We start from the raw sequence: 67372 nt of genomic DNA, 5'->3' as shown, positions 1-67372 counted from the left end.
AAGACTAGACTCCTAATTACAGACTCTAATGTGGTAAGGCTTAGAGTTTATTCCTCTTCTATTTAAGAGTCTTGGATTATAAAGAAAATCAATAGAAAATTATATTTAGAAAAATACTTAAATTCTATTATTTTCCAAAGCCGTGTATTCATATAATATGTTGTTTTATTGTAATGGTGTAAATGATCAACTTTATCTTAATATCTATTTTGGTTCCTATATTTATTAGATTTGTTCAAAATGATTTTCAAGTTTTTTTGGCGTTCAAAGTGATCCATTCTTTTGTAAAAATTGTTCAATTTGGTCTTTTTCGCTGGCTGCGTTTAAATCGCTAACGACATAATATTCACTTTAACCAATAATGAGCGGTCAATTTTAAAATATGTGGCATGACAAAGGCAAGTGACATTAATGTTAAAAGTTAAATGGTTTATGTTTCGGTAGGGATTTGTAGGACCGAGAAATGTACCTTTTCTGACGTGAGTTTCCTGCTTTCTGATGCCTGAGTCACCTGAACCGCTCATTTGGATCGCTCGCTTGTTGACTACTCCGTTCGTTCGTCGCCTGCTCCGCTCGGTTGTCACCTTCTCCGATCAGTTGTACTCTTAACCAAAGGGGGAGGTACCTGCAAAAGACACTCTGACGCTCAAGTTAGGAGCGGTTTAATAAACTGTTTAACACAGCTTAGTATTTAAGTTCTGATCGGACGTAAGTAGAATGTATTGGAGTCTCAATTGAACGTAAGTGGAACGTACTTGGCTTTCGGTCTTGACCTTATATTTATAAGTGTCTCATGGATCCTAAACCAACATAGATCCAATAAAATAAAAACAAGCTTACCTTTAGATTCAGTTGGTTACTGATAAACAACTTATCAATCTTTAATCAATTATCAATATCTTTAATTATTTTATCGTCTGCTGGACTATTGGCCCAATAATAACTTAAACGTTGGCCCAATTATGGGCCGACATTTGTTGTAGCGGTTGGACCGAACGACTTTGAGTGGATGGACCGAACGACCCATATTGCATACCATACATATGCCCCCCAAGTTCGAGTTAATCCGTTTGGCTTTAGCCAAGGTTAACTATAGGACTTATATGAGCCTGAGAGAGATCTTTTCCGTTGTATTGGACCAGGAGTTTTTCGGATAACGTCCCTGGGTTTTGTTTACGAAAGTGAAAGATCGTTGGGAACTTTTATCACCGCTTGGTTTGGACCAAGAGCTTTTCGGATAACGTCCCTGGTTTTTGTTTACGAGACTTTACTGCTCGGTTTGGACCAGGAGTTTTTCGGTTAACGTCCCTAGGTTTTGTTGACGAGAGTGACAGTTCGTTGATAACTTTTATCACTGCTCGGTTTGAACCAGGAGTTTTTCGGATAACATCCCTGGGTTTTGTGAGGTGGCCCAAACGGTAAGTTCCCGATTTGCCAAGTAATTCGTGGGCATGATCTTGTCATTTGCATTGTGAGGCTGAATGGTTGAATAGTCAAAGTCTTGATACCATAATTGGCTAAAGTATCTGAGGCCTTGTAAGGCCGAGCAGTTGAGGCCAATGGCCGAATACATGTGAGGCCGAATGACTGAATAATTGTGAGCTGAATGACCTAATATTTGAATGGTTGAACACTTGATGCCAAATTTGTCTAAGTGGTGAGTGCGTCATTGGACCCTGAATAAGTCTTCAATAATATTATAATATCGGATTAAGATATTTAAATTAAATCATTCAGCAAGGAAGAATAATTATCAAAATATTTATCTGTAAAGCCGTAGAAGCTTGTTGATGTTGATGGTGAGAGTTTCTTCAATCGGGATCAATATGTAGGGGCCTGGTCAACATGATGATGTTGAGACTGCATCCTTGTCTGGTTCCTTGTGGTTTCAGTGGGATGTCGCTTGGCTCCACGGTGGACGCCAAAATGTTTCGGTAGGGATTTGTAGGGCCGATAAACGTACCTTTTTTGACGCGACTTTCCTACTTTCTAATGCCTGAGTCGCCTGAACCGCTCGTTAGGATCGCTCGCTTGTTGACTACTCCGTTCGGCCGTCGCCTGCTTCGCTCGGTTGTCACCTTCTCCGATCAGTTGTACTCTTGCCCGGAGGGGGAGGTACCTTCGAAAGGCAGTCTGACGCTCAAGTCAGGAGCGGTTTAATGAACTGTTTAACACAATTTAGTATTTAAGTCCTGATCGGACGTAAGTAGAATGTAGTGGAGTCTCAGTTGAACTTAAGTGGAACGTACATGGCTTTCGTCCTTGACCTTATATTTATAAGTGTCTCAATGATCCTAAACCAACATAAATCCAATATAATAAAAATAGACTTACCTTTAGATTTGGTTGGTTACTGATAAACAGCTTATCAATATCTTTAATCAGTTATCAATATCTTTAATCAGATATCCTTAATTATTTTATCATTTGTTGGACTATTGGCCTAATAATAACTTAAATGTTGGCCCAATTATGGGCCGACATTTGTTGTAGCGGTTGGACCACTGAACGACTTTGAGTGGATGGATGGATGATGGACAAATTTATGATCACCAAAATATGATGTCACAAACTTGTTTAACAATCGGCAAGTATGACCGAATCGTTTCAAGTAATAAACTCGGTAAGACCAAGTATCGTTCTCCCAAAGGACTCACGGCCTAGTTTAGTTATGTGATTTGTTGATTAGCTAAGACTTAAGAACGAAATAATTGGATTTTACTATGCAAAAGACGAAAATAAACATGTATCCATGAGGTTGATCAATGGCTAAAACAAAATACAAACACTTTCAATGAAATATATTGATGAATATGTTGTTGGGGGTCAATTTCATCTTATCCACTCTCATATTTTAGGAATTCAACATTCAAGTCATCATTGTTAATGCCACTCTCTAAATTACCTTTCAAGAAGGCTTCTCCCTAATTACGAGTTCATACGATTCCTAGCATTCCTAATAATTAGTTTATTTAGCGCAGGAGCTTAAGGCAACCAATATACTATTGGGAGAAATTCCCCGGATCTAGACTTCCCTGTACGTTCCCGTATCGACAAAATCAATAATCATGCATTGAATGAGTTAAACAAAGCAAGCCTTGAGCAAAGAGGAAAAACCCTAACTAATGATGAAAGAAAGCATAAGTCTTAGATTAAGATGCAAGCACAAATTCCATATATGAGAGTTTCAAAAGATTACATTGATTCCCCAACAAACATACAAGGTTTAGTTCACCATATTCATGGTGAACCTAGATGAACAATAATGAAAGAATGAAAGATAAAACCCTACAAAAGGTGAAGAGGTAGCCTGAGCATCCAAGATCCTCCTTCAAAGGGGTGGAAGAGAGAGTGTTTGCTTCGTTTCTGCCAAAGATACAAACCCTAGGAAACCCTAAAGCTTATATACTATTCGTAAATTACAGAAAATTAGGCCCAAGCCCAAAAATAGTGCCGCTCAGCGGTAAGTGCGTGAGCCGTTTCTTCCCCTCAGCGGCCATTTTGCCCCTCAACGGTCCTCCCGTGAACTCCTGAGTGCCGCTCAGCGGTAAACTGCTGCTCAGCGGCAGTTGCGGCTTCTCCTTTTGCACTTTTTGATGTCTTTTCTGATTTCATCTCTCTCCTTCTTCACTTCTTTCACTAAATTCACCTTAAAACCTGCATAAAAACACTGAAATCAAGCATAAACCTGTCCAGCTCTCTTATTTCTGAAAATATGAAGAAAAGCATGATTTCGAGCTAGTTTCTAAGTGTTAAAGGTTGCTTTTAGTATCAATTTAAGCATGAAAATAACAGTTTTTTAACTGTTATCACAACCCCAAACTTAGAACTTTGCTTGTCCTCAAGCAAACAAGATGTAACTCAATCTTCAACCAATTCATATGATGGTTCACTCATTTAAAAATCTTCTTTTCAAGATAAGTAAAAACTTTAATCAAACTTATGACCAAGATTTCAATCAAGATATGTACATGCTTTAGTGCTCACAAAGTCATTTAAATTCCAACAAATGCTATTTTTCATGAATGATCAATCAATTAAGCATGGATGTTCATGTGCTTATGGAATATTTCCTCACTAGGTAAAGTGTTTCACTCACACACAAGTGTATAAGAGGTAATCACTCATTCACTCTACTATCACAATGTCACATGAATCAACTTTGCCTTTCATTTTACCATAATCAAAAACATTCACAAGCATGCATCATCACAAGGACTTTTCAATGGCTTATAATGTCACTGGGCTAACAAGAAAATTGGTTTTTCTGGATCACAAAATCCTTGAGTTAAGAGAATCATAATCAACACAATTATTCTTATTTTTCCCAACTTGCCTTTTGCATTTGCATTGAGCTTTGCTTCTTTTTTTTTTTCTTTTCTTTTTCTTTGCATATTCTTACTTTTTAGCTCTTAGCTCAATGCTTTTCCTTTTTCATGTTTTCCTAACAACCCTAAACTTAAACATTTAACAATACCACACAAGATCTTCTACTTAACTCAAGGTAAAGATTTTCAATCAAGGGTTTTTCAATTTATGTTCAAGGCCAAGGGTTCAAAGGATAGAACACAAAGTGTTCTCTTTTAGTGGGCTAACTTTATGAATTTGGCCAATAAAAAGGGTTCCAACAAACGACCTTGATCACATGATGCAAAACAAACAATTGATTCAATCATAGAAAACCTGGGCAAAGTCATTCATGCTTTCAAAGTAATATCATTCAAACAGTAAAGACTCTGGAGCTCAAAACCTCACATATAAGCTCATTCACATTTGACATACACATCCTGCTTAATCTCACAATCACAATCATAATATCCTGCATTTGTTCACAAAGCTTGTGAATCACCTGTATAAGCATTTTAATGTGCACATCATCTCAACATCAATCAATCAATAAGCATCATCAAGCATTACTTATCAAACAATTACAGTTAATAACAAACCATCATAACAAACCAGGTGTTCAATAGAGTACATCAAACCCTAATCTAAAAATAAAAACAAATAAGTTCAGAAAACTTAAACCAACAAAAGCATAAGCATATGGTAGCATTCATCAGTAAATGCTATCTCAGCTCCTCATCAATCTGAGCTGTCCTCTGTATCTTCCTTCTTCTTGGATCTTATAGTCTTGATTCTTTTTGCCCGATGAGGAGGCCATCCCTGCATCAAACATAATTCACAAAACCAAAAGATACATTGTTAAGCATTAGTAAACCACAATGAAGAAATCAGCCCCTTCAATGATGCTCTCTCCCAACCCCAAACTTAGATGGAAAACTAGTGAGCAAGTGAGTGGAAGGGAGATTTTCTAAAGAGGGATGAGGGAAAAGATGTGGAAAACCTTGGAGAAGGTATGTGGGAGTGTTTGTGCAGAGAAGAGCCTGAAAGTATGAGCATATGCGCAGCTTAGGGTATAAAAATACCCTAATGGGCTCGGATCTCGCTGAGGGGAAACTAAAGCCCATCTGCGAGAGTACCGCTCAGCGGTAAGTTGCCGCTCAGCGGTAAGTTTCCGCTCAGCGGCACTTTCGTGATGTGCTCTTCTCCTTCTTTTCTTAACCTACGTGCCTCCTAGACATGCCCCTCACTGGTTCCCTGCAATTCGATGCTTAAAATACTTATGCAAAACCCTATTATGCAACTAAAATGAAACAAACAAAAACAATTAATCAACTGGGTTGCCTCCCAGGTAGCGCTTGTTTAACGTCACGAGCCTGACCCAAAATCCACCAACACCCTTCAGTAGGTGTTACAAACTTACCAGCACCCATCAGTAGATGCTATATCCAACTAGCATCCTTCAGTGGATGCTATGTCCAGCAAAATATTTACACAATAATGTTCAGCAGATTTAAAAATTACAAACCAAAGTAAAATTTAAAAGTTCTAAAATCACTGGGTTGCCTCCTAGCAAGCGCTCTTTTAACGTCATTAGCTTGACCTAGTAAAGCTCAAGTTCCATCTTCTTTTTCTTCTTTCTACTGAACTTCTTCAGAAATTTGATCAAACCAGGAACCTGTTGCAATGTCTTAACCACAGGAACTTTAATCTCCAATTTCTTGAAGATTTCCATGAGACACTTAAATATCTTTTCCTTCCTATGATACTTCTTTGGATGAGGAAGAGGTTTTTCATATGATTCTTTCTTTTTTTCTCTCGTCCTCTTTTTCTTTTTTCTCACTTTCTTTTTTTCTTTTCTTTTTCTACTCACTTTCTCAATCTTCACACAAATTTTCTCTTCTTCTTTCTCTTCTCTCTCTTTTCTCTCTTCTCTCTCTTCTTTTTCCAACTCAACTTTTTCAACATTTACACTCACTAGCACTTCACATTCTTCCCTGGGGTTAACCTTAGTATTAGCCCCAAAATTTTTGTCAGGCCTTTCTTCCAATTGCTTGGTAATCTGACCCATTTGAATCTCCAAGTTCTTAATAGCAGCTTCAGTGCTTTTTTTAGAAGATTCAGTTTTCTGTATGAATTGCTGAAGAGTTTCTTCCAACCTTGTTGATCTTTCATTAAGTGTAGACATTTGTTGCCATAAGGTTGGTTGTTGCTGTTGTTGCTTGTGAAATGGCCCTGATTGTCCAGCTTGCCCACTTTGTCCTTGACCAATACTTGGGTATGGTTTCCACCCTTGATTGAAGTTCCCTTGACAGTATGGAAATTGATTGGCCATGAAGTTAACATCTTCTAAAGCTTCCACTGGAAAGGCGCATTGACCTTTTATATGGTCACCACCACATAATTCACACATTTGTGGTTGAACCTGTGCAATAGTCTTTAACTCTTTTGGCAGTTGTGCAAGTATCTTTGTGAGATTCTCCAATTGTTGAGTTAGTATCTTGTTCTGAGCTAGCAAGGCATCATTGGATTGCAAATGTAGAACTCCTTTTTGTTGAATAGGAGCTCCTGTTTCACTGTTCAGCTCATTATCACTAGTAGCCATATTATCAATGATTTCCGTAGCTTCCTCTGGAGTTTTCCATTTGATGTTTCCTCCTGCTGAGGCGTCAAGCATCATCTTGGTTTGTGGACCAAGACCTCCAAGGAAGGTTAGGACTACTTGCACATCATCAAAGCAATGCGTGGGTGTCTTTCTTAATAGGCTTTTGTATCTGTCCCATGCATGACCTAATGATTCCTCCATTCCTTGCCTGAAAGATGAGATATCTTGCTTTCCTTTGTTGACCTTGGAAGAATTGAGTGCCCATATAGTTAAATTCTTGTCCGAATTGCATCCTGCAAGCATTAGGCACAAAACTCTAGAAAATATTTGTTAGCACAAAAAGATAGAGAAGATACAAAGAATGAATGATAAGAAGATAAAAGATAGCAAGATAGAAGATAAAAACATAAAATAGAAAAACAAAATAATAACCGAAAAATAAAAACAAAAAAATAAAATAAAATCAAATCAAATCAAATCAAATCAAATCAAATCAAATCAAATCAAATCAAATCAAATCAAATAAAATCAAATCAAATCAAATAAAAATAAAATAAAATAAAAACAGAAAAAATAAAAACAGATATTCAAAATTCAAAGTCAAAGATAATCAATAATCACACAAATTAACCAGTTAAACCACGAGTCCCCGGCAACGGCGCCAAAAACTTGATGGACAAATTTATGATCACCAAAATATGATGTCACAAACTTGTTTAACAATCGGCAAGTATGACCGAATCGTTTCAAGTAATAAACTCGGTAAGATCAAGTATCGTTCTCCCAAAGGACTCACGGCCTAGTTTAGTTATGTGATTTGTTGATTAGCTAAGACTTAAGAACAAAATAAGTGGAGTTTAATATGGAAAAGACAAAAATAAACATGTATGCATGAATTTTGATCAATGGCAAAAAGCAAAAGATAAACACTTTCAATGAAATATAGATATGAATATGTTGTTGGGGGTCAATTTCATCTTATCCACTCTCATATATTTTTAGGAATTCAACAGTCAAATCATCATTGTTAATGCCACTCTCTAATGTACCTTTCCAGAAGGCTTCTCCCTAATCACGAGTTCATACAATTCCTAGCATTCCTAATGATCAGTTCATAAGTGCAGGAGCTTAATGACAACCAATATAAAATTGGGAGAAATTCCCCGGATCTAGACTTCCCCGTACGTGCCCGTATCGACAAAACCAATAATCATGCATCGAATGAGTTAAACAATGCAAGCATTAAGCAAAGAGGAAAAACCCTAACTAATGATGAAAAGAAAGCATAAGTCTTAATTAAAAGATGTAAAAACAGATTCCATATATGAGAGTTTCACAAGATTACATTGATTCCCCAACAAACATACAGAGTTTAGTTCACCATATTCATGGTGAACCTAGATGAATTACAATGAAAGAATAAACCCTAAAAAGGTGAAGAGGAAGCCTCAGCATCCAAGATCCTCCTTCAAAGGGGTGGAAGAGAGAGTGTTTGCTTCGTTCCAGCCAAAGATGCCTAACCCTAGGAAACCCTAAAGCTTATATATCATTCGTAAATTACAAAAAGTCAAGTCCAAGCCCATTAAAGTGCCGCTCAGCGGTAAAATACCGCTCAGCGGTGAGTGCGTGACTTGTTTTCTCCCCTCAGCGGCCATTTTGCCCCTCAGCGGACCTCACGTGACTTCCAGAGTGCCGCTCAGCGGTAAACTGCCGCTCAGCGGTAAACTGCCGCTCAGCGGTGACTTCGGCTTCTCCTTTTTGCACTTTTTGTTGTCTTTTCTGATTTCAACTCTCTCCTTCTTCACTTCTTTCACCAAATTCACCTTAAAACCTGCACAAAAACACTGAAATCAAGCATAAACCTGTCCAGCTCTCTTATTTCCAAAAATATAAAGAAAAGCATGATTTCAAGCTAGTTTCTAAGTGTAAAGGTTGCTTTTAGTGTCAATTTTAATCATAAAAATAACAGTTTTCCAACTGTTATCACAACCCCAAACTTAAAACTTTGCTTGTCCTCAAGCAAATAAGATGTAACTCAATCTTCAACCAATTCATATGATGGTTCACTCATTCAAAAATCCTCTTTTTCAAGATAAGTAACAACTTCACTCAAACTTATGACCAAGAGTTTAATCAAGATGTGCACATGTTTTAGTGTTCACAAAGTCATTTAAATTCCAACAAATGCTATTCTCATGAATGATCAATCAATTAAGCATGGATGTTCATGTGTTCATGTAATATTTCCTCACTAAGTCAAGTGTTTCACTCACACTCAAGTGTATAAGAGATGATCACTCATTCACTCTACTATCACAATGTAACATGAATCAAATTTGCCTTTCATTTTACCACAATCAAAAACATTCACAAGCATGCATCATCACAAGGACTTTTCTATGGCTTATAATGTGGCTGGGCTAACAAGAAAATTGGTTTTTCTGGATCACAAAATCCTTGAGTTAAGAGAATCATAGAACACAATCATCTTATTCTTTCCCAACTTTCTTTTGCCTTTGCATTGAGCTTTGCTTCTTTTTCTTTTCTTTTCTTTTTCTATGCATATTCTTACTTTTTAGCTCTTAGCTCAATGCTTTTCATGTTTTCCCAACAACCCCAAACTTGAACATTTAACAATACCACACAAGATCTTCTACTTAACTCAAGGTAAAGATTTTTCAATCAAAGGTTTCAGTGTATATTCAAGGCTAAGGGTTCAAAAGGATTGAACACAAAGTGTTCTCTTTTAGTGGGCTAACTTTTACAAATTTGGCCAATAAAAAGGTTTCCAACAAACGGCCTTGATCATATGATGCAAAACAAGCAATTGATTCAATCATAGAAAACCTGGGCAAAATCATTCATGCTTTCAAAGTAATAGCATTCAACAATAACAACTCTGGAGCTCAAAATCTCACATATAAGCTCATTCACATTTGACATACACATCCTGCTTAATTTCACAATCACAATCATGATATCATGCATTTGTTCACAAAGCTTGTGAATCACCTGTATAAGCATTTTAATGTGCACATCATCTCAACATCAATTAATCATAAGCATCATTCAGTATTACTTATCACACAATCACAGTTAATAGCAAACCATCACAAGAAACCAGGTTTCAAATAGAGTACATCAAACCCTAATCTAAAAACAAAAACAAATAAGTTCAGAAAACTTAAACCACAAAAGCATAATCATATGATAGCATTTATCAGTAAATGCTATCTCAGCTCCTCATCAGTCTGAGCTGTCCTCTGTATCTTCCTCTTCCTCTTCATTTCCATCATCTTCAAATGCATCATCATCATCAGCTTCATCTTCTTCCATCTCTCTAGCTGAAGCTTCAGTTGCTCCAGCTCCTCCTCCATGCACTGGCTCCTCTGGCCAAGCTACCACATTATGGAATTCATCCATAGTCCACCTGTGGGCTGGAGGTGTATCATACATCCCCACAATCATCTCAGCAGTGGCCACCTGCCCTCTGTGAATGGACTGCAACTGAGCACCTATAAGAGACATGTACATGTCCCTCATCTGGAATGGTTCTGCTTCATGTGTATCAGCAGATGTCTGGCTCTGTGCTGGCCCTCTCTCTCTACGAGCCCGGTGTGGTGGAACTGGCTGAGCTGCATCATCACCTCCACAGTACTGTCTATAATAGGCCTCATCAATAGCTTTTCTTGGCCTCTCAAATGGTGGAGCAGAAGTGTCCACCCCAGCTATCTTGCAAAGGTGCGTGATCAAAGAAGGATGTCCCAGTGGTGCTTTGTTGTTTGAAGTATTGGCGCACACACTAATCTCATCAGCTATCACCTGCCCAATATTAACATTCAAGTTTCTGATAGCACAGTAGATGAAGAATGCCCTGCTGAGAGTAATATCTGACACATGTGAACATGGCTGAATGTTGGCATGAGAAAACGTCATCCAATACTTTGCAAGAGGAGTCAAATCTGTCCTCCTAATGTTAACCACTGAGCCAGATCGATTCCTTTGGAAGTGTCCTCCAGATATACACAGTACTCTCTCCACATCCTCATAATCAGCACCTTCCTCCATGCAAAGAGCAAACTGGCACTGCTCACCAGCCCATACAGTGTCCAGAAAGTTATTAATTGAATCAGGATCATACCTGATAGCATGGCCTCTGACATAGCCCAAATAATTCTCAGCTGGATAATCACCAATCTTCTTTGCATTGGTGTAAAATTCCTTAACCACAGCTATGTTGGCAGGTGCAGGATAAGTGGCTAGCTTTCCCTAGTCATTCCCTAAAACTTGCTCTCCAAATTGAGGAGCAAGGTTAGGTATCATTCCAACCTTTCTCTCCATCAGAAGTCTCCTGTCCTGAACCACTTTAAAGTGCTTCTCATGTTTCCTAGAGAGGAACCTGCTAGAGTGGGGTTGCTCTGTTTCCTTTTCCTTTCTCTTGGTTGCCATGGTTTTCAATCTTTTTCCTGAAGATGATGCCATTCCTACATTCAAAACACAAATACAAAACCACAGAACATGATGTTAATCATTAGTAAAACAAAGAACACAACTCCTTTCGAAGCTAAACCATCGCTGAGGGCCAGAATTTCCCCTCAGCGCCACCAGTACCACATTCCAGATCACAAAAAACCAGAAAAACCAAATCTGGCAGAGTGCCGCTCAGCGGCATTTTACCCCTCAACGGTAACTCTGCAGATTTTTGAAAATCTTGTTTTAAAGCTTTCCTAGCTCCACCCAAATGCAATTTTCAGTTTTCCAGTTCATAATCATGCAGTTTAATCGGTTCAAACATCAAATATATCATCAAATCATGCCAAGAAATCAAAACCCCTAAATCTTCATGCTTTGACAATCATATTCAAAATCAAAACCCTAGAATGAACAAAATGCATTTTACTTACTTGGGTGGAGATACTAGATGCAATGAGAATGCTTCCAAGCTAGAGTGCTCTCTTCCAACCCCAAACTTTGATGGCACACTAGTGAAAAAGTGAGTGGACGAGAAATTTTCTTAAGAGGGAAGAGTGAAAAGATGTGGAAAACCTTGGAGAAGGTATGTGGGAGTGTTTGTGCAGAGAAAAATCTGAAAGTGTGAAAGAATACGCAGCTTAGGGTTTAAAAATACCCTAATGGGCTCGGGTCCCGCTAAGGGGAACTAAAACCCAATCTGCGAGAGTACCGCTCAGCGGTAAAGTACCGCTCAGCGGCACTTTCGTGATGTGTTCTTCTCCTTCTTTTCTTAACCTACGTGCCTCCTAGACATGCCCCTCACTGGCTCCCTGCAATTCAATGTTCAAAATGCTTATGCAAACCCTAACTAAAACAAATCAACAAAAATATTCAATCAACTGGGTTGCCTCCCAGGTAGCGCTTGTTTAACGTCACGAGCCTGACCCAAAATCCACCAACACCCTTCAGTAGGTGCAAAATTTTCTTACCAACACCCATCAGTAGGTGTTACAGCCATTGTATCCTTCAGTAGATACTTAACCACCTAGCATCCTTCAGTAGATGCTATATCCAACCAACTAAATACAAAAATAAGGTTCACAAATTAAAAATTACAAAACCAAATCAAAAGTTCACTGGGTTGCCTCCCAGCAAGCGCTCTTTTAATGTCATTAGCTTGACCCAATAAAGTTCAAGTTTCATCTTCTTTATAGTTGATGTTGTCATTCCACCAACTCCTCAGCTGTTTCCTTTGAACTGTTTTGGTTCTTCTAGAATATGGAGACTCTATCTCTATCATCTCCTTCTCTTTAAAGCCCTTCACAACCCACAACTTGTTCTTGATTCTTACAGGTGTGCCAAGTTGGAGTCTTCTTTTCTTCCAGTCTCTAGGAATTTCTTCTCCTCTTCCAATCTCTTCTTCCTTGGGTACCTGAAACAACAAACAATGGTTACCTGAAACCTCAAGATTTTCATCTTTACGGCTAGTCATGGGTGCATCTCGAAATGCAGCTTTATAACTAGCTTCTTCCTCCTTTGCTTGCGTCTCATCTTTGAAGACATCTACCACCACTCTCTCCTCTCTGTCCTGGAGCACCACTATACCTTCATTTACATCTATGATAGCCCTGGCCGTTTTCATAAACGGTCTTCCAAGTATGATAGGTATCTTCTCAGTCTCCATCTTCATCACCACAAAGTCTGCCAAGAACTGAAGTTTGCCAACACAAACTATAATGTCCTCTACAATCCCACATGGCTCCTTTGAAGATCCATCAGTCATTACTATTTTAACCTTTGCAGGTTTCACTTTAACATTGCCGATTTGCTCCAGTAAAGAATAAGGTATCAAGTTAACACTTGAACCTAAATCAAGGAGAGCTTTCTTTACCTTTTTCTTCCCTATAGTACAAGGGATAGAAAAACTGCCTGGATCTGATGCTTTAGGAGGGAATGACTCTTTCTTAACAGTTATACACTCTTTTGCCTCATCATCTCTACGTCTCTTTTTTGTAGAGATTTCTTCATCAGATTTTGTGTAAACTGCAATTTTCTGTAAAATTTGTTCCCAAGGTGCTTCATTATCCACCATTCTGAATAATTCTGTGAAGTCCATTTGTTTCCCTTGATTTATTGGAAAAGGAAAAGTATTTTTGCTCTCTATTTCTCTTCTTTCCTCTGTTTCTCCTTCTTCTAACTCAATTATCTCTTCATTCACACTCTTTACCACTTTGCACTCTTCTCTGGGGTTAACCTCAGTATTAGCCCCAAAATTTCTATTTGGCCTTTCTTCCAATTGCTTGGTAATCTGACCCATTTGAATCTCCAAATTCTTTATAGCAGCTTCAGTGCTCTTTTGAGAAGATTCAGTTTTCTGTATGAATTGCTGAAGAGTTTCTTCCAACCTTGTTGATCTTTCATTAAGCATAGATAACTATTGCCAAAAGGTTGGTTGCTGCTGCTGCTTATTATATTGATTAGCTTGCCCAGTTTGTCCTTGACCAATGCTTGGATGTGGTTTCCACCCTTGATTGTAATTCCCTTGACGGTATGGAAATTGATTAGTCATGAAATTAACATCCTCCATGGCTTCCACTGGAAAAGCACATTGACCATTGATATGATCACCTCCACATAATTCGCACAACTGGATTTGTACTTGTGCAGCAGTTTTCAACTCTTTAGGTAATTGTGCAAGAGTTTTAGTCAGAGTCTCCAACTGTTGAGTTAGAATTTTATTTTGAGCTAGCAAGGCATCATGTGTCTGTAATTGAAGAACCCCTTTTTGTTGCATAGGAGCTCCTCTTTCACTGTTGAGCTCATTATCACTAGTAGCCATGTTGTCAATGATTTCTATAGCTTCCTCTGGAGTTTTCCATTTGATATTTCCTCCTGCTGAGGCGTCAAGCATCATCTTGGTTTGTGAACCAAGACCTCCAAGGAAAGTTAAGACTACCTCCTGTTCTTCAAAGCCATGCGTGGGTGTTTTTCTTAGTAGACTTTTGTATCTATCCCATGCATGCCCTAGTGATTCTTCCATGCCCTGCTTAAATGAAGATATCTCTTGCTTGCCTTTTGTCACCTTTGATTGTGGAAAGTACTTGTTCAAAAACTTTGTTACCACTACTTCCCACTCTGTGAAACTTCCTTCTGGGAAAGAATTCAACCAAAGCTTAGCATTGCCTCCCAATGAGAAAGGAAACAAACTAAGTTTGATCGCTTCATCTGGCACCCCATTAATTTTCACTGTGTTGCAAATTTCATTAAATGTAGTAAGGTGCTCATATGGGCTTTCATGAGATAACCCATTAAATTGATTGCTCTTCACCAGTTGGATCAGTGCTGGTTTGACCTCCATGTTAGCTGCATTGACTCTAGGTCTAGCTATGCTGTTAAAGTGCTGAGGTCCCAGCTATATTGGTGTAATCAGCAAGAGTTCTTCTGATATTATTGTTCTCCATATTTTCTGTGCTATTGTCAGAACCTTGTGGTGATGGTTGCACCAGAGTTTCCGGAGGAGGAAAAAGTTCTCTAGATGTTCTGATTCTTCTCCTTCGTCTACTGTCTTCTAATCTTTCAAGCAGAGGTTCTGTTGTTTTCTTGCTCCTAGTTCGAATTGCCTCCTGCATACACAAGAACACAAAACCCTAGAAAAGATTTGGTTAGCACAAAAAGATATAAGAGAAGATATAAGATTCAGAAAATAAAAACAGAAAACAGAAAAATAAAAAAAAACAGAAAAATACAATAAAATAAAATCAAATAAAATATAAAATAAAAAATAAAAAAAAAGAAAAATAAAATAAAAATTCGAAATTTAAAAATAAAATAAAATAAAAAAAATAAGTCAAAGATAATCAATAATCACACAAATTAACCAGTTAAACCAGAGTCCCCGGCAACGGCGCCAAAAACTTGATGGACAAATTTATGATCACCAAAATATGATGTCACAAACTTGTTTTCAATCGGCAAGTATGACCGAATCGTTCAAGTAATAAACTTGGTTAGACCAAGTATCGTTCTTCCCAAAGGACTCACGGCCTAGTTTAGTTATGTGGTTTCTTGATTAACTAAGACTTACAAACGAAATAATTGGGGTTTAAGATGCAAGACAGAAAATAAACATGTATGCATGAATTTTGATCAATGGCAAAAAGCAAAAGATAAACACTTTCAATGAAATATAGATATGAATATGTTGTTGGGGGTCAATTTCATCTTATCCACTCTCATATATTTTTAGGAATTCAACAGTCAAATCATCATTGTTAATGCCACTCTCTAATGTACCTTTCCAGAAGGCTTCTCCCTAATCACGAGTTCATACAATTCCTAGCATTCGTAATGATCAGTTCATAAGTGCAGGAGCTTAATGACAACCAATATAAAATTGGGAGAAATTCCCCGGATCTAGACTTCCCCGTACGTGCCCGTATCGACAAAACCAATAATCATGCATCGAATGAGTTAAACAATGCAAGCATTAAGCAAAGAGGAAAAACCCTAACTAATGATGAAAAGAAAGCATAAGTCTTAATTAAAAGATGTAAAAACAGATTCCATATATGAGAGTTTCACAAGATTACATTGATTCCCCAACAAACATACAGAGTTTAGTTCACCATATTCATGGTGAACCTAGATGAATTACAATGAAAGAATAAACCCTAAAAAGGTGAAGAGGAAGCCTCAGCATCCAAGATCCTCCTTCAAAGGGGTGGAAGAGAGAGTGTTTGCTTCGTTCCAGCCAAAGATGCCTAACCCTAGGAAACCCTAAAGCTTATATATCATTCGTAAATTACAAAAAGTCAAGTCCAAGCCCATTAAAGTGCCGCTCAGCGGTAAAATACCGCTCAGCGGTGAGTGCGTGACTTGTTTTCTCCCCTCAGCGGCCATTTTGCCCCTCAGCGGACCTCACGTGACTTCCAGAGTGCCGCTCAGCGGTAAACTGCCGCTCAGCGGTGACTTCGGCTTCTCCTTTTTGCACTTTTTGTTGTCTTTTCTGATTTCAACTCTCTCCTTCTTCACTTCTTTCACCAAATTCACCTTAAAACCTGCACAAAAACACTGAAATCAAGCATAAACCTGTCCAGCTCTCTTATTTCCAAAAATATAAAGAAAAGCATGATTTCAAGCTAGTTTCTAAGTGTAAAGGTTGCTTTTAGTGTCAATTTTAATCATAAAAATAACAGTTTTCCAACTGTTATCAGTTATATATGTGATTTTATACATGAATGCATGACACATGTTTTTGGATGAGAAAAACCACAAGCACTAATGTTGAAGTTTAATTGTGTGGCAACACAACAGTTTTAAGTCGATTACATTATGGGGTGAATCGATTAAAACTCGTGTCTTTGCACAAACTTTTTACAAGTGTGATGTGAGAGTTTTTCAAAGAGAAAAGTTTTCAAAACTTTGCTTAACATTGTTGCACAATCGATTGCATGTGATATGTATTCGATTAAGTTTGTTACTATTTTGAAATCTGTTAATGCTTGATATAACTGTCACAACGACTATATTTTTAAATGTGTTGACCAAGCATTAAATGTTATTTGACTGCATTAATTGTGAATTCAATTAATTGCTTTGACTGCTACTAACTGTTATAACTGATTTGGTGTATTCGACTGCATTAGTAGCGAAGTTGATTATATTGCGTCTGATACGATTTTATCTATATATTGACGTGAATTTGATTTTTGTAAGAAATTTTGTGATTATGAAATTTTCGTATTCTTTTGCAGAAAGTTTGATTCTTACAAAAAGAGAAAAAGCTTCAAGAAACTAGATTGTGGTGATCAACTACTTGTGATTTCTTGAAGAGCAAGATTGCTGAGTTTCAAAGTCTGATCTATTTGCACATTTGGGTGTCTACTGCAAGATCAGGTTCTACAATTTGTTGAAGATTGGGTTGAGTTCCCTGTTGTGATTACAAGAAGAAGGACGTGCTGCGTTCTTGACTTTGAGGGTGCCTCAAAGGGGTTAGACTGTAGGAGAGGGGATTCTTGTTGCTAGTCTGTTTATGTATTGCCTATATTTATATTAGAGGGTTAGAGAGGTGTTTTATATTTTTGATGTGAGGTCTCTATAAAAACCTTGTTGTAAAAACCTTGATCATTATAGTGCATTGACTTCTTGTGGTTGGAAGGACACTGGATGTAGGCTTGGTCGAACCAATATAAAAACTCAGCGTTTGATCTTTCTTATCCCTACTCTTTTACATTCAATCGATTATACTTTATACTCATTCGATTAAATTTCCGCTGCATTGAAAATCTTTTAACTTGCGTTTCAAGAAAAGTATAAAGGCATTTATTTTGGTGAAAAGGATTTTGAAAGTTTAAAATTTTATACCTCACCAATTCACCCCACCCCCCTCTCAATGTGAGAAATTGAGTCATTCTATTTTAACAATTGGCACCGGAGCTGGTTTTCATAAAATATTTGAAAAACTAGTCGATTACTATTTTTGTTAAATTGACTGATCCTGGAAAATGGCTTTCAATTCTCAGACCTTTGGTGAAGGTGCTTCGACAAATAGACCACCACTATTTCTTGGAGAAAATTATGCTTTGTGGAAAATAAGGATGCAAATCTTTCCTGAATCGGCGGATAAAGGAGTTTGGGATGCAACTCTAAACGGTCCATATGAGCCTACTATTGAAATACATGAAGGAATGGATGAAGTGAAAAGGGCCAGAAAGAATTCTCTCATACAAGAGTATGAGTTGTTCAGAATGAAAGCGGGAGAGACTATCTATGAACTATAGAAGCGATTCACACACATAGTCAATCACCTCATGGCTCTCGGGAAAGTGTTTGATAAAGAAGAAATCAACATAAAGATCCTGAAAAGCCTCAACAGAAGCTGACAGCCGAAAGTCACTGCAATATCTGAATCAAGAGAGTTTACCAGCATGAACATGGCCACCTTATTTGGAAAACTCAGGGAACATGAATTGGAGCTTGGAAGGCTAAAGGGGGAAGAAGAAATTGAAGAAAAGAAATCAATTGCTCTAAAGGCCACAAGCAAGAAAGCTACAAAGAATCATGAACCTGAAGCTGAATCAGATGCAGAAGTACCAGAAAAGGAAATCATGAATATGATGGTGAGAAATTTTAACAGAGAATTATTGTTATTATGATTTTTAATATGAATTCGTAGGATAAATCCACAACTCTTAGGTCGTCTTAAGAACGAATCGCTCTTATACCACTAAATGTAACACCCCAAAATAAACATCTCACACACTAATCATTTCATAAATGATATAATTATTGTACATTTATTTTACAAACATCTCTCAAGCATTATAAAGAGTTCATGCTGAAAATACATTATTGATAACGGTTGAAAAACCGTTATTTTTATACTTAATTTTGACGTTAAAAACACCCTTTATGACTTAGAAACTAGCTTGAAATCATGCTTTTGCTTAAGTTGTGGAAATAAGAGAGTTGGATGGATTTTATGCTCTTTTTTCCTTGTTTTGACAAGAATTAAGATGAATTGGATGAAGAATTTGAAGTAGCAACGAGTTGGACTCAGGAAAGGAAGGAAAATTGCACAAAAGAAGAATCGTAGCCACTCCTCAGCGCCATTTTCACCACTGAGCGCCAAGCTTGCTGTTGAGTTATTTGTCTGACGCCTAAGCGCCATCGTTGAGGGTTAATCTAGGTATCGCAGTCACCGCTGACCGGCATTTCTACCGCTGAGCACTAGAGTCTGCTGTTGAGTTCACTGTTTCACGCCTGGGCGTCATCGCTGAGCGTCATTCTGAGTGTCGCACCTACCGCTGAGCTCAATTTCCAACGTTGAACGCTGTCGTCTTGGGCCTCGGCCAGTTTTATGTTATTTTTATAAACTATATAAGGGTTTAGTCGACCTAGAGGGTCTATCTTTGGATAGAAAGAGGCGAAAATACACTCCTTTCACCCCTTGGAGGTAGATTTTGGATGCGAAAGCTTCGATCTTCAACTTTTAGGGTTCTATCTTTCATTCTTTTCATTATTTTCATCTAGTTTCACCGTGTCTATGGTGAACTAAACCTTAATTGTTGTTGGGGAAACGATGTAATCCTTTGAAACTCTCATGTATTGAATTGATTCTTGATTATATATGTTTTACTTCATTAATTGTTAAGGTTTTTCCTCTACGCTTTATGCAAGCTTTGTTTAACTCATTCAATTGCATGATCATTGATGTTATCGATATGGACACATATAGGTAAATCTAGAATTGGGGAAATTCTCCCAAAAGCAATATTACCTAGACATAGGGATAAGAGGGTTGGTTGCCTTCAAGCTTCTGTGCGAATGTAATGCATGAATAATTGCTAGGGAGACAAGACATTGTGAACTAGTAATTAGGATTAGGCTTTCTTCATCGAGACATCGAGTTTAAGGTAAATTACAAAGTGGCATTAACATTAAAGAAGAAGATGAATTCATAAATACATGAGAGTGGATAGGATAAGTCGGAAACCCCAACAACATAATTATTCCATATTTTACATTAATCACTTTTGCATCTTTCAATCCAATTGATCAACACTTGCATTCATGTTTATTTTCCGCAATATAAACACAATGATTTCGTTTACAAGTCTTATTTAATCAAGAAATCACATAACAGTTTAGGTCGTGAGTCTCTTAGGAAACAATACTTGGTCTTACCATTTATTATTACTTGATACGATTCGGTACACTTGCCGAAGTGTTAACAATTATGCTCTTTCAAACATCACAAAAAATACTCATAAATTTTTTTTCTTTCTTCTTAAACTGTTCTTCATTTCTCTGTTGTCTCCTGCTTCACTTGTATAGGTTCAGACGTCGCTCCCTCATCTGCTCCTGTATAACATATACGTTATACGATCATTGCAAAAATAAGATTTTCCAGCACAAACAAACAAGTAAGGGTGAGCTACCATGCAAAATTCCAAGAGAGGCATAACACTATTATTATACGTAATACATTCACCATAAATTCTTGTAAGATGCAACTATTATACTAGACTCTATTTTCTGGATATAATGTTGATGGAATTCTCGGGTGGTTATGCACTTGTGGTGACCTCTACTCCTCTCACCACACAATCATGGCCAAATACAATCTATCATATCACCTACAAGGTTAGTTTGTTAACATCTATGACCATAAATGAACATAGACTAGGACCTCCTACCACTCTCACCACATAACACATCCTTCTTTATTTGAGACTGGATAAGTATAAGAGTATTAGGATAACCACCAACACAGGACCCTCAACATCAACATATACAGTAATATCGTGCCATTATAGAGTCTCTCCCCAAGACTCATACTATATTCAAATGCAAAATTTCATATCCAACATCATAAAATACATTCATCACAGAAATCATACAAAATGAATATTTCATAAAATAAATTAACAATAATAGAATATCACAATATAAACGTTCTGGAAAACTAAGAACTTGAATCTAGCATAGCCGATTAGACAACTTCTCATCCTTCCAAAAAGATGCAAGAAAAAAAATACACTAACTTATAGACATACACAATAATTCAATAAGAAAGATGCCAGACAAAAATAATAATAAATGTTCTGGGGAAATAAGAAGTTGAATCTTGCAAAAGCTGGTTAGACAATTTCTCATCCTTCCAGAAAGATGCAATAGAGAAAGAAAAAAAATAAATGTTCTGGGGAAACAAGAAGTTGAATCTAGCAAAGCCAGTTAGACAACTTCTCATCCTTCTAAAAAGATGCAAAATAAACAACTAAACGTTCTGGGAAACAATAACGCAACCACGGCATAACAAAATCAAAATCACGTTTTACAACCATCAATAGACTTAGATATCATCACAAAAGCATGTTCATATTCCAAATTCAAGATCATACAAAAAGAAAAGACTCCATATTCATGTTTTAAGATCAAACAAAAGCAAAAGGTTGCATATTCAAGGTTCAAGATCATACAAAAGAAAAGACTTAAAATTTTCTCCCCTTACCTCTATTCCAGACTTAATCTCCTATTTAGAAATTGTTCCCCATAACTTCCAGAATTTCTCCTTTGCAACTAGAATTTCATCCAACTCTCTCTTCTCTCAAAATTTCTCAATTTTTGGTGCAATTTCAGTCTTCTCCCTTACTTACTATTTACAGGCTAAGATTTGGCACTATTTAATTTTTTATTTTATATATATTATTAAAATATTTTGACTTCCATCACCACCGAAAGTGTCTTCATCCTCATTCCATTTCTGAAAGGTGTTTTGTCCCTTTGCAATCATTTTAATTTTTTTTATATAAAACCTTCTAAAATAAAATTTTCAAAATTTTGAATTCCTTCTTCTAAAATTACTATAATCCTTTATCCTAAATTTTTAATTTTTCTTATCATAATTTTCTTATTAATTATATTTTCTACTTTTAAAATTATTACTACTAACAAAGAAAAATTGATATTATTTATTAAAATAAATAAATTTTTATCGACTTTACACGTATCCCCAAGCTTTGGAGAGAGAAATGTTAAATATTAAACAAGTGAATGTAGAAACAAATAAATACCTTATAGTTATTCTCTCGAGGTACACTTTTTTCCTTACATGCCATTAACGAATCTCATGTGTGGTAAATCGTTTTCATTGTTTTTGTGCAACAGGTATTGATAACAACATGAGTGAAACTTTCATGATACCCTTGATAAGATCTCGATTCACAGGTCAAGTAGTGTTTGATACCCTTGATAAATACATGAGTGAAACTTTCAATAGTGTTATTATTCATGCTAGAGATAAACCCATTATCACCATGCTAGAAGAGATTAGACTTCATCTCATGAAACGATGAGTCACCAAAAAAACTATGTTGGCCTCCATGGATTTTTCTACCTGCCCAAAGATTAAAAAGAGACTTCTCAAGGAATTTAATTTATCAAGATATTGGATCCCAAAGTAATAATCTATTGATACTCTTCATTTATGTTCATGTCCATTTTTTGTATGTTCATATTTAAATTAATTTTTCATTTATTTCTTAAAGTTGGTTTGCATGAAAGATGTTTGAAGTTAGACACGTTTTGGTCAAGTTCACAGTGGACTTGGACAATGAAGAATGTAGTTGCAGGGTGACTGATCAGTGGCATCCCTTGTTGTCATGTTATTGCAGTAATGAAGTTCTTAAATATAGACCCAAAAAATTATATTCCAAATTGGTTTAGACGATCCACGTATGAAGAGACATATGCCTTCATCATTTATCCTGTTAATGGACATCTGCTTTGGGAAACAACAAGTTCCTAGATATACTCCCACCATTTAAGGGAAAGTTTCCTAGGAGGCCAAAGAAAAAACGAAGGTTGGAGCAATGGAATCTAAGGAGGGATGAGACCCAAATGGGTCAAGGTGGCCATAGAAAAAAATGTACCATTTGTCGTAAAGTTTGGCACAATAAAAATCATTGTCCCTTACGTCCTGACGTAACAGAACCAACTCCCCCATGCTCTCTACCATCATAACCACCAATAACACCAAGTCCCTAATCCCCATTACCAACACAGGCACCACAACCAACTCCCCAATCCCCTTAAGCATCACAGCCACCAACAACACCAACTCCTCAATCCCCTCAACCATAACATGGAGCACCACAGCCAATGTAAGAATCCATACCACAATTAACTCAACCAATGAGAAGGCAAACATTAGATATTAGGAGAAAAGTTTCTTAGCAATAATTTCATGTACTTTGAGTGGAAAATTATTAGGAAAATTTTGATGTAATTTCATTTTGTAATTTGATTATGTTCTTTAATTATGTACTTTGATTATGTAATTTGTCACATTTAACTGTGAATTAAGCCATTAATGTTATAATGTTATTAAGTGAATTATATTACCACTTTTGTTACTACATTTTGTCAGGTATCCTTCATATGTATCATGCTCATATGCATTAGGGATCACGTTACAAAAAATTTAAATTAAAGGGGGACTAAATTGAATAATGGATAAGCAAATCAAATTTCATTGATTCTTCATTTCTACTCATTAAAACAGAGATACATCTTGCATTACATCAACCTACAAACATCATCATCCTAAACACATGAACCTAAACATTAACCTTAACATTACATCAACAAAAAATACAACCAGATTGTCCAGCTAACAACATCAACCTAAACACAACCACAATATCAAAATGTTTAGCACACTACACACACCGCTCCAACTAAAACTTTTATCCTTTTATTCTAAATTTTCACTAAATTTTCCATATCATAAATCCTCCTCCTTTGCCTGACAATTGTAGCATCTCTTTCATTAACGTTTTCTTCAAAACACCACTTGAAAAAGTTACAGGACATCTTATTTGAAGATCCACTTTGTTACTCACCAAAATAACTTTAAAGTCAATATTAATTATCAACCATAGATATAAAGTAAAAAGGGTATTCATAAAATTTTGTAGTGACGACATTTCCAAAATTTTCTGCCAACATTCTTTACAGTTTTGGCCATTTTGATTACAACAATATCACCACAATTGCAAATAAGAATTATCCTACCTCCCCTCCAACCACCACCATGTGACGAATGAGAAATTTCTTAGCCCTATATATTGGAATAAGAAGAACAACATTGGGAAGAAGTTATATCTCTGTGGACACAAGGACTTTCCTCAAAGGAACAAATTACAAGAACCCTAACCCTTTTCATATAGGAATCTTAACCCTCAGCTAAACTTTAACTTTAACTTAACATTGTCACATCACTTGGTCTTATTTTGCCACATATTTTAAAAATTGACAATTCATTGAATATTAACTAAGATGGATATTACACCATTAACAATTTAAATGTTATTAGCGATTTAAACGCCGTCTGAAAAATAACCAAATTGAACAATTTTATAAAATAAGAGATCATTTTGAATGCGGAAAAAAGTTAAAGACCATTTTAAATAAAACTAAGGAATATAAGAACTAAAATAAGTATTAAGTCTATTTTTTTTATAAACCACGACTTTATTAGTTTTTCTTATAATTAGGAAAGAAATACTTACATGTATTTTTTTAAGGGCAGTTATCATATTTTGTTATTTTAATGGGTGTAAATAGTTATATTTGTCCTGAAATAACAATCTTTTTATACAATCATGACTTTATTAGTTTTTTTCATATTCTAATGTTTATATAATCATGAATTTATTCACTTTATAGTCTCTGCTTTCTGTTTTCTTATGTTTATCACTGTTTACGTTATAATGTGTTTTTGGTTTTAAGTACACAAGTTTAGATACATTATCGCGTCACCAGAAAAACAAATTCAATATCGTGTTGTATCATATGTACGATAAGTGACAATTGACAGTTATATTTAATTTACTTTTTGAATAAATATATTTACTAATGTGTATTGCTTTGAAAGCAAATAATTATAATATCCATATAAAAATTAACATTTATATTTTGTGCTTTTTAAATAAATTCCAATGTTCAAATTTGGCCGCATTAATCTGTCCTTACCTAAATGTTCTCCACATTTAAATCAATTTTTAATTTACATTATACACTGTATCAATATATTTAACACTTGTATTTCATTTTTTTTGTCAGCATTTGTTGCTTCACATATCTATATTTTTGTCAAACTTTTGGGTTATCTTAAAAGCTAAATTCCACCAACATACTGAGAGATATGAAGAGTTAAAGTGCGTATATAATTAATGCACATCTATTGACTTTTCATCTTCATGTATAAAATTTCAGTGGTGGATATTCTATCAGTAAATGTAAATTATTCGTAGTCAAAATATTCATTCGGATAGTTAGCAACCCAATGGAAGAAGGAACAATACCCGACGGGTAAAACGTTAGAATCAAAGAAAGAAAAAATAAAACACTATTGAGTAAGTAGTGCAATTCCCTTTATATAAAGAAAAAAAAAATTTAAATAGTTTTTTACACTAATAAAGCTGACAATATATTTTTGGGGATAATTTAGTTACTAAAAAAAGTACATTTTATGCTTGTAGAAAAATATTAAAAGATAAAATAATAAATATAAAATGGGTATAAAATTTATTAAGTGTCAAAATAGTATTATCTTTAAAAAATATACTCACGCACAAATTTAGCCTTTAATTAATTACTCGTGAGGGATGGAGTTAAAAAAAAAAGTTTAGATGTCCTTTTAAATTCCTAATCAAAGTTAAGAAGAAAATTGCTAACAAAAACATGAATTAGATGAATAAGAGAACTGTTCATGCTGACAAAAAAAAGCCCAAGTCTTATTTCGAATTTAGATTTTCTATTTAACTTTAATTACATCTTCAAAATTAATTACATGCTGACAAAAATAATAGCCTTTACATATTATTTTTAACAGAAAAATAACGGAAAAAAAAATCAATAAAAATGGTTCCCAATGGATGAGTTTATGTAGCAGAAGATATGACAAGTTTATCTCTTTTCTTTTACACAAAAATACATGTACGTAGCAGTAGGTCATAGGGATAACCAAAAGATCAGAGTTCATTTTATACAGTCACTACTTTTGTCTGACATCATAATCTTCTTCAATATCCTGTCTGCTGAATTTGTATAAATCTCCACATATCTCTCTATAAATTAATATTATACTTCACTCGGTCCCACTCTTAAGAAACAAAACAGAAAAAGAAATAGAGATCAATCCAAAACAATATTCATCATCCATCTCTGGTGCTTTTAAATTATTAGGAAAGGAAAAAAAAAAAAACTAAGGTATTCATAGATATTGATACCTTCAAGAAGGCAATGTTTGGAACGAATACAAACATGTGAACTGTTGGACCCATCATCACCTAAACTTTGCTTTTTCAGCCACCAAGAAAAGAATTGAAGGAAAGCAAGGGGAAATGAGAGAGAAGCCGAGGTTGTAATGTCGAAGAACTGGAAAGGAAAGTAGCATGTACAGTGCTGATTCTCTTCCTGAAAAATATGTCATGTAAAAGTAATCACACACAAAGTTATATATATATGAAGTTGAATTGAACAAATTACGTACCATGTAATGTAATGTTGATGAGGAGTTGTGAAAGTGGTAATATGATGATTTTGCTGGGAAGTGAAAAAGTACTACTAGGTGGGGCATCCAGCTATAAAACTCATATGCCACTGTTGCAGATGTTGGCTGAATCTTGGGCAGCCTAGTGAGGAAGAGTTAATACTTACAAAGACCTAGAAGACGATATGTTACATCAGCTACAGTTGTGGCTGCAACTTTTTGTGCCACTGGATGAATACTAAGAAATTGGTGTTGTTGGAGACAGATATATTATAATGTTATATGTTTATACATACATATATATATATATATATATATATATATGTATTAATATCAATGATGGAGACAACAGAAAGAAGGAGCTCCCCTTCAGTCCAAGCACAGAGCAAGAGGGATGCAAAATATCTCCTGCTTCATTCACACAATTACAGTAGAAAATGGCTTTATATAAACCCCTACTGTGTGTGTATGAATGAGTCAGCAGATACTTGAGCAACCCTTTAGTCCCTCATACCCATACGTGGGCTGAAGGAAGCTCCTTCACTCTCTTTCTCTCCCGCTACTGTACTCTCATTCACATCTACATCAATGCATACACCTTTTATTTCCTTCCCAGCCTTTCAAGCAACATCTACACTGCACCTTCCTCATATTCTTGCTGCCACACAGATAATTCACAAACCAATAAAACAATCTAGCCACTCAAAAACCAGGCTAATCAATTGCCTCTTGTATCACAAAAACACATTGTCACACCATGTACTATGTGCTTTCCTATCAGGAAATTAACAAACCTATATGTGTATGTATATACATATATAGTGAGGTTATAAAGGGTTTAGATGAATGATAAAATGGGCAATTGTATAAACAGATCACTTTAAAGCATACATGTTCATGTTTTCTGATATATGAATCAATGAATAATAGATCAGATGACAAAATATACAGTTTGCTCAAGTTAGAAAACCCTTTGTGCTGATCTGAACCCAAATTGACCTAATGTAATTGCAAAGCCTGTTATGTTAGTGATTAACTGCTTACTAATTCACACAAAACTAACAGAAGAAGTAACTGGAAAAGGCATTTCAGTAGGCCCAAAACAAGGCCAGTTTGAAATAAAAGAAAACTTAGGAAAAGGAAAAGGTAAAAAGCTGAACTGGAAACAAGGAGTACAAAATATGTATACATGTATGTATATATATATATGTATGTCCATGCAAGTATAAAAAATCTGAGAATTATGTTGGTTTTAAAAAGATTTGACGAAAGTTTGTACCAACATATATAAAAGGGTACATGTATATATACCATATTGAATCGAAGAGCTAAGAAAAGAGGTGGTAGGCATAGAGCAGCAATCAAGTACAGGTAACCCTAATGATGAGAAGTGCAAGAGCAGTGAGAAGAAGAAGGATTAATCGAAGATGTAGAATATAGAATTGGAAGTGATATAGAAAATTTAGAAGGAGATGTGTGTGTGAATTGAAAGGGTTTGGATGAGAAATGAGAAGAAGAAAAAGATGGAAAAAAGGAGGAGGAAGAGGAATTGAAGGTGAGGGGGTGAAGAGGAAGGTAGATGGTGGCAGAAACCCTAAATGAGGTATGTTTTTTTATGGATATCTGCGCTCAAGTGACGAAAGAAAAGGAGAGTTATAAAGAAATGAAAAGAGTAAAGCGTTTAAAGGAGTTGGTGCAGGCTGAATAATCAAAATAATGAAAATAATGAAAATAATAAAAATAATAAAAATTGTATGATTATTTAATTCGTTGATAAGTGTAGTAGAGACATGGTGGGTCACTGTCCCATGAGACTCAGAGACGTGAAAGTAACTCCAATATGTAAAAAAATAATTCTGCTATGTTCCACATCACACCTTTGACTGGTCGCTCTATTTCACTCCAGTAATATTATATCATAAAACACTTTAATTATTAAATTTAATATCTATCTATTACTTAACTCTAATTTTAATTCTCATCTTGTTCAATTTTTCTAATTTTTTTTTTTTGTTTTTTCGGTGTTAGATCCTCTCATAATTATCCTTGTAACTTGGAAGTGCGTTCTAGTAAACTAGTTAATTCTTTCACGCGTACTTTAACTTGGAACATATGGATCAGAAATAGCAAACCAAACATTCACTTTACATCTTTTTAAATTTGTCACAGCTTATTTACACACTTTATATATATTCATAAATTTGTTCAAATTTACTGTGTATTACAGAATAGAAAAGGGGATTGTTAAAATTAATATAAACTTTTAAAAAAAATTAACCAATACTAAAGTATAATTTAAAATGAAGTTTTATAAAGTTAATACGAAATGTGACTCAATGTGCTTCTTCCTTGTCTATCGCAACTTTATTTGCTCGAAACTAGAATAAGACGATGAGAAAGGACTCATAAATCTTCATTATCTTAAAATGGTATTTTGTTATATAAATTATTGATTGTTTGTAGGTGTTTTTGTGAATTTTCAAATTAGACTTTAGACAGTGAAAAGTAAAATTAATTAAGGTAGCAGTTTTCATATAACTCTTTCTTTTCACTGTTAGATTCCCTTATGTTTGTCTCCCGTATAAATTTTCACAAGTTTGTGGTAGACAAAAAAGGTGAGGCCCCACGTACTCATATAGCCAAACATTTTTTAAAAATGGTACTTCTTCGATTAACTCTCCTCGTGTATTCTGCATATGTATTAATTAATTTTTTAATTCTAATAAAGTGATTTACTTAACCATGTAATTCTACATCACACTTTAAAATACATAACTTTTTTAATTAAGAATCTCCTCAGTTTAATAACTATCCTGATATCACAAATAAAAAATTGTCTAGTAAAATTATATATTGGAAATAGTTAACTCCATCGGAATTATAGTTTATATGCATTGATAAAATAAATAATATATATTTAGATTTAGAGAATTTATTTTGTTTGCTTCTTGACCTCATGTTTGATTTTGTGAGGATAACAAGGACGCATTAATTATTTAATAAGAACATATATTTTTTATCAGAATATACATAATTACCTATTTATATATTGTGTTTTGAAGGTTTCGCTTTTTTCTTCTTCTTATAAAATAGGTTTTCAATCGAAATAAAACAAAAACTTGTTCTATCAAAACAATAATATTAATAAATAAAAGGTAAAGGCAATTATTGAGTATTAATACGTCGACAACTTCCTTTTTTTTGTCAGAATGACAAACTTCTTTCTCAGAATGAATGGGGAAGGAGCGACGAGGACTGTTTATTTTTCCGTACTGGCAAAAATAATACACTGTTACTTATTTATTTTTACGAAGTCTCGAACAGAAATAAAAATAATATTTAACTATTTTAATATAATGATAATTATAGAGTTGTAATGAAGCGTAAGATAAAGAAGCCTGTCAAGATATAAGGATTCTAGAATAATTTAATAAAACTTATTATGTTTATTTCCAAATGTTAGCTTATTTGACTTTTAAATACTTCTTTGTATCTTTCATGTTCAAACCTTTTATTTTCACTTTTATTTTTCTTCCTTCTAAGCTGTTTATATTTCTTTACTTTGTTTTCTGTTAGTTATTCGTAAATTTATTTACAAATTTTAAATTTTATCTACATTTAAAAATATTAATGTTAGCAATGTTAAAAAGATTTTACTTTTTTATGGCGATTCATTTATAACTAGACATGCATTAACCTGTACACGACCAATTTTATTCCCATTCTTGAAAAAACCACACACACACAAATATTATATTTATATATATATATATATATATATATATATATATATATATATATATATATATATATATATATATATATATATATATATATAGGTTAATAGATTCATTTATTATTATATATTATCATTTACCGTATATCATTGATTTGAGTATCGCAATGTCACTGCAGGCTTCTCGACCAAGAAAGTTTGACACTATATACTAGAAGAAAACACATTGGTCAGAAGAGTAGAAAGAAAAATAAACACGTGTGATCATGAATATCTATCTGTCCACCAAAAACATCAAAATTTATGACATTGTCTTTATTAATAGTCAAATTGCTTTAAGTAAAAAAGTTGAGACAATAATCTTGAAGACAATTTTTTACAATACTTCTTCTTTCTAACATCCATTTCCTCTTTACCATTTATTTTATATTTAGAAAACCTCTAAATTATTAACGATTTTAAATTCAATCATCGTTGTTCACACACACACACACACATATATATATACACACACACACAAACATATATATAACTTCGTTATTTGTAAATTAATAACTTCATTATTTGTTATATTACTTATAATTGTAACTTCATTTTATTTCTAACATTTTTACTTCAATATTTCTCCTTAAGTAAAAGTACTCTTATTTTGAACTTATTTGTTTATACTAATTACGTGTACTTATAAACATTTAACTTTGATAAAGAAGAGAAAATCCATATTTTGAAAAGACAATGTTAATAGGTTGCAAAGGGTTGTGTTCCATATTAGAATGATTGAAGAGATGTCTAAGATTTTACAATGTGCTTCCTTAGCTGGTCACAATATTCTTCCTTACATATGGAGACCACACATCATTCAGCTGTGCTTTTGATAGTCTCATTCCTCATCATCAAGATTTCATAAACTGTCAGAGACCACGACATGCTTGCACCCCATTTTCTAACCAAACTCTAACTTTATATTTTCCATTCCAATCTAATGTTTACGCTCAAAACTCGTTGCACACTTCAACTATGCATTTCTACATTCACCGTTCCACCTCACTGCAGCCTAACTAGCTAACACAAAAAGCCTAACCATAGGGTTTGGCTCAAAAAGTTACGAGTTACTTTTCCAAGAAGAAAAGGATAGAGACCGAAGAACGTGGCAAATGGAGTACTACTGAAGTGTAAGTATGCTCATGCAACTCGTAAACTTAAAGTTCACTGGTTGAACTCATCTAATCTTATTTGTATCAGCATGCTGAATTATGATAACCGAGTACTCCTAATAACTTGCTTGACAGAAAAAACTAAAGAATGGAAGTTAATATTGATTAGGAATATGGGAAAAGCAAAAGTAGAAACAGCGAAGCAGGAAGTGATGGAATAGAATAGGACAAACTAAACTGAGAAAAGAAATGGAGATTTGGGAGAAGAAAAGGAAGGAAAAGAGAGATGAAAAAGGTGATAGGAGTCAAAAGGGTGGAAGAAAGTCATGATGGAAAGGGATGAAGGTTGGAGGGTCAAAAGTTGAAGTGATGAGGTAAGGGAATTGAAAGAAAGTGAATAATAATGTGTTCTCCCACAATACCACGGTGGGGAGCAGCAGCCAGACCATCAATGGACCACAAAAGATATGCCTTCACCATCTTTATATCTCTCCAGATTCTCTTCACATTTATTTCCCATACAATGTTTAACTTTTCCTTAACCATTCTTCCACACTCCTCCCTTTCACCACCTCCACATCTTCTGCTTCCAAATTTAGTTATTAATTTAATGTTCCCACCTACATTCACTTTTCTTTCTTCAGAATGCACCATCACCACATTCTCACTTTTTTTTTTTTTATCTAAGACCACTCAACAAAAACTTCCCCCGCACTTTCATACAACCTCAAATTCACCCTAGCAAAAATAAAATCTGATTTTCTATTTTGGACTTCATTCATCAAGTCCTGCTGCCTCACATTACGCTTCACTCAACCGCTTTCTTTAATCATATGCAAACAAGATACCGAATCTAGGATGTAGAAATAGGATAATTTAAACAAAAACAAAAAAGATTTTATGTGCAAGTATCTCCAGTATATCTAAACCAACTTACAGATATATAAGCAAAAACCTTCTAAGTGTGAATTCTTTTAATTTGAATTACATAACGTGTTACGACAACTTTATCTTGTTAAGGTGGTTGGTAGCCAGCATGGTTGGTGTCTGGATAGATCCTGTTGTTCCTGTTCCTATGATGGACTCTGGTAGATCTTGTGGGCATGATAATGTTTGTATTATACATGGATCTTTAAGAATTTAGATGTTCCAGTAACAGATGGTGTGTCAAAGGAATGACTAATATGTTTTCTTTTAAGAATAACATTGTCATTATTATATATAATTTAAAGGGATTACAGTGTTTAGATTCACATTGTAATTTTTTAACCAATCCTAATAACTTCTAAATGAGTTAATATCTCTGATGAGAAAAAAAAATTAATTCTAAGAAAGATGATAACCCAGTTCAAATTACAAATAAACCTAATTTAGATAACTAAAAAAAGTTAATAATAATTTTTCAGGATTTCTAAACAACACTAATAATTTTAAGAGCTTTTTACAAATTGTATCTCTTAATATGCTGGTAAAATTTATTATTGAGTTCTATCTCTTAACATGCTGATAAAATTTATTATTGAGTTTTAATTTTTTTATCATTGATTTATTTTTTCCATTTATGTAGTTATTTTGTTTTTTTATAATAATATTTTTTTAATTTATTTTTATCGTAAGTTTGACATTATCATCTGTGACTTTTTTTTCTTTTCATTTTTATTTTCTTTAATAAAATCTTCATAACATCTTATTTGGAATTGCACAAGGGGTGAAACTTTACTTGAACTGCAGATTCCTTTCCTCCTAGTTTTTTTTTTACTTGAAAACTACTTAAACTTTTATGCTTCTCGAATGAGAAAAAGAAAAGTAATCAAAAAGCGAATTTACACAAGGGCGCGAAAACAGCTGGAAAAATGATGTTAAGGATGCCTGTCATGACGGACGGTCATGTTCAAAATTTAGGTTGAGTCCAGATATGACCAATCAGTTAAGTGATTTAATATTCTTGCAAACTAATAGTCGATATTTACTTATTCTTTATTCATTTAATACTTCATTTACAAAAACGTTACGCTAAATCGCCAAAAACAAATTTCAATTAAGTTTTGTAAATATAATAATTTTCAATCCACTGGTTATGCTGATAAAATTCAATGGTGATAAACATTTATTTAATAAAATGTCAAAACTTGTTATAAATTTTCCAAGTTATGCCTGGAGAAGACTGAGGGGAAATGGGGAATTAATTTGAAATGTATCATTATAAACAAAATGTTTCCAGCACGTTTGATGTGCGTATAAGGTTAAGAGATCCACGCGGATTTCATATGCCAGCTGTCTATAGCCCTTTGTACATCTGACCTCATTACACTAGAAAAACTTATACCTTAGCCATGTATAGAACTATCTGTTATTCGTTTTTCCAATTTCAATTTCATTAGAAACCATTAATGGAAAATTGTACCAAACATTTCCCAGGAAGATTTTTGGCTTAAAAATATGACCCAACAAGCCGAACAAAGTGAACTTAAAACAGCTGAAAAAAAAGGCTTGTTGATCCATCTCCAAAGGTCCGAAGATCAGCTGGTTTTACCAATGCCCTGCATAATGGGCAAGTCCGTTCTCTCTCAAACCTGAAAAACAAATGTATCTTAGTTGGTTAAAGAGAACTGATGAAAACGATTATGAAACAAATCACTACACAGTCTGAATTATTCTTGTAGAAGCCAAAAAGACAATCATTCAATCGATTTTTTTAATGAAAGCAGTTGGAGAGGGAATTAATGTATGCAGCTTACGGGATGGACTGTCGACAGATAGCTAGCCCACCGTAAATAATTATCTACTATTAAAATCCTTTAGTTCAGTTCTCTTAAATATGCAGTAAGCTTTCAATTTTCCGAACAAGGAATTCAAAACTGACCATTCAGATACACACTCTTCGCAGAACATGTGTTTACAGCTCAACAATATGGGAGCCTGCATCTTCTCCTGGCATATAGCACACATGTCACCAGCGGCACTCACCTGCATTTAGTTAATCAATGTTAGAAAGGATGCCAAAAAAAGATTGTTCGACAAAACCCAATATTGGTATACAAAGTTTATTTCCTTAAATGCAGAAAAGATCAGGTTAAAGAGGAATAAATGAAAAACATAAGGTCAATAACAAACATAATATAGAATAAAAATGTATGAAGTAAACACCAATTATTACATAATATAGATTTTCAACACATGGATCACTCCCCACACTATTATCCAAAAAAGGTAATGTTTTATTTTCTAAGCACTACGTGCAAGCAACCGACTAAATAAAATTTATGAATGACATGAGGTCATATTATTCCAGAATGGAGACAATGCAAGCATATCCACAGGCCATATCTACTCACTATATAATAAGGGGTTCATGAGTGGTCATATAATCATAATAGAAAATAAAAGGGGAAAAAGGTTAAAGAATGAAAAAAATATTTAATATCATTTTACATTTGTTATTTAAATTAAAACATTAAAAGATAGAATGATGTTTTGGTCACAAGGAAGAATTCAGGTCTAGCATGTTTCTTCAATTTAATATCTTTGATGGCCTAGTTTTTAACTATTTCCATTTCATATTTTTTAAAGATTGACAAGCTTTATCTGCAAGAACCCTAAACATCAGTATTGAGCTATGTTCTCAAATTTTAGAACATAGTTTGTAAACATTATCACCATTTTTCACTTTTTGCCAGAGGTTTAGAGTTAGAACACCATGAGGAATGGAACAGAACCAAAAGCAACCAACAGTTTTAAAATGTGAATATTGCACAGATTGCCTCATCTGGCACATCCAACATGATTGCTGTCTGCACCACTGTGAACAATGAGTACCTCCTGTTCATGGGAGAGATGCAGCCTAGTAATGTTTCTCTATCTGGTAATCCTATTGCCTTCTTTTCAGTCTTCCACAGTCTTCACACTTGGCATGAAAACAAAACACCATGGCCATCAAGAACACAAATACCATGGAAGAACCATCGCATGGTGCTGTTGCACCACTGTGTACAATGAGTACCTCTTGTTCATGGGAGAAACACTACCTCTGACAACCAGAAGTTATTTCTAGCAATTACACAACCGTCTTCAGGCAATTCCTATTTCTCATGTAATAAGATTGCCTATCCCTGTTTCTTCCTCGAAAAAATTCTGGATTCCAACTTTCCTCTATATTTTTTAGTTTCTTTCCTCCCCCTTATTCCCTTTTCTGTCCTTTTCTATTTTACATTCTGCAGTTTTTAGGGTGTGTTCCGCTAGACTACAACACCATCCACCATAATAAAATTGCTATTGCCTTGAGAAAAATATTAATCAATCACATTTCACAATCAACATTGTATTCTTAAATAGTAATGTCACCGGTGCCATCATACATTATTGATGTGCAATAATTCACAATAGCAATAGTAATTATATGTTAAGTAATAAGATAGGAAACAGTTGCTTTAACTTGTATTACAATTTATTATATTAACTTAATTTCACATTCATGCAACTTATTATAGAAAAAGAGAATGGTTAACACCATAGAATTATAAAATTAATTTATTTTATTTTACAAATATGGTTCGTACTTTAAAAATGGTCACGATATCAAATTTAACGCAATTAAAAGCCAGAGACAGAAACTGACTTACTCAATTTTAGATATTTTGTGTGTATTTACAAATATAAGGCAACAATTACGAAACCAAAAATGGCATCAATATAAATATATTGCAACAAAGAATTGATTAGTATCACTTGTAATTGCAAGTATTCAGATTCAGAGTTAATCAAAACATTCAAAAGATTATTTACCTGTTCTGTTGTAGCATATACCCCATAATGAACTTCCTTTTTTGATAATGCTTTTAAGGCAGAAACAAAGCATTGGACCTAATAAATACATAGAAGGTTGAATAAAATGGAATGATTTAGGTTCATGCACAAATATTATTGAACATATCACTATAATGTAAATGCCAATTTTAAAGAATGAAAACATACCTTCTCAACAACTGATGTTAGCTTGAAAGTTAAATACAATCCTGTGGTCAGTGAGGAAAACAGGCTTCCATAATCCTTGTTCAAGAAAAATCGGTACCAAACTGGTGTTGGCAACAAGGCACGATACAGAAGAAGAGTGTACTCAATCAGAGTTAACATTTGACCCTAGAAATAAGTTAAATGCATTCAGAAGATTGCAGGAGAAATTTACACTTCAAAAATGCTATAATGCTTGATAAAGAGCAAGGAGCTACTCAAACCTGCCGACGAAAGTTATGGCCTCTTCCATTTTTGTAGTAAATAAGCAATAAACACTTCAAAGCCATTGCTGCTTGCCTCACCAATGTATCTAAAAAGTTAAATGTACATCGTGGCCGTCAATTCCAACCAACCAAGAGACAAGATTTGAGACAAACAGAATTAAAATTATTATATGCCAGGGAAAACATCAATATCAAGGGATAGCTAAGACACCAATAAACAATTAACAAAAACACCCCAAAAATCTTATTGATATATAGCATCAAAAAGATTTGCAAAGATACTAATTATTGGTGTTGTAAAATATTTCGTAATGCAAATTGACAGGTACATTGTTTTTCTCCGTAATAACATCCAATGAAAGAAACCCAGTCAAGTATTATGAAAACAGCAAAATTTGAGAGAGAAAAAAAAAATAATAGGACATAGAAAATACTTCAAATGGAAAAATACTTGAAGACCATGAATCTTGGCTAACGATTAAAAAAATAAGAACATGTTTAATATTGTAAGTAACTCATTTAGGTTGCACCAAGGTCGGCTGCACGGCACACTAATGCAAAAGATATAGCTTAAAACTTCAGAGATATGCATCAAATCCATCTACAATACTGACAGTTACGCATAATGATAGTCTCCACAATTCATGTAACAATATCAATTCAAATGAAAGGAGTGGGGGGAGCAGAGGCTACATGTTTTCATGCTCAGATCAAGCTAGACGCAAAGCTAAAACTTGTTTTAGCTTTTCGAATAAGCCGTTATTGCAAAGTCGTATAAGTGAGAATGTAAGACCCCTTTGTATATAAGCACTTATTTCGACAAGCTCGTCTAAAGGTAAGTTGTCTAAAGTGTTTAGTTAAACATATTCTATCTAACACGAGAGCATATTCACAAACACTAAATTCAATAAGCTTACTTTTATAACTTTCACCAAGAAAGCTCGTTGAAATAAGCCAAGTGGAGCTTATAGAAGGATTTTAAGCAAGTTTTCTAAGATTAATTACTTATATGTGATGAAATAAGCTCAAAGAATCTGAATAGAAGCTCTTCCACAACACCCATTAAAGAGGCCTGAAATGAGTGGGTATAAATATTCGGAGATCAAAATTGTCTTCACTATGGCATATTGGATTAACACTGCCCCCACCCCCTCCTTCCCGAGGAATGTACTGATATGATCAAGCAATGACTGTACATAAGCACAAAAAGGGAGACTTTGTCTCTATGCCAAAGAGGAAAAACCAGAAAAGGACGGTCATCTTTTTTTGTTGATAAAAAAGTTTAGGGTGATGAAGGCTCTCCCCATTCTAAGGCCAAGGGGAAGTCAAGGGACCCTATGATTCAAACTCAATTCATGCGGTTTCCAAGGAAAAAGTTGACCAGGTAGGAAACCCCCATTGGCGGTAAAATTTATCTTGAAACCAGTTTTATTCAATTTTGGCCCAGAGCCAGTGATTAAATGCGAAAAACCCTTTTATTGTACTTCCGTCCTTCCACAATCAAGATATATTTTGAAAAACAAAAACAGTATATTTCAAAATAGAAATGAGTTATGAAGCATAGAAACAAAGAGAAAAGGAAGTTTTCAATTTCATCATTATTAATCAAGTAAATAACCCTGCTGTTGTATTAAAACTTCCAAGTCTCCTACACATTAATCAAAAATCAATAATAAAAAAAAATCTTAGATTTTTACCAAACACGTGCTATTAATATACATTTCATGTCTCTGTCCAATAGAGAAATAAAAATATCTAGCGAAAATAGAACATAAAACAATGTAACAACCACATGTAAATAGAACTAAAACGTACCGTTAACCAAAATGATGAATATTGTATGCCAGAAAGGTGGACTTGTCTTTGGGGGAAGCATGGCCAGTGGGTATAAAAGATCATCATTTCGATACCACCAGTAAATGCATATAACATGCAGCATAAAGGCAAAAGAGATACCAAGAAGAACAGAGACTTTCCGATCTCCCTGCAGAAATGAACATGAATTCAGACTCCTAATTTTATTTTCCTCTTGCAACAAGAGGATGGGATTTTACACGTAAATATTTCATTTGGGAAATGGAAATTTAAAAGAAATTACAAAAATCTGGGTATATCACCTTCAAGGCAGTCTGCTTTTTAACAATTTCATTTGACTTGAACATCACAGCAGATATACAAATTGTGACAAAGAAACCTGCATGTTCCCATAAATGAATATAACATAGTTATGTCAAAAGAGTCAACTCAAAAGTAAAACACCAAAATAAACTGAAACTGTATGTGAGAGGCAGTTTACTGCCACTCAATACAGTAGAACCAATCAACTCAATAAAACAAACCATAATTCTTCTTTCCCTAATTAGAAGAGATAAGAGATTGCAAAGAAGAAGATAAGGATCAATCACGGACTCATGGTCACAGGGAAGATAAAAAAGAAAGCAGCACAGTGTTCTTCAACAATAAAGTTTTGATATAATCAACTAAGAACCATTAAATAAACAAGAGGAATCAACATAATCTTGAATTAACTCTACAAATTCATCTTTACATCTCTAATGACTAGGAAATTCCAATTTCCTTACAAAGGAGGGGCACCTCTGAGTAATATAACAGTAAACGAAAGAAAGGTACAAACACATTCCTACATGATCCTCAGCAATTGTTTCAAGTAACCTTTTATTTCACTCTAACTCTTTCCTAGGCTAGTACACAGTGTGCTGAAAGCCACACAGCAGCCCACGCTTGTTTTATCCTAGTTTGAACTAATAGTAAACATTTATCAAGAAATAAGCACCAAAAATTAATATAAACCAAATACGTAGCACGTATATTAGTTGATACTATTTTCACAGCTTCCGTCCCTCAAAACAGCAAGCAGCATTTCTCTGGCCAACCATTATTCCACCAAGCACATCACGAGAAAACCAAGACAGGCCTTCAAATACAAGGCGCAGAAAAGCCACGATATGTTGAAACACAATTATCAATATCAAGAGAACAATGCAAAAAGAGCATACCCCAAACAAATCATATCATAGTCACGCCAACAAATCAAGCATATACAGTCTCTCTAATATCTGAGCAAGATAACTTGCTTCACCCACATCCTCAAACTCTAGCACATACAACAAATCAGAAATAATATAATCCAATGGCTTGATTACTAGTTGGCATTTAAACAAAAATACCAACTTGAGAGACCAAACCAAACACCAGAAAGAACCAGTACCTTGCAAATGCTGGCGGATGAAAACAATCAACAGCAAGAGGGAGAACGGAAGAATCTGTTCAATCCACTTCGCAACCTGCTGAATATCATACCTCTGGTAGGTAGAGGAAGACGAAGAAGAATCCCTACCGCCACCAATCCCATCATCCAAAGACACCAACGGCACCCTCTCCTCAGCCATTCGCCGGCGAGCCTCCGACGACAGCATCCCGCTCCTCCCAACCACCGCCGCCTCCTCACATCCCGGTTCCCCAGCGCGGCTCCTCGATGACGACGGCGACGAACCGCTCTCTTGCTCGCCGGCCCCAATGATGCGTATCGCCACCTCCTCAGCGGCGCCGCACACATTATCGCCAGAGTCAGAGGCCGAAACAGAAGCAGCAGATTCAGCCGGCGCCTGAAACCGCGGGCGCGTCCGGGGAATGATAATCACGGGCTCCGCGGAATCCTCGCGCGTGCAGTAATCCATCACGAGAGAAAGCGGAGAACGGAACGGAAAACTCATCCCGAACCACGTGAGAGCGCCACCACCGCCGGCATCGCTTCCAGAAGACGACGACAACGAGGAGGAAGACGAAGACGACGGTGACAATTCCATCTGTTGGAAACCCTAACCTGAACTAACTTATATTCCTTTTTCCGTACGGTACTGACCTATAAGAATTCACAACAACATTCGTTTTGCGTAGCAGAGGATGTCTGGATTAGATTATCGGGCGCGAGCGAAGAGATGAAGTTTGATGAAGGAAGAAAATCAAGATACGTAGAAGAAGATTAAAGTGAAGATGAACATGGCCAGAGAGGGTTTAATGCGAACGCGGATCGTGCGATGCGATTCGATGATGATGCATAGCGCAAACAGAAAAGGGAGAGAGGAGAAAAGTCAAGGTCACGAAGCTGAAACCTTCTCTTTCGATTAATTTTGTGTGTGACTGTGTCGGAGCGTGTGTGAGAGGTTGACATCGATGAGCCAATCATGATAAATGAACCAACGCGTTTCATTGGATATTATTATTGTTATACTTTTCTTTCCTTCCACCTTTCCTTCCAACGGATCCCCTCACCTCTTTTTCTTTCTTTTCTTTTTTTCTCTTTTTTTCTCTTTTTATCGTTATTAACTTCTTACTCCGCTAAATTATTGGTAATGATTCCAGTTCCAACAAATTATAGTTTGGTAACAAGTCAAATTCTCTTGGTAATTAAATTTGAACGTTTTTTTAATTCCACCATTTCTTACAAATTATTATGGCTAAATTTTTTACTAGAAGGGTAAAAATCTTATCTGTGTACATGACACTAAAAAATATAAATATACAGGATTAATTGGGAATTTGTTTGTTACTTCCAAAATTTGGAGACATTCCGGTTAAGTTAAAACAATGTTTTTACCTTTTTCATTACTAAAAACAATTAAAATTTACAATTTAAGTGCCAAAAATATTAATTCCAGATCTTCATTTTAAGCGAAGAAAACATTGTCGCTTCTGTCATATTTATTTTTGTTTATTGAGTGTGATGGAGGAAGAATTTGAAACTATTCGACTTTAATCAGACACACACCACGATCCGTACATCCTTAAACATGAAAAACACATATAATTGACTGATCCACCACTGTTTAATGTCAAGTCTAAAAGCATTAACGCTAACTAGAACAATTGAAAATCAATATATTTACAGCTTCAACCACGGTTTCAATGACACTTATCAAATTACCAATCAAGTACTGTTTTTTGTCTGTTAAGTCTTAATTTAATATGATTCTTAAGTGTTCCTTAATGATTTCGAAAAACACGAAGTAACAGCGTGAGAAGTTGCCACAAGTCAGCGCCACGCTTACGCCAAACTTAAGAAAAGCGAGAGCCGCAATCACCGCACGAACCAAAACGAAAAGATTGCAACAAAACACATCGGTAAAAAGCAGGCCATTATTTTCTCTGACACCACAGATAGAAACGAATCTTCCTAGTATTTGTATGCTTATTTTAAATTAAAATTTAGCGGTTGAAAGTTATATGGTGTGAGGGAGAGAGAGAGGAGAAAAGAATAATTTTCTAGTTCACAAGTATATAACATGAATGAAATGGAACATCTTAGCATTAGACTAACCAACGTAACATACATTGTGCAAACACGACAACTATCTCGTATCTCTTTTTCAGTTTTCACCAACACATATTACTATAGACAATAATAACACCACTACCCCATCATCCACTTGTCTTTGAGCTTCCTTAACTCTCTCAAAGCTTCAATTGGAGACTTGCAGCCTACTTTCTCCTGCAAAGATTTTTGCATTATTTGTCATAGTTTGGAACAGAGAAATGAAAATGCATGTAGGGTGGGGATAAACCTGAATCTGAGGTAGGTGAACCCTCATAAATGGGTTGGTTTCCATTTCTTCCTGAATGGTGGAGGGAGTTGTGGGTTGGCCAGCTTGGTTCTGATTCTTAGCCCATGTTAGTTTCTGCTGTATCCTCAAATTATCTGGCTCAATTGTCATAGCAAATTGCAAGTTCTTCACTGCGTACTACAAACAAACACAACCAATTCAAACTCATGTTATGTACTAAACCTAATCAAGAGTTGTTTACAACAATTAATTAATGCACACAACCCACTTCTTCAAGTAATAATAAGGATATTGTATAACTTACATTCAATATCTAAATACTTGTAATTTCGTATCAAAATTTGGTACAAATGATTCTCTGATTTATTGCAAAATTCACCATCATTGTCCACATAATTAATTTGGTAGAAAACAACCACTAATTTTGGTTGATACTTCCATATTTTCGATTCATATTTATATGTTATTATGAAAAATAGGTTGTGGGAATTTATTTCCATCCCTATTTATATGTTATTTTGAAAAATAGGTTGCTTATAAGAATGAGAAATAAACTCATCTATATGGAATATTATCTCAACATATTTTCATTTGACCAAAAAATCCCGCATTATATATGAATATAAGTATGTATATAATTTTTGTTATCGAAAATAGAAATAGAAAAGAAAACTATATATATTTATTGTTTTTAGTTTTTAGTTTCATAATATCTTTTTCAACTATACTTTCTTTTCTAATTATTTGACTCATTACTAAATCAATTCAAATCTTTAATATACATACTTTTTTTATCAAAATTTGCATATAGTTTTAAATTAAATATTTTTTATATTTATATTTGAATATTTCTTTTTTTTCTAATATTTTTATTTATTATTTATTTTTTCATATGAGAATATATAGCTTTCAATTTAAATATTTAACATAAACTCTTTATTTATTATATAATATAAAAAAATTTATCTGTTATTTTTTTACTTTTAATTTTTGTTTTATTTCAAATTTTTTCATTTTTTCATTTTTTCATTTTTCACTGACTATTTTAGTATCGGAAAATTTTATTTTACATATATATATATATATATATATATATATATATAATATATAATATATATATATATATATATAATATATATATATATATATATATATATATATAATATATAATATATATATATATATATATATATGTAAAATATATACATACATATATATATATATATATATATATATATAATATATATATATATATATATAATATATATATATATATACATACATATATATATATATATACATACATATATATATATATATATATATATATATAATATTTTTAATTTTATCACATCCTTAATTATATATTTACTTTTAATTATCTTAAAATAAACATTTGATTACTGTAATTTTTTTAATATTTTTGTTTATCATTTTAAAACATTATTTTAATACTTTTTATATAATAATTATTTTTTAATAAGTATAATTCTATCATTACAACTATATTAAAAAAAATTATTTACTATAATTTTTGTTTTTTATATAATTTCATTTAAATAGTATATTATAATTTTACTAATATATAAATTCATTAAAAATATTTTAATAATTATTTTTTATATAAATTTTAAAATAATTAAGAAATAATATTTTAAATTTTAATAATTATTTTTTATAATATTTAAAAATATTTTTAAAATTATCAACTCTGTTTCAATGTTTCTAACTTTAGTTATTATTTTGGTTTTTATAAAATTTTATATAATACTCTAATTTAAAATATATATATATATATATATATATATATATATAATTATAATTTTTTTAGATATTCTATATTAAATATTTAATGATTTTTTTATAATATTATTGTTATTTTATAAAAATTAGTTGTTTAATATTAAAAAAAAAGATATGGGTATAAGTGTATATCTGTTGATAAAAATAAAATAAGACAGAAATTTCGTTCTTAAAGATAAATCTTTTCTACATGATAATAAAACTTATTCTCATCCTCATCCTTAATTGTGTTGATACTGAAAAACATATTTATTTGTGTTGTGGAAAATAGACTGTGTTGCATATTGAGGTACAAATCACTTGACATTTATTTTTCTATTGTTTATTTATTTAAGGCTTAAATACCTACTTAGTCCCAGTGTTAATAGCTGAATTGTCATTTAATACCCGGTTTTAAAAATGAAGACATTAGGTCCCTATATTTTGAAAAGTGTATGACTTTAGTCCTGTCCGTTAAATTAGTAGTAACGGTGTTAACTCCGCGCTGACGTGGCTACGCTTCTTTTCTCTCTCCTCTGCTCTTCTTGACACCTTTCTGCTTTTTGTATATTAATGATTTTCATGACAGAGGAGGGAGGTTAGCTGGTGCAGGAATTGTGGGGATTCTACAGAAAATGGAAGAGGATGACAGAGGTCTCATATTTGGCAATGGAAACAGAAGTGTTGTTGCCATTGATGGGGGCTTATACGAAAATTATCCTCAATACAGGACTTATTTGCAAGATTCAGTGAAAGAGCTGCTAGGGTCAGAAAAATCAAACAATGTGGTGATAGAACATACAAAAGATGGATCTTCCATAGGAGCTGCTCTGTTGGCTGCTTCAAATTCCATCTACCAACAACACTTATAGTATTCACTCTGACCCATCTACCAACAATACTGGATCTTTCACTCTAAATTTAAATTATAAAAAGGAGATTATATAAAAATGTAAATTATTTGAAGTATTTAGAGTGCATTCATTTGTTTGTGGAAATACTGGATCACTTCTTCTTCCAACTCTTTGCTGCAAGCTTGCTGCACAGTGAGGGCTGCTTCCTACGTGTTGCTGGCAGCGTGTTCATCCTAGCTTCCAGCCATCACCGTGTACCTCCAAGCTGGATGTTGGAGCACCAAGGACGTGAGCTTGCTGGAACGTCCCAAGTGTGGGCTGCTGGACTCTCACGGCCTCCTCCTCTTCTTCTCGGTTGCTGGCTTCTGACTTCTAACTTCCAGCTGCTTGCCAAGACGTTGCGTCTCTCATTCTCCATGCCAGGCCGTGATCTTCACCTTTCCGGTGGTGGCTTCAAGTTGTTATTCTGCAGGCCGAGACGCCACTCAAGATGCTGCCTCCTTTTTTTTCAATTACATTGCAGCTGCTGTTTTCTTTTCCAAAGCCAAGCACACCTCTTTCTTCTTCCAACCGTTGCAGCTGCTTCAAGTTGCTGGATGCATGGAGGTTTACTGGATGCATGGAGGTTTGCTAGATGCATGGAGGACCGAGAGCTCTCCAAGCTTCTGTGCTGAACCGTGAGACTTCCAGGCATCAACTAAATGCCACAAGCGTGGGGTTGTAGAGAAAGGTTTGGTGAGAGAGAAATGATGAAAATCATTAATATATAAAAAGCAGAAGGTGTCAGGAAGAGCAGAGGAGAGAGAAAAGAAGCGTAGCCACGTCAGCGCGGAGTTAACACCGTTACTACCAACTTAACGGAGAGGACTAAAGTCATACACTTTTCAAAATATAGGGACCTAATGTCTTCATTTTTAAAACCGGGTATTAAATGGCAATTCAGCTATTAACACGGGGACTAAGTAGGTATTTAAGCCTTTATTTAATCTAGTTAAAAGGTTAGAATACTTTACAAACACGTGGCCTAAGTTAATTATAATATTATTGAATTCATATCTTTAACACTATATACATTTGATCATAATAATATTAGAAATAGGATATATTATTTATGAAACGTTTATTGATATAGAAATAATATGAATATAAAAATGTTAGGCTTAATTATCTACTTAGTCCCCATGTTAGGACGTAATTTTCTGTTTAGTATCCGGTTTTAAAAATGTAGGCATTTGGTACCTATGTTTTGAAATTTGTATCAATTCAATCCTATCCAGTTAAGGGCGTTATAATTGATGCGAAAAATTAAGGACGTTAATGAAGATGCATTCAAACATTTGATAGCTATTCCACCCAGGCTATCATTAACGTCCTTAATTTCTCGCATCAATTATAACGCCGTTAACTGGATAGGATTGAATTGATATAAATTTCAAAACATAAGTACCAAATGCCTACATTTTTAAAACTGGATACTAAACAGAAAATTACCTCCTAACATGGAGACTAAGTAGGTAATTTTATCATAACAAAACTGAAATAGTATAAAGAAAACCCACTTTTTTTTCCAAAGTTGCAGGCTGGCTATTAATTTGACCTTTAGGATATGGATTGTCATGCCTTAAAAAAGAACAACTAACTCTTAAAGAAATCAAAGTCTTCTGGAAATTACACTTCCTCCTAATTTTGTTCCATCGATCTGGTATCTGGTATAAATTAATTTTAGTTTATATATAGAAAACCTTATTTTACTTTTCTTCTCTATTGCAAATGAATATGGAAAAATGCATCCCAAAGTGGAAATATGAGCCTAAACTTTAAAGAAAGTCCAGAAAAACGGCGTGGGTCCAAAATGATGATGAGAATAATGAGCAGCAATAACTTTTAGAACCAAATATGATGACATGTAAATCATAAAGGAAAAAGCATGCATGATGCTAAGAGAGAGTTGTAGGTACTATGTTACCTCGTGTCCACAGTAAACTCGGGTTTGCTTCGGTAACGAAGCTAATGTTACACAGAGTGACTCATACATATCTTCTGCTGTTCCTTCAAAAAATTTCCCACAACCAGCAATAAACTGCATAAAATAAATCAGGATTTAATTTAAACTACAACTTCTTCATAATTCATTTACATACACACTTGGCATAGCTTTTAGCCAATTTGTTGTATTTTTTTTTCCAATAACTATTATATGTTCCATAAAATGAAAAGGCTATAAAACTGATTAGTGAGTGAGTTTACCAGTGTATCTCCAGTAAAAACAGCCGGTTGCTCCCCCTCTTTGCCGGTGACATAATAGCTTATGTGACCTTTGGTGTGGCTGAGCAGGTCACCAAACGGTTAATGTTAACAACAGAGAGACAAATGTGTCTCAAGAAATTTTGTCTCGACCACATTAACCTTAACCTCAAAGTCTGTAAAATCTTTCTCTCAACTCATTTGTACTCAAAAATTGAATTCGTACAAAATAAACGACAAAATTAGAGTCCTAATATTTTAGAAATGCAGGGTGGTAAGTAAATTCAAAGTTTCCATTTTTTGGTAGGTGAACTGACAAGTATAATGGACCTACCATGGTGTGTGAAGAGACAATATATTAATATCAGCTCCCAGGGATACCCTATCTTCATTTTCAACCTTATCAGTGCAACCCTTGACGTTATCAATCCAACCACCGTAGACTCTAATTCCTGCCACCAATTCCTTTATCTTTTCATTTCCACCAGCATGCTCACTGCCACGATGAAACAAAATCTATAAACAGATCCATGTTCATCTCAAGAGTCAGCATCATAAAAAAGAAAAACTGAAATACAAATGCGAGTACTGACATTTCAAACAATAAATGAATAATTCCACTCTCTCAGAGTTCTAGAATACGAAACAAAACAAACATGGAGAGTAGAAATTAGTTATCACCCATGATGATGCGTGGTGAGAACGAGCTTCAGATTGACCCCATGCGAATTGGCAACTTCTAGAACCTTCTCAGGCTCTATAGGGTCCACCACGGCACCTTCTTTTGTACTCTCGTCAACGATTCTACAGAAGTGCAAAACCAAACAATAATAATAACAAACAGTGAAGCATGAAGAACATGTTAAATCTGTGTAGAATTGCATGCAGGGAACAACATGTATAGACTTACAAGAAGGAATTATTGTCTTGCAGACAAGGAACGTGATAGATTTTCATGGTTGGTTTGTTAATTACAGTGTTCTTGTGTGAAATTACTTCAATTTTAGGAGAAACGACAATCACTATCAAAATTCACTACACAAGCAGAGTGGCTTCTGGTTCTTTTGAGTTAGTTTGAGTTCAATACGAAACTGAGGGTGTGGAAAAACAAGACGCATGGGAACATACTTCGTTGTTACGTTGGTTTGCTCGTAAAGCGCCACGCGTCTCTGACGTGTCAAAACAATAAGCAACGTCAAAGTGGAATTTTTTCACTTCTTGTCTTTTGTTTTAAATTCTTCATCTTAATGCTTAATACTCAGAAAACGAGACGTTCAAATAGATATCGAAACGTAAGTTTAAATTTTTTAACAAACCAAAAATACGTTTTGAGATTTTTTTTTTTATTTTAAGAAATCTACATCATTTTAGAGAAAAATCTTCTTTTATATATGTAATATTTTTCTCCAATTTTACCGGTAAATGTTTTTTTTAAATTAAAAAAATATTTATCATTTTTATCCTTTAAATAATTATGAATTAAATTCAATTAATTTTTTAGTTTTATTTTAAGTAATTTTTTAAAAAATTAAAATAATTAGTTTATCATTTTATTATTTTATATAATTATTTATTTAAATTTAAATGTTTTAAAAACTAAATTAATTATTTATTATAAAAAGATAGTTTTAAAAAATATTTTTTCATATTTTGTTTTCCTTTATATATTTTGCTGAAATTTAATATTTTTAATTAATACAAAAACATACGTTTGACCGTGCCTTGGGCAGCAAGTATGAAATTTTCTAGAGGAAAAGTAGTGACGGGTTCTTTGATATTATGAAATTTATAAGAACGTTCCCCTCAAAGGATATTCTATTATGAATGGACTGGGATCCTTGAAAGGGTGATGAGGAGAAGTATAATAATAATAATAATAATATATATTCCTATAGGTATATATTATATTATATAAAAAAAATTATTTTTTATTTCCATATTTTAATTTCACCTTTTAGTAACTTTTTTTTAATTCAAATAGTTATTTGTAATAAAAAATAATTTTTAATTTATATATTTAATAACTATTTTGTAAATTTAAATAATTATTTATGATAAAAGAAACTATTTATAAAACAAAAGTTTATACAAATTATTTATTTTTATAATTATTTTTAATCAAAATTATTTTATAGTATAATAAATGTTTGTCACAATAAAATAATAGATACACATGCCCATAATGTATGTGTTTTCTCGAGTAGTTATATATAAAAAATTATATATCTATAACTATATATATAATGGGATATCCTCCTTAATATTTACGTTTATTTTGCAACTTTACTATTTAAATAATAATTTTCTAAAATAAAATAATTATGTTATAAGTAATTGTATTTTTAAAATTTAATCATTTTTTAATTTCACTAGAAAAAAAAGAGATATTATACCACGCCTCGGTTTACCAAAAATTGAAGCACAAAATGGCGCGGTGACATTTTTGAAATTTTCTTGATAGTATAGGCCTTGGTTGTTTTCGAACCGATGCCATGGAGGGTATATGGCCTCGGTTGTCTACAAAATTGAGGCCAAAAACCCCTGCAAAGACACTTACAATCCAGTCAGCTGTTAGATGAGAATCCCTATGCAAGGTTTTTGGCCTCGGTTCTACAAACAACCGAGGCCAAAAATTCCTACAAGACACTGACATTTCACATTTGTAGTTTGTTGTCAAAAAGGCAATCGGACGGTTAGGGATTTGGTCTCGATTATCAAGGGAACCGATGCCGTAGACCCTGTGCCAAAATTCTGACTTTCCACGTTTGCATCATACATTAAAGTTGATAGTTAGACTGTCCCGTGCCAAAATTCTGACTTTCCACGTTTGCATCATACACTAAAGTTGACAGTTAGACCGTCAGGGATTTGGCCTCGGCTATTTGGGAAACTGAGGCCATAGACCCTGATCTGAACAAAATTTAAATCTTTAAGTAAAATATTATTTTTAACAAAGGATTTGGCCTCGGTTTGACGGGAAACCGAGGCATAAAAGTTGAAAAGAATTTCAAAATTGTCATTTCAGGTTAATTTTGATTTTTTTTAAAAGAATAGGCCTTGGTTATGTGGGGGAATCGAAGTCGTATCCCCTATATTACCTCGGTTTTATTGAGAACCGATGTAATAATCTTTCGTAGGTTAAAAAAAAAGAAAACAGGAGACGAACAGTGTCGTCTTCCTCGCGAAAAATAGTATCTCTGTGTTCCCTCTCGAGACCATTGTGTTTCGCGCCTTCTTTGCCATTTTCTTACGTTTTTCACCGTTTAATCTTGATTTTGGTTGTTGTCGTGGCCATCGTCAACATTTAGGAAGCTTTTTAACCGATCAAAATAGTTCTAAACGTCGTTTTGATTTGGTTTTTTCGATTCTACCCCTTAGAGGTAAATTTTCAATTTTTTTATTTTTATTTGCGTTTTGATGTTTGATTTTGTTTCTAAAACTAATATTTTTTTATATATTTTTGTATGTTTGAATTTTGCATAGTTGAATTTTCTATAGTTTTTATAGCGGGTTGTCCTTTGTTATTAGCTTTTCACACTATCAGGTTCTTATATTAATGTTTAAAGTTTATTTTTGAATAGGATTATATAATTTTGTATGATTGTGTGATTGAATGTGTTTGGATGATCGTATAATATGTGTATAACTTTGTAGGAATGAAAATTTTTGTATGATTGTATAATTTTGTGTGATGGTATGATTTTAAAGTTTAACTTTTTAATTTTACAATGTTATTTTTAAAAACTTTTATGTTGAATATGTGATTATTTCAATGCTTATTAATTCTATGATTGAATTGAATTAACCTTAATTTTTCGTTAAATGATGAATACAAAATTATTTTTTGTATTGTAATTTTGTAGAATATTTCAGAATATTTACGTATGGATCGAAATTGGATTAATTTACCACGCATTAGTGCTGAGTACGAGAGAGGGGTAGAGAAATTTATACAATTTGCGCAACATAATAAGAGTAGAAGTGATGATGAAGTGAAGTTTAGATGTCCTTGTGTGAACTGTTTGAATGGGAGAAAGTTGAACGCAACCCAAATTGGGGAACATCTTATCTGTGATGGTTTCTTGCGATGTTATACAACACACTAGTGCAGAATTGACCTTTAACGTCACCCAATAGACGTCGGTCCACCAAACAACCAACGTAAATTATTGACCGGTGGTATTTTCGTAAATAAGTGGGCATATAGACGTCAATTAGAAGGGGGTCTGACGTCTATAATATTATAGGCGTCGGAGCCCCTCCTAACGGATGCCTAAATGGCTGACAGGGTAGGTGAGGAGTTATTTTTTTCAGCCATTTAGGCGTCCGTTAGGAGGGGCCCCGATGTCTATAATATTATAGACGTCGGGGCCCCTCCTAACGGATGCCTAAATGGTTGACAGGGTAGGTGAGGAGTTATTTTTTTTAGCCATTTAGGCGTCCGTTAGGAGGGGCCCCGACGTCTATAATATTATAGACGTCGGGACCCCTCCTAACGGACGCCTAAATGTTTGACAGGGTATAAACGTTCAGTTGGACGTCGGGGCACCTCTAAACCGACGCCTATAAGCCCTGCAAATATGAATATTTAAATCAGAAAGACGTCATATTAGTTAGGGCCCCGACGTCTATAGTATTATAGACGTCGCCCCCCCCCCCCCCAACACCCGATGTCTACAGCCATTTATATTGAAAACGCGAACCCGCGAGGAGTTACGCTCACTGTTCATCGTCTTCCCCGCGTTTTCTCTCTTAGACATTGCATTTCCAGGTGCGTTTCCTTTCTTTTGGACCGTTTAAATTTACTTTTACGTCAATTAAATTACTTTTTGATGAAATAACTTCCATTTGAACCGATTAAAATTTGTTTTCGTTACGTTTTGGTGCAGTTTCTGGCTTGTTCTTGGGCGGTGCTTTTGACTCTTTTTGGCCTACATTTTTGGGCCTGCATTACTCCATTTCCCTGCATTGCTTTTTTAATCTGCTAAAAAGGTTAGCTTCTTTGTTGATAACTTTTTTGTATACGTGTTATTGGCTTTTGTGTATACATGTTATTGGCTTATGCATGTTTTTGACTTTTAGGTCTGCATGTGTTATTGGCTTTTTAATATGCATGTGATAGTTGTGTTATTATAATTGGCATGTTAGATTATAAGTATCAAATCATTGAGTGAAACTTAGTTCCCGTTTGAAATTTAACAAAAACGATTAATCTTTTAATCGTTTGTATTAAATTTTGAATTGTCAGATTGGACAGCTTGGGAAAATTACTTTTCATAATTTGCTATAACATGTACGTTGAAGTTTATGGATAAGATTGATAAAATTTCGGTTCAGTATTTGTGTTGTTCTCTGAATGCATATTTGATTGTGGTCATCCTTGACTACTCTCATTTCGTGTATTTTGGAGACCAATGCAAAATGCTGCCGAAATCTTATCAAATTTATGATGTACACTTCTTTGCATGTGTCTTAGCAATTTATGAAAAATAATTTTTCTGAATGGGTAGGGCCTAACCTTGTGAGAGTTAAAAAACTGAAACTGATGAGTGATTTTACGAACATAGTATGAATCGAAGCTGGATGAATGAACGTCACATCAGTGAAGAATATGATAAGGGTGTTTCAGAGTTCTTGCAATATGTTGAACAAAATGCTAAAAGTCTGTGAACGAGACATATTTTTGTCCTTGTGTTCGTTGTCTTAATCAAATACGACAAGACTTAGGCAATGTACGTGACCATCTATTCATGTTCGGCATAATGAGAACTTATACCGTTTGGACTTGGCATGGAGAAGTATTGGACCAACCTACCACGTCACGAGGAACAAATTTTGTGGAAGAATGGATGAGTGATCATTTAGAGGACATGATACGTGATGTCGGTGAAGATAATTTTGGAAGAGCTAATTTATATGATTCTCTTATAAATGATTTAGAGCAACCGTTGTTCCCAGGATGCTCGAACTTTACACGTCTGTTTGCAACTTTAAAGTTGTTTATTTTAAAAGAAAGGAATGGATGGACCGATAAAAGTTTCACAGAGTTGTTGGAGTTGTTGAAGGAGATGCTTCCAAAAAATAATACTCTACCTATTCGTAATTACGAGGCAAATTTTTTTTTATGTCCAATGGGTCTTGAATATCAAAAGATACATGCTTGTCCTAATGATTGTGTTTTGTACATAAAGGAGTTTGCTTCGCTAAAGTACTGTCCAACATGTGGTTTATCCCGTTTTAAAAAGAAATCTGACAAAAACACTGTTGATGAAGGTAATGATGGTGCACCTGCTAAGGTGATGTGGTATTTGCCTATAATAACTAGGTTCAAACGTATGTTCTCTGTTAAAGAAGATGCAAAGAACCTTAAATGGCACTTTGACGAAAGAAAGTGCGATAATCTTCTCCGGCACCCAGCTGATTCACCACAATGGAAGAAGATTGATCTAAAATTTCCAGAATTTGGTGCAGATCCAAGAAACTTAAGACTTGCACTTGCAACTGATGGTATGAATCCTTATGGGAACTTAAGTAGCAAACACGGTTCATGACCAATTATGTTGATGTTATACAATCTTTCTCCTTCGTTGTGCATGAAGAGAAAATATGTGATGTTGTCCATGATGATATCGGGTCCTAGACAACCTGGAAATGACATTGATGTTTACTTAAAACCTTTAATGATTTGAAATTGTTGTGGGAAGAAGGGGTGGAAGTGTTTGATTCACATGTTGAGGAACAATTCCGTTTGCGTGCAATGTTTTTTTGCACTATAAATGATTTCCCAGCGTATGGAAACTTGAGTAGTTATAGTGTTAAATGTCATTTTGCATGTCCCATATGTGAAGAAAACACTAGTTACCTTCAATTGAACCATGGTCAGAAGACGGTATATACAAGACATCGAAAATTCCTTCCTCGTAATCATCCTTATCGTAGATTGAAAAAAACATTTAATGGAAGTGCTGAGGATGAGGTTGTGTCCAGACCCCGGAATGGTAAAGATGTGTACAACGAAGTCAAAAACATTGACATTGTGTTTGGAAAACATCATAAAAGTACCTTTGCAAAAAACATTTGGAAGAAACGATCAATATTTTTTAAGCTTCCATACTGGTGTAAACTTGATGTTAGACATTGCATTGATGTGATGCACGTTGAAAAAAATGTTTGTGACAGTGTCATTGAAACTTTATTAAATGTGAAAGGGAAGAGCAAAGACGGAATAAAAGCACGACAAGATTTGGCTGACATGGGAATTCGATCTGAGTTACATGCACAGATAATAGGAAGACGCACCTATCTGCCCCCAGCCTGTCACACTCTTTCTAAAAAAAGAAAAATAAATTTTTGTAAATGTTTAAGAAGTGTGAAGGTTCCACAAGGCTATTCTTCAAATATTAGTAACCTTGTTTCTATGCAAGAGTCAAAGTTAGTTAGTTTAAAGTCTCACGATTGTCATGTATTGATGCAACAATTGTTACCTGTTGTTATTCGAGGAATATTACCTCCTTCTGTTAGGGGTATTCTGACACGTCTGAGTTTGCTCTTTAATGCCATTTGCAAGAAAGTTGTTGACCCTCGAGATTTAGATCAATTGGAAAATGAAGGAATAAGACTATTATGTGAATTGGAGATGTATTTTCCACCTTCTTTTTTTGATATCATGGTTCATTTGATTGTACATCTTAGGAACTTCCGGAGACTACTTCAAGGCATCAAGACACCATTGTTTCAAGGGATTGCTTCAAATGTGTACGTTTTAGATGACTAAGAGTAGTTAAATTTCTCTTTCGTTGGGATTGGATGTAATGAACTCATTGTGATTTAAGTTTCCTGCTCAATATATCGATGTTCGTTCATATGCTCTTTCTTGAATTTATTATCATTGTATGAAAATATAATGTTATTTGAATGTCTTTGATTACTGGAAACTAACTTTGGACATGAATGTAGATAGAGCACTTAAGTGATTTGGGATCTAGGGATAGACTCAATCACTTGATCATTCTTAACATCAGACTTAATGCAAATTGTATATTAAATTGACTAAGGGATTATCATTTTAATATATTAATTTAGAACTAGTTGCTAAGGGATTAGGACTAGTATGCCTTGATGTGAATGTTTGAATGAAGTAATGAAATATTGAACAGAGTTTTATATTCATATGATTCATGAAACCCAATTCCAACGAAGTTTCTTTTAAATATAAATTCCTTGCACACCAACTGTTTGATAAAATACCACAAATAATTTCTTGTGTTGTTTTGTGCATTTTGATGTCTAATTGAGTTATAAAAGGAAGAATTGTCATGTGTTGCACAAGTCCCTTGGGAGACGATACTTTTACTTATTCATTGTATTACTTGGAACGATTTGGTATACTTGCCAAAAAGTTATCAAGTTTTCAAGTGTAAATAGGTTGATATAAATTCTGGTGTCATGACAGATGACTTTGGTTTCACATTGGTAGACTTGAACAAAGTGAATTACACTGATGAACCATTTATCATGGCTAGTCAAGCAAGACAAATATTCTACGTAAATGATCCAGCAAATAAAAAATTTGTCAGTGGTTTTAGAAGGAAAAAACATGCAAGGATATGATGATGAAGATTCTCTTGATATACTTGATACAACATCTGTTGCATCAAGACCCATTGAAGACTAAGTTGATGATGTTGCCGATGACATCCAGTCAATTCGTAGTGATCACAATGAAGGGATCTAGGAGAAAACAATATCTTAATAGGTTGTGATATTTTTTGTATTGACTTTATATGTAATTTCATCATAATTGAATTATTACTAACCTTGTATATATTTTTCAAGTATGTCAGCCTCAGACTCAAGATCAGGACAGACCAGACGTGGTCGAGGCGTCACACGATTGCCAGATGTGACATCTGGACACGTTGATGGGCAAAGGAGACATGTTGACATTGACCCTAGATCAGGTCAGGCATCAGGGCCAAATGTTGATACGTTTAGGAGTTATCTGGGTAAGTTAGCAAAAAGCCATGTCTCTATCCTTCATGCATCTTGGGATGACGTCCCAAAGGTCGACAAGAACCTCTTATGGCAAGATATTCAGGTATGTTTACTTAAAAGAATTTTGATATACTTATTTCTTTCATCTTATTATGTCATTAACATATTTTTTGTTTTAAACAACAACATTATGATATTCCAAACACAATACATATTAGAAAGAAAGTGTTATCGCATATAGCAATAAGATGGAGGGATTTCAAGACAAGGCTAACACGACTATATGTCTTTGGAGATAGACAACATGAAAATCCATGTCAGCATTATACCTTCACAGAGGAGGAGTGAATACAGTTTCGTGCATCTAGAGAGTCTGAGGAATGGAAGGTATGTTTCTTAACATCTACAAAGTATTTCATTGAGTTCTTATGATTTTACACTTATGAATATACATGGTTTCATAGGGTAAAAGGTTAGCCGCCCAAGAAAGGCAAAGGCTAAACGATGCACCACACTTGTTATCACGAGGCGGTTATGCGAAACTGGAAAAGAAAATTAGAAAGTCTAGAGCGGATGCCTTGGGGCTTGAGTCCCTGGACCTAGCACTTGCACCTGCTAGGTACGAGCTGTGGAAGGCTGCTCAGACTAAATCTGATGAGAACATGACATCTTCCTCAGCTGTCTTGATCTCACAAAGAATTGTAAGTTCAAATTCTAAACATTGTTTGATTGTGTATTTATCATAGCATGTTCTTCTAAGTAACTTCGCTTTTTTAATGTGCAGGATGAGTTCGTTGAGCAGCAGACTCAGGGAACATTTGGTGTCCAAGGTAGGGACGACATTCTAACAATGGCCATTGGAAAGCCCGAGCACCCAGGACGTGTACGTGGAGTTCCTGGGGCGATTGTTCTTCGTGACTACTTTGGCCCTACACAGAAAACAATTAAGTTATGTTCAATTTTAGGCACCATTGGCAGCTACTTATTGTTTCCGTCCGTAGAGCTATGTTGTGTGGTTCTGCTCATTGCACAAGTCTCTTCCCAAACATCTTAGACAAGCAATTGATTGATAAGAACCTTATGTTTGAACTTTCTTTGTTATATAAATGAATACTAAATCCTCTTTTTTTTATAGTTCCATTGCAACACGTATGATGTTGGTCGGGAGATCAATTGCTAATGGTAGAAAGTTTGCATGGGTTACTCTCAAGGTTTGACATATGCTAAAGCCATACTTTCTTATAGTTGTTTTGTTTTAATGATTTTCACTAACTATTTACAATTGTGATGATATATTAGTGTAACAGACAGAGTGAGTCATATATGAGTGCAGATACTACGTAATGTATTGAATGACCCACACTATTCGTGCCCATATCGCAAGAGGCTGGGAAACGATAATATTTTGATCTAATGAATTTTGTTTTCCTCCATCATTTGGAATTCATATAAACTAATTAATATCATGTGTCTTGTGCAGAGATTCAAGACTCCTACTCCACTTCCTAAGAAGTCACTTACATACCTAAGGAAGGCACTTGCAAAACATTTAATTAAATTATTCAATAGTTCATAGTTATTAGGATTTGATTTAAAATACATTAGCGCATTTTGATTTATAGTTATTAGACTTTATACATTATCATTTAAAAACATTGTGTTGTAAATCTTGATTATGTGTTGATTCTGTGTTGTATATATTTTGATTTATATGCAGGTCTGTTTTTGTGATAGTGGATATCACAAAAACAGACCTGCTATTAAAAAACAATTCCAGGAGAATAAGCCTCGGTTGTGGCCAAAATCGAGGTAGTAGGTTGCACGTGATTTTAAAAAGAAGAACAAATGGCTTTGGCATCGGTTCGAGCATGAACTGCTGCCATAGCCTCACGATATTACCTCGGTTGAACAGAGGTAATAAACCCTCCCCCCCTTTTTTTCTTCCTTACTACTTCGGGTGCAGCGGAACTGAGGCATAAACGTTGGAGATATGAGGCCAAAAGTCACCCACCTTTTTACCTCGCCCGTATATACCTCGGGGTCGAAACCGTTGCCTATAGGCGAAAATAACCGTTGTCGTTTCCCTTGACTACACTAGTGTTTGATCATATTTTTTTTAAAATTTAGCTACTTTTTAATTATAAAATTTCTATAAAATAAATAAATAATTATAATAAAATCAAAATTTTTTATATTTACAATAAAATTATTTCCAACCATTCTTCACCTAATTTTAAAAATAAAATAAAACAAAATATATCATTTTTTAAAATAAAAATATTGTTTTTCAATATAAGAAACTTTTTTGGGTGTGAGTCTTACCTAATGCTTTTATCCGAAAAAGAAAATATAAAAACTTAATTATCTTGATCTGCATCCCAATATAACTGGGTTTTAGTAAATAACATATATAATTTGAGTGTTCATTTTAGGTTACTAGTTGCACATTATGATCTTGTTTTATGGGTGTTAAGACTTGTCCATGTCTCAAAATGGCGTCCCAACATTATACTTATTTGGTAAACCCTCACAAGGTGGTTTATAGTTTACACCCCATAATAATTGTCATTTGATTTATTAAGAGGTATTTAAAAAATAAGCATAATAATGCACATATCTCAATTTAATATTGTCATAATTTAAAATAGGAACATGACATAATCTTTATTCAAATAGGTTGATGTACTTTAGTTAATAATAACTTCATTATTATCCATTGAAATTTATGAGATTGTCATTCATGTGGAGATGAGTGTCCATTCTTACACCTAATTTATGGACTTTATTCTCATTATTCTTGACTACTCCCATAGTTGTTTGACACATTAACCCTTTGATAAGAGGATGCACAATATTTCTTTTTAAAACCTGACATAGGTAAGAGAAATAATATTATGGATAATTAAATTCATAATAGATTTGTCTCTCACTTTCATATGTCTTCTTTTTTCATTAACATTTTTATAGAAATTTGATTCTCACTGTTAGATATTTTTTTTATCTTCTATTTTTAGTTTGTTTGTTATTATTTCTTACTTGTACTTTGGACTTAACCCATATTTGTTCTATTTTAAATAAAGACTCCTATGTGTATATTCAACACAAGGTAAATTAATCGCATACATAATTTTCATTATATTTAACATGGTATCTAGAGCCTAAGGTTCTTTGAAAAATGTTTGTTGCCCCTGCCCACTACAATCGTCGTCGTCGTCATCGTCGCCACCGTTAAAGTCATCGTCGCTGCCACCATCACCATCATTGGAGCATTAGTTTCAATCGGTGACCACAATTTTTCTAACCTCTTTTCGGTCACCAATAATCTGACTTGTCCATATATTAATTATGTTAATGTGCATTTATATATTGATAAGTTAGATGATACTAACAATAATAATAATAATAATAATAATAATAATAATAATAATAATAATAATAATAATAATAATAATAATAAGGGTTAAATATGTTTTTAGTCCCTAAACTATTGGCCGTTTCTGGTTTTCATCCCTCTTTCAAAGTAAGGTATAATTTGGTCCTCATTCTTTTCGAAACGTTCGTTTTAGTCCTCGAAAACTAAACACTGTTTAAAAATTTGGTCCTCATTTAGCAACAAATGAGGACTGAAACCAAAATTCCAAGGATTAAAACGAACGTTTCGAAAAGAATGAGGACCAAATTGTACCTTACTTTGAAAGAGGGACGAAAACCAGAAACGGCCAATAGTTTAGGGACTAAAAACATATTTAACCCTAATAATAATAATAAGGCAAAGATGGAGATTGATAAATCTAAACAATTCTTATAACAAAAAATAAGAATATAAGATAAAATTGTAGATAGGGAAATGAGTATAAAGAGCTTGGGTTGAAACACGTAGATAATTGTCCTTAGAGAGAAAACATCCCCACTTTATGGGTAAGACAAATTATTATGTACTTCTTTCCTAAGATAAAACAACTCGTCAAATTGATCCTTATGTAAAACAACTCGTCAATATAGAATAAAAGACTAAAAACAATTTTATATAAGATGTTGTTTTGTTGTGTATTTCCTTCGTACAAATATGCAATATTTAGAACTAGAAGAGAGTAAAATAGCAGTAAATTGAAATAAATATGTTTAAAAAAATAGTAATTTTTAATAAAGTTAAAATCGTTAATCCATATATAGCATTTACCTATAAAACTAATAGTCTATAGGCTAATTTATTTATTTAAATTATATTAAATATTTTTAACAATCCCACACATAATTTAAAAATTAAAATAAAACAAAATATATCATTTTCTAAAATAAAATATTTATTTTAGCATAAGAAACCTTTCCGGTTTGAGTCTTACACTTAATGCTTATAAACTTCTACTTAGGAAAAAACAAAGACTTATTTGTCTTGAGCTACATCCTTTCTAATTGAACTTTAGTAAATAACTCATACTGGTGTTTATATTAGGTTCTAATAAATGGTTGCACGTTACAACCTTGTGCACATATCTTGTTTCACAAGTGTCATTTAGTGATGGAAACCCATTTAGGGCATTCCATTCAAAGAAGTATCAACTTAAGCTAAGGCTAAGAAAGGGAAGTGAAGAAGGATTGTTAAAGACTCTTTCTTAATTTTCATTCTCTAAGTCTCAGTAGAATTCTCTTTAATATGTTTATATGTGTTTTGTAGGGTCTAATAAAGCTAGGAGATCATGAAACAACCAGCCAAGGAGTTGTTTAGCCAAGAGAAGCAAAGGAGTAAAAGCATAATTTTGCACCATATGAAGCCTGACGTGCATCCAGCACCTTTCATGTGCAACCAGCAGCTTCATAAACGTTTCAGCAGATTCAAGAGATCTCCACGTGGCTCTTCACGTTTATTCACCCTTGCATAGCTAGCACTTGCTTCCTTGCATCATAGCTAACGTTGAAGGCGTGAACCAGGAGCTTTGTTTCTCCTTTAAATACATTACTCCATTTGATGGAAAACCATCAAGAAATCACATTGGACCTCTTACTAGAGCAATGGCTAGGAAGATTCAAGAAGAAGAAGGATCATCTAACATTTTACTTCTATGGAAGGTTACTTATAAAAATCCTTCTTCTCTTAACTAAAGCACTTATATTTTGTTTTGTAGGAATTAATAAATCTTGGAGAATATGATTGAGCCATCCAAGAAAGAACCAAGCAAAGGAGCTAAAAAGCAAAGGAGGTGCTTACGGCATGCACCAGCTTTTTCCACGTGAATGTTGGCTGATTTGGAAGGAAGCACACACCTTGCTGGATGAGCTGGAATGAGGCATGGATTTTGCTTGATCAAAATCTGAATAATTTGAATTTTAGGAGGGAATTACAAACAGAATTTAGGCTCCTCTTCACCTATAAATAAGAGGGCCTTTTCTTTGTATTGGGTTACTTTTGAGCTTAGTAAATTGCTGCTGAAATTCATTGCCAGCCCTATTGCTCTTGAGTCACTAATTCTCTCTACTTTCTCTTCCCTTTCCTCTAGCTTCCTTCCATTGTAGGAAGGCCTTCTGAGCTGTGAGGTTCCCACACATACTTATTCCACTCAAATACACCAAAATCTCACCCAATTGCTACTGCATCCACTCTGCTGTATTTCATTCACTGCACCAATACTGTTTTTCATCCGCTGCATCTGTTTTGTCTGCAAGGCCAGGTCATTCAAGCATGGATAAGCTTCCATCAAGTGGTATCCAGAGCTTAGGTTCTCCACGCACCAAGGAGCTAAGCATTTCTTCTCATTCTGCAATTTAATTCTGCTGAATTCCATTTCTGTTTCTGTTTTCTGTTTCTGTTTTCTATTTCTGTTTCAGTTTTAATTTTGCTTCTGTAATTCTGTTCCAGCCTTTAATTCTGTGTTCTTACAGTGCCTTATGTCCATCTTTCATTTTAAACGGTGAATTTTATTTGTTTGAGTCATTTCTACCTTTATTTTTTTCATTTTCCAGTAATGTCATGGTCATGTCCTGTTGTGCAGTTTTTCAACTCTGTCATCAAGTATTTGATTCTGTTCTAGCTTTCATTTTCGTTTTAAGTGTGTCATGAGCAATTGCTAGCTCTATGTTGATCATATAAAGCAATGACAACATGTCCAGCTTTGATCATTTGAGCCAATTAGCATTGCAAATATTGATTCCAGTAGAAAAATCTGCATAAAACATCATTTCTGGATTAATTTGATATCAGCTGATGTAGTCCAGATTTCTTTATTTTCAAGCTTTGTACAAGTTTGTTTACTGTTTTTACATGTGTTTGAAGTGATAGCAACTCCTAATAATCACAGAATTGAAAAATGAGTGGTTGAGTTGCTTGAAATCTGGTTTCAAATCACTGTTACTGTTTTAATCCAAGCTTTTCACCGTGCTAAGTTTCCTTGAATTGTATAATCTGAGTTTGGTCATGCTAAGCACATTAAATCTAGCTTAGATCTGTGTTTTTACACTTCTTAGAGTCATTTCCTTTGCTGTCCAGTTTTTGATTCCATGAAAAGCTAAATTTGGTTGGTTCATTGATGGTTTTTGCTGCATAATTTGGCCATAGCAAGGGTGATTTTCGAATCCTGCTATTTCTGTGTGTTTGGACAATTTGAACAAGTCTAAATGGATGATTAAAAGTTGCTAATACTGTTCATTTGGTCAAAATTGAAGTTATATGCAGATTGGATACTTAAACCATCAATTTTGAGTTAAAATTGGAAGTGGACCAGTGAATTTGAGTAGTAAGCATTAATTCAGCTGTTTAAGAGTTTAAACATGTTTAATATCATGAATAAAAGTTGTTTGAACATTCATCCAAGCTGCTGAAACACTGCTACTCATTTTGGGTTCCAAAACCACCATTTTAGTTCATTTTTCTAGTGCAGTTTCTGTTTTCCAGCCACTGTTTTGGTAATTTTAGTGTAAAATTCATTGCTGGATTGTGAAAAAGCTGGTTCAATGTTTAAAAATGAAAATACATGATCAAAAGAAGAAGTATCAAGTGTTAAAAAGCTGATTAGAACCAACCAATCCAGATTACAGGCCCTGAAAAATCAAAAACAAAATCTGAAATTCATTGGGGCATTTTATCAAACACTTCTGAAAATTATCAAACAGTTTGCATTTGGAATAATTTCTGAGCTGTGCTTGTGTTTTTCTTGCTTTCTTCATCCATTCTAGTGCCTTTGATAAGTTCATCTTGTGTACCTACTTTCATTTGTGTGTTGTCCAATTGTTTGTGTCTATTTTTTTGGCATCTAAAGTGTTCCATACAGCAGCCTATACTGGTGCAGTGTGCAGAAATTTGGTGCAGATTTTTAATCTGTTTGGTGTGATTTTGCTGAGTTTTGGAGAGTATGTGCAAGCTGTTTGGGGCATCCAGTACCAGAATTCTTCTCCTACTTTGGTAGTCTCCTAGGAAGTGGTTTGAGCATTGAAAGTGGAGCAAGAAGGAAGACTCAACAGCAGCCCAAACACCACTGTCCAGCAGCTGAAAAACTCTGTTACAGCAGCATTTCAAACCTGGAAAAAGAGCAACTCACACCTTCATTTTGAGTAGCTTTCTGCAGCAGCAAGAAGACAAAGCTCACATTACTTCTAGGCCTCATTTCAAGTTTATTTACATCAAATATCACGGAATTTGCTGTTAGAAATTGTATATTTTTTTTCTTTGCTGTTTTTGAGCCAAGTGACTTGGAAAAATGCTCTTGAAGCAATTCCAAGTTCACAATTGAACATTGTAATAGTCCAATTTCGTTTTCTTAGTGTGGAAGTGTGTCAAGGGGCTCCAAGTGTCACTTGCACTTTCACTTAGGGCCGTCTAGCATTTACATTCTTGCATCTTTATTGCTTTCCTTAAATGTCTTGAGTAATCCTTTTGTTTTTAGGTCTCCGTGGTATTTAGGATAGCATAGCATATAGTAAACCTTTCTTTGGTTTGTAGGTTCATAACATTTAAAAAGAATTTGAAGAATTTCTACTTAGAAACTAAAGTAAAAGAACATTCTAAGGAAACTCTGGCTAAGGAAGAACTTGGTTTCTAAGCTTGTCCATTTGTGACTCACCTCTTCTTCCTGGGAGCTACTTAGAAACATCTTTTGCTTCTAGAATCTCTTTAGAAATTTTTCACCAAAAACAAAGAAAGCTTGTGAAAATCTTTTCACTTATTACTTGTCAAATATTTTGAAAACTTTGTGAAAACCTTTTCCTTTGACAAGAATGAGTCAATCAAGTGTGCAAGGAAGTTTGAAACCCAATAGTGAAATGTCTTTAAGGGAAGAATTTGAGCAAAGATTTGAACAAAGGGATAAAGAGATTAGTGAGCTCAAAGATATGATTAGTCAACTTTTGATTAATCAAGATAAAAAGAAAGAGAGGTCTTCCCATAGGAGAAGAGAAGAATCATCATCTTCTTCAAGTGAAATTGAGCAAAATAGTAGTCATCACAATGATGACCACTACCAAATGCCTCCTAGAAGACAACATAGAGTTAGAGAACATTACCCAAGAGAGCCTAAAATTGATCTACCTTCTTTTCATGGAAAGGATGATGTGGAAGAATATCTAGAGTGGGAAATGAAAGTTGAGCAATTGTTTGAGTGCCACCAAATAGATGATGAAAGGAGAGTCACCATAGCTTCTCTAAGCTTTCAAGGCTATGCCTTAATTTGGTGGACAGCTTTGATCAAAGATTATAGGCTAAGACACTTACCTCCCATTAGATATTGGAATGAGTTAAGAACTGCCTTGAGGAGGAGGCATGTACCAGCCTACTATGATAGGGAGATAATGGATAAACTCCATAAACTCCAACAAAGGAACATGAGTGTTGAGGAATATAGACAAAAAATGGAGTTACTCATGTTGAGAGCTGGGATAAGAGAAGAACCTAGGATAACAATAGCTAGGTTTCAAAGTGGACTTAACTATGACATAAGAGATAGGGTTGAACTTATACCCTACAATGATCTCAATGAGTTAGTCCAACTTTGTGTGAGGGTTGAGCAACAACTAAAGAGGAAAAGCTCCACCAAGAAAGATTACCCTCATAATTCTTACCATAAGAAAGAGTATAAGAGGGAGGGTAGTCAAACCAAGCCAAGATATGAAGACAGAGAGAGAGAGAGGAAAAGAAAAAGTCAAAGAACCTTCAAGAGATCATAAGAGTAAGGAGACTAAGTGCTTTAGATGTGGGGAAAAAGGGCACTATGCATCTGAGTGCCGCAATAGAAAGTCAACTTACATCCTTGAGCATGAGAGTGAAAGTGAGGGTTCTTCATATAGTGAGTCTGAGACATCCACTTCTGAAGAAGAAGAAGCTTTACCTTGTGATGGTGACTTACTTATGGTAAGGAGACTCCTGGAAAGTAAACATGTAGAATTAGAACAGTCACAAAGAGAGAACCTATTCCACACAAGATGCAAAGTCTTAGAAAAGACATGTTCAATGATAGTGGATAGTGGCTCTTGTTGCAACTGTTGTAGTTCTAGAATGGTAGAGAAGCTTGGTTTAACCATTACTCCTCATCCTAAACCTTACAAACTTCAATGGATCAAAGAGGATGATGGAATAGTAGTTAAAGAACAAGTAAGTGTACCTATTTCCATTGGCAAATATGAAGATCAAATTGTTTGTGATATAGTACCAATGGAAGCTGGGCACATATTACTTGGAAGACCTTGGCAATATGATAAGCAAGCTCTACATGATGGAGTCACCAACAAAATCACCATTCAACACAAGGGAAAGAAAATTATTTTGTGTCCTCTTACACCTTCACAAGTAAGAGAGGACCAAATAATTCTTAAAAAGAAGTTGGATGGAGAAAAGAAAAGTAGGAAAGAAAGAAAGGAGAATACCACAACCCATGCCTCAAATAAAGAAGTTGTCCAACCACAAACTTTGAACATTTCTAAAAATCTTTTTCTTGGACAACCTCATTTTCTTCTTTATTGCAAAGAGGCATTTGTTTCAATCACTCATGAACTTGGTTCTCTACCAAAGGGGTTGCAAAAACTTTTAAAGGAATTTGATGATATATTTCCCAAAGAGGTACCAAGTGGATTACCACCTTTGAGGGGAATAGAACATCAAATAGATTTGGTACCTGGGGCAAGCCTACCCAATAGGCCAGCCTATAGAACCAACCCTATGGAAACAAAAGAAATAGAGAAACAAGTTAATGACTTGTTGAACAAAGGGTGGATCCAAAAGAGTTTAAGTCCCTGTGCTGTGCCTGTGTTGTTGGTACCTAAAAAGGATGGGTCTTGGAGAATGTGTACAGATTGTAGGGCCATCAACAACATAACTGTCAAGTATAGGCATCCCATTCCTAGGCTAGATGACATGTTGGATGAATTACATGGAGCAAATCTCTTCACCAAAATTGATCTTAAAAGTGGATACCATCAAATAAGAATTCATGAAGGAGATGAATGGAAAACTGCTTTCAAGACCAAGTTTGGTTTGTATGAATGGTTAGTCATGCCCTTTGGCTTGACCAATGCTCCAAGTACATTCATGAGATTAATGAATCATGTGCTTAGGGAATGCATAGGTAGATTTGTAGTGGTCTACTTTGATGATATCTTAATCTATAGTCAAGGCCTTCAAGAACATCTTAACCATGTCAGAAAAGTCTTGCTTCTTCTTAGAGAACATCATCTCTTTGCCAACTTTGACAAATGTACTTTTTGTCAAGAAAGTGTGATTTTCCTTGGATTCAAAGTGGGAAAAGAAGGTGTACATGTTGATCCAGAGAAGATCAAGGCTATACAAGAATGGCCAACCCCTAAAAATGTAGGAGAGGTGAGAAGTTTTCATGGGCTAGCAAGTTTTTATAGGAGATTTGTGAAAGATTTCTCCACCATAGCTGCTCCTTTAAATGAGCTAGTCAAGAAAGATATGCCTTTTATTTGGGGTGATAAGCAAGAGTTGTCTTTTGAGACTTTGAAACACAAGTTAACACATGCACCTATTCTAGTTTTGCCTGATTTTTCCAAAGCCTTTGAACTAGAATGTGATGCATCTGGGGTAGGAATAGGAGCTGTTTTAATACAAGGAGGACATCCCGTAGCTTACTTTAGTGAAAAACTTAGGGGGCCTATGATGGACAAATTTGTAAGCACCAAAATATGATGTCACAAACTTGTTTCACAATCGGCAAGTATGACCGAATCGTTCAAGTAATAAAACTTGGTAAGACCAAGTATCGTTCTTCCCAAAGGACTCACGGCCTAGTTTAGTTATGTGGTTTCTTGATTAACTAAGACTTACAAACGAAATATTTGAGTTTAAAATGCAAGACAGAAAATAAACATGTATGCATGAATTTTGATCAATGGCA

At 34.3% G+C, this 67372-nt stretch overlaps 2 protein-coding genes and 1 long non-coding RNA gene across 5 annotated transcripts; all 3 read right to left on the bottom strand.

The window, feature by feature from the left end:
* Positions 1–25701: 25701 nt before the first annotated feature.
* LOC148203861 (uncharacterized) lies at positions 25702–28092 on the bottom strand. 2 transcript variants are annotated; one of them, XR_015784274.1, is made up of 4 exons: positions 27771–28092; positions 26460–27117; positions 26197–26383; positions 25702–26069 (listed from the first exon to the last, which is right to left on the bottom strand). It is a non-coding gene; the product is annotated as an uncharacterized LOC148203861 (long non-coding RNA). The 2 variants fall into 2 exon arrangements; XR_015784273.1 differs by having other exon boundaries at positions 26460–28092.
* Positions 28093–33514: 5422 nt separating this feature from the next.
* LOC124837525 (uncharacterized) lies at positions 33515–40796 on the bottom strand. The gene is made up of 8 exons (XM_047312953.2): positions 39813–40796; positions 38701–38777; positions 38399–38567; positions 36581–36669; positions 36321–36485; positions 36132–36209; positions 34213–34316; positions 33515–33922 (listed from the first exon to the last, which is right to left on the bottom strand). The coding sequence occupies exons 1-8, from the start codon at positions 40408–40410 to the stop codon at positions 33817–33819; spliced, it is 1386 nt and encodes a 461-aa protein (XP_047168909.2). The 5' UTR covers positions 40411–40796; the 3' UTR covers positions 33515–33816.
* Positions 40797–41882: 1086 nt separating this feature from the next.
* LOC124837788 (hydroxyacylglutathione hydrolase cytoplasmic-like) lies at positions 41883–48124 on the bottom strand. Of its 2 annotated transcripts, XM_088107946.1 has the most exons (7): positions 47956–48124; positions 47727–47849; positions 47380–47541; positions 47049–47127; positions 46768–46881; positions 42166–42342; positions 41883–42092 (listed from the first exon to the last, which is right to left on the bottom strand). In XM_088107946.1, exons 1-7 carry the CDS (start codon positions 48000–48002, stop codon positions 42015–42017), a joined length of 780 nt encoding a protein of 259 aa, XP_087964072.1. In that variant the 5' UTR covers positions 48003–48124; the 3' UTR covers positions 41883–42014. The 2 variants fall into 2 exon arrangements, with proteins under 2 accessions (XP_087964072.1, XP_087964073.1); XM_088107947.1 differs by lacking the exons at positions 41883–42092; positions 42166–42342 and adding an exon at positions 44541–45498.
* Positions 48125–67372: the final 19248 nt, after the last annotated feature.

Source organism: Vigna umbellata, chromosome 2, assembly GCF_029865625.1.
Source record: "Vigna umbellata cultivar VRB3 chromosome 2, Vumbellata_1.0, whole genome shotgun sequence".
Lineage (NCBI taxonomy): Eukaryota > Viridiplantae > Streptophyta > Magnoliopsida > Fabales > Fabaceae > Vigna > Vigna umbellata.
This window is presented reverse-complemented; position numbering and strand designations above follow the sequence as displayed.

Coding starts and splice junctions, on each gene's coding strand:
- LOC124837525 (XM_047312953.2), bottom strand. CDS start 40,410: ATGGAATTGTCACCGTCGTCTTCGTCTTCCTCCTCGTTGTCGTCGTCT. Junction 38,778..39,812: donor CATCCGCCAGCATTTGCAAG/GTACTGGTTCTT, acceptor GGGAACATGCAG/GTTTCTTTGTCACAATTTGT. Junction 36,210..36,320: donor TAACATCAGTTGTTGAGAAG/GTATGTTTTCAT, acceptor TGTATTTATTAG/GTCCAATGCTTTGTTTCTGC.
- LOC124837788 (XM_088107946.1), bottom strand. CDS start 48,002: ATGAAAATCTATCACGTTCCTTGTCTGCAAGACAATAATTCCTTCTT. Junction 47,850..47,955: donor CAAGACAATAATTCCTTCTT/GTAAGTCTATAC, acceptor GCACTTCTGTAG/AATCGTTGACGAGAGTACAA. Junction 42,343..46,767: donor GAGTTTACTGTGGACACGAG/GTAACATAGTAC, acceptor GTTTGTTTGTAG/TACGCAGTGAAGAACTTGCA.